This window comes from Tamandua tetradactyla, chromosome 22 (genome assembly GCF_023851605.1).
Source record: "Tamandua tetradactyla isolate mTamTet1 chromosome 22, mTamTet1.pri, whole genome shotgun sequence".
Taxonomy (NCBI): Eukaryota; Metazoa; Chordata; class Mammalia; order Pilosa; family Myrmecophagidae; genus Tamandua; species Tamandua tetradactyla.
In genome coordinates, this window is record NC_135348.1 from 30,349,291 (window position 1) to 30,421,379 (window position 72,089).

General features: G+C 35.8%; 1 long non-coding RNA gene across 2 annotated transcripts; it reads left to right on the top strand.

The window, feature by feature from the left end:
* The first annotated feature begins 26,982 nt into the window (after positions 1-26,982).
* On the top strand, positions 26,983-54,762 carry LOC143666087 (uncharacterized). 2 transcript variants are annotated; one of them, XR_013167370.1, is made up of 6 exons: positions 26,983-27,163; positions 29,201-29,297; positions 35,062-35,217; positions 48,262-48,429; positions 52,512-52,650; positions 54,170-54,762. It is a non-coding gene; the product is annotated as an uncharacterized LOC143666087 (long non-coding RNA). The 2 variants fall into 2 exon arrangements; XR_013167369.1 differs by lacking the exon at positions 29,201-29,297.
* Positions 54,763-72,089: the final 17,327 nt, after the last annotated feature.

The following is a 72,089-nucleotide window of genomic DNA, read 5'->3' on the forward strand; positions in this document are numbered from 1 at the left end:
CACTGTACCCATCAGACCAGGATACACATTTATCTCAAGAGTGCATGGATCATTCTCCAGGACAGTCCACATGTTAGTTTATAAAACATATTTCAATAAATTAAAAAAGATTAGAATTAAACAAAGGAACTTCTCTGACTTCAATAAAATTAAACCAGAACTTAATAATAGACAAATAACTAGAAAATCCACAAATATATGGAAGTTAATTACACTTAATGCAATCAGTGGGTCAGAGAAAAAAATCACAAGGGAAATCAGGAAATATCTCGATATGAATGAAAATGAGAACACAAAATAAAATTATGGGATAAAGGAAGGCAGTGCCTAGAGGGAAATTAATAGCCCTGAATTCTTATATTAAAAAAGAAGAAAGAACTAAAATCAGAGATCTAACCACACACCTGAAGGCACTAGAAAAAGAACAGCAAACTAAACCCAAAACTAGCAGAAGGGTATAACAAAGATTAGAGTATAAATAAATGACACCGAGGATAAAACAAATAATAGAGAGAATTAACAAAAACAAAAGTCGGTTTCTTGAAATGATCAATAAAACTGACAAAATTGTAGCCAGATTGATTAACAAAAATAAAGAGTCTTTAAATGATTAAAATAAAAACGGTAAGATAGGCATTATTACTGACTCCACAGAAATATAAAGAAATAAATAAAAAATGATTATGAGGATGTTATGAAAAGCTGTATGCTGACAAAATAACAGATGAAATAGACGAGTTTCTAGAAACATGCAAAGTACTTATGCTGATTCTTGAAGAAATAAATGATCTCAACAGACCAATTACAAGAAAAGAGATTGTAACCAAAAACATCCAACCAAAAACACATGCCAGGACTAGATGTCTTTACAAGTACGTTCTATCAACTAATCCAAGAAGAATTTACATGTATCTTGTTCAAAATTTTCTACAAAAATGAAGGGAGAGGGGGAGATATTACCTAACTATTCTATGAGGCTAATATCACCTTATTACCAAAGCCAAATAAAGAAACTACGTGAAAAGAAAAATACAAGCCAATAACCCTTAGAAACATAGATGCAAATATTCTAAAAAAAAATACTAGCAAACCAAATCCAACAACAAATTAAAGGAATTATGCATCATGATAAATTTGGATTTATTGCAGGTATGCAAGAGTGGCTCAGCATATGAAAATAAATTGATGTAATACACCACATTGTGTAAATGAAGGGGAAAATGATGATCATCTCAATTGATACAGAAAACGCATTTGACAAATTCAGAACCATAACTTGATAACTAGAAAATTGGGAGTAGAAAGAAACTTCCTCAATATGATAAAGGTATATATATGAAAAATCTGCTGTGAACATAATACCCAATTGTGAAAAACTGAAAACTTTCCCTTTAAGACCTGGAACAAAGTAAGGATGTCCACTGTCACCACTATTATTCAATATTGTACTGGAAATTCTAACCAGAGCAATTAAACAAGAAAAAGAAAAAAACAGAAAGAAAGAAGGGCATCCAAATTGGAAAAAAGTAAAATATTCACTATTTGCAAATGAAATGATCTTATATAGAGAAAATACTGAGAAATCTACAACAAAGTTACCAAAGCAAATCAATTGTGTTCAGCAAAATTGGGGTGGGGGGATACAATATCAGTGAATAAAAATCAGTAGTGTTTTGTGTGTGTGTGTTTGTATGTGTGTGTTTTTTGACATGGGAAGGCACCAGAACCCCAGTAGTGTTTTTATACACAAGGAATGAACTTGTGTATTAAGATGAATTTAGAAAAACAATTAACTTGCAATAATCAAATATTTAGGATTTTATAAATCTAGGTACAAATAAATAGCCAGGAAAAAATTTAACCAAGGATGTAAAGGAATTATACCTGGAAAACTATAACACATTGCTAAAAGGACTCAAATAAGATTTAAATATATGGAGTACATTCCATATTCATAGATTGGAAGACTAAATATTGCCACGCTGTCAATTTTACCCAAATCAATTCACAGATTCAATGAAATCCCAACAGCCTCCTTTCATAAGTGGAAAAGCCAGTCATCAAATTTACTTGGAAGGCAGGTGGCCACAATAGCCAAAACCATCTTTAAAAAGAAGAATGAAGTTAGAAGACACAAACTTCCCAGTTTTAAAACTTGTTACCAAGCTATCATGGTAAAAATAACTGGCACAAAGATATCTATATCTATATCTATATAGATATAGATATAGATATAGATATAGATATAGATATAGATATAGATATAGATATAGATATAGATATATACATATGGAGTTGAATTGAGAGATCAAAAATAGAACCTCACATCTATGGTCAAATGATTTCTTGCCAAGAATGACAAGTCCACTCAAATGGGAAATAATTGTCTCTACACATACGGTATTGGGAAACCTGGATATCCAGCTGTAAAAGAAGGGGACTCCTATCTTATACCATATACAAAGATTAAGTCAAAATAGATAAAAGACCTAAATATTAGAACCAGAACCATAATACTCCTAGAAGAAAATATAGGGAAGCATCTTCAGAAACTTGTGTTAGGGACCAGTTTCTGAGACCTTGCACCAAAAGCACATGCGATAAAATAAAATATAGGTAAATGGAACTCATCAAAATTTAAAAACTTTTGCACATCAAAGGACTTCAACATTAAAGCAAAAACACAACTTACAGAATGAGAGAAAATATTTGGAAACCACATATCTGATAAAGTTTTAATATCAAGAATTTATATAGAAATCCTACAACTCTACAACAAAAAGTCAAACAACTTATTTTAAAAAAAGGGCAAGTGATTTGAATATACATTTCTTCAAAGAAGATATACAAATGGCCAAAAACACATGAAAAGATGATCAACATCATTAGCCATTTGGAAAATGTAAATCAAATTCACAATTAGCTACAAATTCACAATTAGCTACAACTTCACACCCACTAGAATTTCTAATTTAATAAATGAAAAATAAGTATTAGAAAGAAGGAATGCTCATACTTTTTTATGGGACTTAAAATGTTGCAACCACTATGTAAAACTGTTTGACAGTTCCTCAGAAAGTTAAGTATAGAATTAACATATGGCCTGGTAATCCCAGTTTTAGTTATTTACTCAAAGATTTTAAGTCAGTGAGCAATATCCTCACATATATTCATAGTATCATTATGCACAATAACGAAAAGATGGAAGCACCCCAAGTGTCCACCAACAAATGAATGGATAAGCAAAATGTGGTATATGTGGAAAAGAATATGTTCCAGTTTGAAGCTATTATATACCACAGAAAAGCCAAGTCCTTTAATCCTTATTCAATATTGCTGGGTGGGATCTTTCTGATTGTTTCCATGGAGATATGGCCCACCCAATTGTGGGTGGTAAACTTTGATTAGATGGTATGATGGTTAGGTTCTGGTGTCAACTTGGCTAACTGATTATACCCAGTTGTCTGGTCAAGCAAGCACTGGCCTCACCATTCTCACAAGGATATTTCATGATTGGTCAGCTAATTGCTTCTGTTGCTGATTTCATCTGTGATCAACTAAGGTGTGTCTCCCACAACATGATAATTCAATAATCTGAAGGTTTTTAAGATGAAGAGAGTCTCTTTCACTGCTTCTTCAGCCAGCGAGCCTCTCCTGTGGAGTTCACCCTCACCCTTCACTGGAACCACAAGCATCATAGCCTGCCCTGTGGATTTTGGACTCATCCATTCCCATGGTTGCATGAGACACCTTAATCAATCTCATATATACAGATCTTTCCTCTTGGTTCTGTTTTTCTAGAGAATCCTAACTAACACAGCTTGTTACCAGGAGTGGTTCTTGAGAAACAGAATCTTAAAAATGGGTTTTTACAATTAGTTTTCTACTCTGACAGACTCAGAGGCATTAATAACTCTGTTTCCAGTAATCAAGACAGCACTGATAATCCATGGGGTCAGTTGGCAAAAGAGATACTCAAAATATCACCATTAGATTCTGCTAATTGTATGCTTACATGAGGCAAGTCTCTGGGTGATAATGTTTTTGACACCTTTATGGAGTTTTGTGGAATTAAAAGGTAGAATGATGTTGGCTGATTGTTGTTAGATATATAGGATTCAGTGGTGAGGGAGAGGGATGAGCTGAATACTTCAAATTCAAAACTTCAGCATTGTATGAATGATATAAAAGTTTCCATGTATGCCCTGAAAAAAATCTTATTTCCTGTGGTTGAAGACTTGAAATCTCCGAAAACCAGACACAAAGCCTCATTGTGTGAGTAGCAGATTTACAATATAAACTAAGACCTCAACCTTGCAGCATGTCTGTTGTTAAAGTAAAGGCTTTGATTGGAAAAGAAGGTATCCTGAAATGTGGGATGATAATACATGGCTTGATAATGATGATGATAAGAAGTTGGTATCTGTGAAACTTGCTGAGCATTTGCTAGATAAATCTGTGATGGTCTGCTCGGAGGAAACAGCTTCCCGGCCTCCAGTCTCTTCAGGGAAGTGTGTCATCCAACCTCCACCCACTGAGATAAACCCTTCAGTGCCTACTAACCCTGTAACCATCTCCCATAGGGAAACAGCCCTCACTTCCCTGTCTGAAATGACTGATCTTGTTTAACCAGATGAAACTGCAATGAAATGCCATGAGTAATTGACTTGAAAGACACATCTATTTCTTTTCATGACCTACCCCCACCATCCTTCATTGCTTCAAGGCCAATAATTAGACTAAAGTTCAAATAGGCCCCAAAAGGTGAGGTACAAAATGTGACCCATGAGGAGGTATGCTATACCCCCAAAGAACTGCTTGTGTTTTCCAATCTACATAGACAGAAAACAGGGAATATATAAGGGAATTGATTTTAAGGATGTGGGATAATGGTGGAAGGAATATAAGGTTAGATCAAGCTGAATTTATTGATATGGGCCCACTAAGCAGAGATTCTGCATTCAATATTGTAGCTCAAGGGGTTAGAGAAAGGGTATTAACAGTTCATTTGGATGGTTGGCTGAAACATGGATCCAAAGGTGGCTGACATTACCTGAGATCAAAATGCCAGAACTGCCTTAGTATAATGTAGATGAGAGGGATCCAAAGGCTTTGAGAGATTGGAATGTTAGAGTGGACTCATTATGGAAGACCTGCTCACACACCCCAGGAATGTCCAGAGGACATATCTTCCACCAGAACCTTGAGAAATAAATCTATGAGATTCACTCCATCATCTCTGAAGAGCTCTGTAGTCACTTTTCTCTGTAGGTCAGATATTACTGTGAGAATGGCTGTCACTGAGCAGAAATCCTTAAGCAAGATGGAGACAATCTGAATCAAGTTGGTAGAAGCCATATGATAATAGTTTGTCACCATATACAAGGTGAGCCACCATAATGGACAGCAGACTCAAAGCAGCAGTCAAGATATTCTGACTTGCAGGGATTTGTGACATTAGCTAGTAGATCATGGGGGTACCTAGAAGAAGAATGGATGGACAATGCTTCTACACAAAACTACCATATACAGAATTCCAGAATGCTTTATCCACTGTCATGGATAAGGCATTGCTTCTGATCAAAGCACCCACTTCACAGCAAATGAAGTTCAGGAATGGGCACATGCTTATGGAATGAGGTCTTAGCACGTTCCTCATCATCCAGAGGCAGCTGGGTTGATATAATGGTGAAATGGCCTTTTGAATACCATTTTGAATAAGGTCAACTAGGTGGCAATACCTTGCAGGGCTGGGGCAGTGTTCTCCAGGAGGCTGTGTATGCTCTGAATCAACATCCACTCTATGGTGCTGTTTCTCCCAGAGCCAGGATTCATGGGTTCAGAAATCAAGGGGTGGAAATGAGAGTGGCATCCCTTAGTGGATCCACTGGGATCCACTGGGAAAATTTTTGCTTCCTGTCCATGAAAACTTATGCTCTACCGGTCTACAGGTCTTAGTTCAAAAGGAGGCGTGCTCCTTCCAGGATATGCAAGAATAATTCCATTGAACTGGAAATTAAGACTGCCATCTGGCCACTTTGGGCTTCTCATGACACTGAATCAATAAGCACAGAAAGGGACTACTGTTCTGTATGGGGTGATTGATCCTGGCTATCAAGGGGAAATAGGACTGCAACTACAAACTGGAGGTAAAAAGAGTTTTCCTGGAATACAAGAGATCCCCTTAGGCATCTCTTAGGGCTATAATGCCCTATGATTAAAGTCAATGGAAAACTGCTACAACCCAATACAGGCAAGACGACTAATGGCCCAGAAACTTTAGAAATGAAGGTCTGGGTCACCCTACTTGGTAAAGAACTGTGACCAGCTGAAGCATTTGCTGACAGTAAAGGGCACATGGAATGGGTAGTAGAAGAAAGTAGTGACAAATATGAACGATGACCACGTGACCAATTACAGAAATGAGGACTGTGATTGTATGAATACTTCCTCCCTGTTTTTTTATGAGTATGCTTACATTTTTACATACGCAAATATCTTGTTTTCCTTTTACCATATAATGTAAGTTGTATTGTCTATGTTATAGTATTTAAGTCATAGGAGATGAAGTTTAAGAGTGAATGTTATCTAAGTACTTGCACTCCATTCTGGAGAGATGTAGTACATTTCTGCTTGTACACAGACAGTTGAGTACTGTCAGGTTAAAACATGTGCCTGTTATTGTATTCTATTTGGAATTTACGCATGTCTCAAGGTGATGTGCGTAACTGCCATGTTGACAAGGGACAGACTGTGTGGTCAGGTTTTGGTGTCAATTTGGCCAAATGATTATGCCCAGTTTTCTGGTCAGGCCAGCACTGACCTGACCATTGCTGCAAGGATATTTCATGACTGGATGATTAAATCATCAGTTAGTTGATTGCCTCTGTGGCTGATTATATCTGTGATCAACTAAGGCGCATCTCCCACAATGTGATAACTCAATCATCTGAAGGCTAAGGAAGAATAGAGACTCTTTCTGTTTCTTCAAGCAGTGAGCCTCTCCTGTGGAGATCCTCACCCTTCACTGAGCTGCCAGTCTCACAGTCTGCTCTATAGATTTTAGACTCTTCCTTTCCCACAGGTGCATGAGACACCTTTATAAATCTTATATTTGCAGGTTTCTCCTCTTTCTTGTGTTTCTCTAGAGAACCCTGACTAACACAGAAGGTTTCCATGGAGATATGTCTCCATGCATTCAAAGTGGGGTTGCTTATTGTAGTCTTTTAAGAGGGAACCATTTTGGAAAAAGTTTTAGAGTCACCAGAGCTGACCAAGCCAACAGAATGAATAGAGCCTTGGGGAAGCCATTGAAGAAGCCTGGAGAGAAAACTAGCACATGTCACCATGTACCTTTCCAGCTGAGAGAGAAACCTTGAACATCATTGACCTTCTTGAACAAAGGTATCTTTCCCTGGATGCCTAAATTTGGACATTTTCATAGCTTTGCCTTAATTTAGACATTTTCATGGCCTTAGAACTGTAAATTTGCAACTTAATAAGTTTTCCTTTTTAAATGCCATTCCGTTCCTGGTATATTGCATTCTGACAGTTTACAAACTAGAACAGAATACAGTCATGAAAAGCAATGGAGTTATGATCCATGGGACAGCATGGATGAACTTTAAAGAAGTCATGTTGAGTAAAAAAAAAACAGACACTATAGGACAAATATTGTGTGACCTCGCTCACGTGAACTAATTAGAATAAGAAAATTTATGGAGTCAGAAACTAGATTACAGATTACCAAGGCCCGAGGAAAGGGTAGTAATTAGGGGGTTAAAGTTTAAATAGTACCTAATTTCTGTTGGGGGTGATGGAATAGTTTTGGTAATGGAAAACAGTCATAATAGCACAATATTATGTATAAAAGTAGCACTATGAATTATATATTTGAATATGGGAAAGGGAGAAATTATAGTTGCATATGTTACTAAAATTAAAATAAAAACAACAAGGACTATACAACACAAACCATGAACTCCTATCTTAACCATTGACTATAGTTAATAGTAAATTGTAAAATTATTCTTTCATCAATTGTATCAAATATACCACACTAAAGCAAGGTGTTAATCATGAGGAGATGGTCTATGGGATTCTGCATTTTCTGCCTAATTTTTCTGTAAACCTACAATTAATGCAAATAGCTATCAATTGAACTAGAACTTTAACTAGGTCTATCACCTTCAATACCAACCATACTTAAAAAACAACAACAAAAAGCTAAATGGAAGAGCTCTTTGAAGTACTATCTCTGAAGTGTAAGGTAGTAATTTTATTCAAAGAAAGTTTAGGAAATAGGAAGAACTAATGCTCTCTTTATTTTTTGCTTAGTCAATCTCAAACCCAAACAAGTAAAATGTCATTCTTGTTAAGGATTTTTTTTTAAATTAAAGTCTCTAATCCTTAGCTGATGTTTTTTTCTAACAACAATGTATACAAGGACAACTGTTTAGGAGGAATGAGTTTTCCACCAATATCACTGTTTCTACATGGAAAACTGAACAAAAATATCTTTCACTAAATATAGCCCTGTTTTGGCTCCATGTTGACCAGGTCTGTGTGAAAAAGAGGAAATCAAGTTTAATTACTTTATAACTTACGCACAAATTCCCAGACCTATGATTGCCAGCTTAAAACGCTAGAACTCTTTAACATAAACTTAAATCACATCTCAGAATTTCAATTTAGATTGCAAATCTAGGGAGAGCTACGTTATAAATTTCTTCTTGTACTGAATCCCAGTACCAAATTCATTATTAGTTACTAGTAAGTGATAAATATTAATTTTCCTGAGATATCTAAATAATCTTGTCTGCCTTTAATAATTTTACAAACTACAGTCACTGTAACTTATTTTTATTTAGCATTGTTTCTTGTCAATGTGTTCTTTCAATTAACCTCCACATTTAAGATTTTGTTACCTTTAACTTTTTTTCCATTTTAAGCTCCTTTCCAATATATTTTATGATGTTTATTAATTAATTAGATTACTTAGGTGTGTCTCAGAGAGGGAAAATCTAGTTACATTGTGAATGGGGTTATGAGGTTCTAGCTACCAACATTTCACCTATTTTAAGAAAGGTCCATTTGAATGCTGTGTAATATTCTGGACTGTCTGATCTCCAATTCATAGCCAAACATATGGCGAGTGGCTTTGGAGAAGAGTCTTCAAGCTGGCAGGCTGATGTTGATGTCTGTGGGCTCACATGCCCCATTTAAGTCTGTGCAGTTCCAAATTGGAGCCTGAGCCTTGTCTACTTGTGTTGAAATGAGAATAGCCTAGATTTTTTGCAGTTTTTAAGCTTTCCAAACAAGTAGAATTATCAGCACTCTTAAGAGCTGGGACTATAAGCCAAATGCAAACAAATTAGGGAGTGAGGACAGAAGAGCTACAGATGTTGGGTCAAGCTGGGTGCAAAATGATTTAAGACTTGCTTTTTAGCACTTTTTCTTTCTGGTACTATAGGAAATCAGCTCAAGAAGAGAATAGCTTTTAAATAAGTATGGATATGGCAGAAATGGGTTGTGGGTTGAAAACATGGTAAAAATTCTGAAGAGATAAACATTGCAATTTGGTGATGGTAAACTTTTTTGGAGTGAGATAGGAATAATTTATAACCATGACACATGATTACTATTTCAAAGTTTATATTCTAAGTGCAGAATTGTAAAACCTACTTAATCGAAATCCCTTTCTTTCAAATATAGTATTTATTTATCACTTCTCATCAGACCACATATTTTTTTTCTTTGATGGTTGGTTTTATTTGTATTTTTGTACTTGTATCCTTAGCTAGCCTTGTTCTTTTCTTCAACGATTCTCAGATGGAATGACATGCAAATGAAAGACTTTAGTCAAACTGCCATTTGCCTTGCACAAACTCACTACTTACTGGTTTGGAGACATCTTGTCCTTCTATGTCTATGACAAGTTTACTTTCCACAGGGGTGGGGCTTATTGGAGTCCAGTGAGGCCAGTCAGGAAATGAATGAAGCAGACTGGAAGAACAGAAGGAGTGGCAAGTATTATGGTGGACTGGAAGCCATGTGCCCAATCTAAGGGAAGCATCCCTTTCAGCTCTAGCTGACTTTTCTGTTGCAGTTAGGCAGGAATATGGAACTGAGGAATCTGAAATGTGGATTTCAATGAGAATTTATATGCTTTCTTTAATGCTGACAAAATTATTATTTTTCTATTTTTAAAGAATATTGTTATTCTTAAAATTATTCTCAATAAAATGGTGCAAAAAAGTGTCTGATGTCTACATTTAGCCTAAAAGCCATCAGTTTGTAAATTTTATCCTAAGGCAAACAATTTTAACTAGAACTGATTCTTCAAGTTAAGACTGTCCTGAGGATACTGGCCACTTTTATTCCTGTGGCCTCAGCCTCCTTTCAGTGCATTCTTTCTAGTAGCTATCCTCTATGTTTCCTCTATGTTTCCATGCCCACTTTTTCCCTGGGATTCATTCAGGAGCCTAATCCCTTCATTTATAGTCTGCTAAATAGCTCTTAAAATTCTACTGTCCTCTCTAACTCCACTGACATTGTTTTAAGGTTAGGTTTTTATCATTTCCCTTTATTGGATTCTAATCTACTAGTTGTTTTCCTAATATTACTTTCCCCCCCCCCCATACTTCATATCTTAGGTGGAATTGACGATTATTCCTTTGTTTTTCTCAGCAACCCCTGCCCACATTACTCTGTGCAGACTTTGGTCATGTCTACTAAACCCTGTATTCCATGCTATTATTTCTTCAGCAAAAGGTCTTTCATTCTACAAACTCAAGAGGTAAGAAACCCACAGTAATCCATTTACTAAATTCACAACTCTGAGCTCACATCCAAGGTATGGTGAGGCATTCAACTCAGTTATTCTTGGGAGTATCTTGTACCAAGTTTGTTGCCAAGTTTCCAGAGGGCTCTTATTTAGTGCCAAGATGTGATAAGAACCCTCAGTCATCTGTCATTCTAATATACTGACTGCTTAGATGTCCTTTGGCAATGCCCACATGGTCTTTGGATCTGGCCCTAGTGCTGCAATTGTGCCAGCCTGGAGACCCAGATGTCACAGAGGGGTGAATTCCAGAGGGATCCTCAGAACTCACTGCTCTCCGTGGCCTAGTGTCTCTCTACCTTTTATTCCAAACAATTCCCTCCTTCCCAGGAAATTCTAAATTATATTGTCTGTTTATATTCTGTTGCAGCCCTTTGGAGGACCATTAATTATTGTAATATCTAAGATTTTTTCACTGCTTAAGAACCAATTTTTGTTCAGTGAGAGCAGTATCACCCACTTTGGGAGCATATACTCTAGACCCTCCAGGCAGCATCTTTTCTGGAATCTTGTCATATCCTTGAGTTGCTGCCACAGAAGAGGGTCCAGGTTGCTGAGGGGCCAGGTCAAGATATATTTTGGGTGATCTCTTTTTGATGTGAGTTAAACCTTTTTCTTACACCTTCAAATCACTTTACATCTTCCCCCAAATTACATTGTTCCAACAGTGCCTTTTGGTGAACCATTAAAATCAGATACTAAATATTCTGCATGAAAATTCTAGTTTATCATTTCTTTAAAGTGAGAGAGGGTTACATGGTCAAATTCTCCCAGTGTGTGAGAGGAGAGAAAAAAATATATTCACATTTCAGTCTTTCAATATAGTAAATCAGGAAAATTAAGTGAATCTGTACGTTGAAACATTTTGAAAACTGTATATGCATAAATTCTGCTAAATGTCCATCTGTCTCTCTCTAGCTATAAATGCTGATAATCATGATCACATGATTTTTTCATCCTTGTGACTCTAAAGATCTATAATATTCCTGTCACTTAGCAAGTACTTAATGCTTCTTTGATAAATAAAATGATCTAGGCCGAGTCAGCAACATTTTTATGTAAATGAATAGATGCTAAATATTTTAGGTTCTGCAGTGCATGCAGACTGGTCTCTGTTGCAACGACTCAACTTTTCCATTGTACTATAAATGAATGATTATGGCTGTATTACAATAAATTTATCTACAAAAAAAGGTAGTGATCTTGACTTGGTCTACAGACCACAGTTTGTTGACCTTTACTATAGATTTTTAAATATTTTAACTTTCTTATCTACCTTCAAGTCTATCTATTTCTATAATTATTTCACAAAATCCCTTCTTGAAACCATTTAACCGCTTTAATTTACCTCCAGAATATGGTGTGAGCTTCTAGGAATGCAAGGCTTTTTATACAAAGTCTATATCAGTTTTCCCAACTCCTGTCCTACAGTCAAGCATGTCCTTTCCATCAAACAAAAATAAGCATCTTCATGATTGGTGTCTTGGCCCGGAGCATTCTTTCTATCTGTGACGCACCCTCTCCCTCACACCCATCCCTGTGCCTGCCTCATCTAACCGGGGCACAATCACATACTTGAAATGGTCCAAAGTAGTCAAAATTATTCTGCTTCTTTTTTTCCTGGACTAACATAGAACCTTTTCCATTGTCCTGTCTGGTAATTATCAACTCACCTGGCCCAGTGCTCAATGAATTTCTTATGCATTTCTATATTCCCAGTCAGTACTCAGCATTTCAAGAACATCCTAGGAACTCTGTATCTTTTTGTAATGGGTGTATTTTCTCTGCACAGCATTCTGTGCTCTAGTCCAGTGGTTCTCAACCAGGTTCATCTTCCACCCTTTGCACCCTCCCCCTGGGGAAATTTGACGATGTGTGTAAATATTATTGGTTGTTACCACTGAGTGTTGGATGGAAGTGGGGTGATTGCTACCAGCATCTAATGGGTAGGGGTCAGGAATGCTGCTAAATGTCCGACAATGTGCTGGACAGCCTCTCACAGCAAAGAATCATATAGCCCAAAATGCAGATAGTGTGAGTTTGAGAAACTGTGATGTAGACTAGTCAAGGATTTTTCCTTTCCATAAAAATTTGCTTGTTCTATGTGGATACTCTTAAGTGATTCCTCCATTAAAGAATGGCCCCAATTTCAATAATCTAATCAAATGAATTCATGTGGTTTGGGGACTGATTAACTCTATTAGCTATTTCTTTTCAAATTAGAAAGTTGTAGGGACAGACTTTTCTTAAATAAATCAGGATAGTAGGGTCTATTTTGGGGTCATTTTCAAATGAATATGTGAACTTTTTGTAGGGCAGATATAAGGATGCTCTACAAAGTTCAATAGTTAGGGTGTGTCTTATTGGCCACTGACGAGTAATAAGTCTATCCAAGTTTCTCTTTGCATGCTGGGGCAAAGCCAGGTCTGTATCTGTTGAGACTGAGGATTTATAGATGAAAATACCAAGTTAAAATTATTTCTGCATGAAGTACCAGTTAATACTTCCCTTTTGTGTTTCTAAGTTTCCGAATTTTAGGAAAAAAAGCTAATTCTTTGTAGAAAATAGAGAATAATTTTTATTACTGAAACAATATGAATACACCAATAGAAAAAACTAGAATATGAAGAGCCTAATACTTTATTTTTTAAAGAAATAAAAAAAAGGAGAGAGAAAAAACAAGAAAGAGCAAAAAAAGAAAGAGAAAGAAAGGAAGGAGGAGAAAGGGAGAGAGGGAAGGAGGGAGGAAAGAAGGAAAGGGGAAATAACATGAATTGGCTGGGAGATGGGGAAAGTATGAGATACAGAGTTAGGCAGAGAAGAATTTAGATTTAGGCTTCGAATCTAGTGAACGATATGACCTTGGGCAAGTTTCTTATTTTCTTCTCCTTCCTCAGCTCAAAATTTGAAGACAGTATTGTTGTTATGGAAATTAGATGAAAATATGTACCCAAAACATCGATCACTGTCTGGCACATAGAAAGTGCTAAATATATGTGTAAAAATAATGTTTGACAATTTGCAGCGCATAACTCTCTTGAAGTAATAGAATGTTCCAAGATTAGTTATTACTGCATTTAAGATTGGGCAGACCAGAGATGTGATTTCTATGAATATATTTATGTTGGCAGCAGTGAAATTAATAAAATCTCTTTCCCAAAAGGAAATCAAGAATTTTAAGTGAACCCCCTGTTCAGTTTCTTCCACCCCTATTTGCACTTAGTAAAATAAAATGTGCTATGGACAGATGCTATTATTATCTGCTTCCTCACTAGTCCGAGCCACATCACCTGCCAACTAGGAAACAGAATGTTCTGCTATAGTCTTCTTACTGGTGTCTTTGCTTTGCCTTCTGCTCATTTCCACCCATTTCCCCTCTCTGAGGAGTAATTTATAAGGAATAAAGGGTTTAATTTATCCTTCTGTTTAAAACTTTATATTTTTATAATATAATATAATGTAGCGTAATATAATATAATAATAAATATTATGTTCTGTTAAAAATATTCAAGTGCTTTTTCTTTCTTTTTTGGGGGAGGGTGGGGGTGCCTGGTCCGGGAATCTTCCCCGGCATGGCAGGCGAGCATTCTACCACCGAACCACCTGTGCACCCTTCAGCTGCTGTTAAAGGTCACATAAAACCTAGAATTCTTAGCATGGGTTTTTCAAGATCATCACCCTGGCTGCTTATCCACTGATACCTCCTGTCCCCACCTTTGTCTCTCTCTGCTCCAGCCTCGTTTGTCTCCTCCTTAAACGTCAAACGACGCAAGCATTTCCTCCCTTCCGCGCTTTGTATCTTTCCACTGCTCGAAACCCTCTTCTCTCCGCTCTTCATTAGACTAACTTCTTATCTTCAGTCTCACCTTGGAAGTCATTTAATTGAAGACAATCATTACCTTCCTTTTAAAGTAGGACCTATATTATTATTCTTAATCACTACACTTTTTAAATTCTTTTTTCACTCATCATAAATTGCATTTGTGTAGATATTTGTGTTCAATTTATATATATACATACATATGCATATGTATATACTAAATTGTTTACCTACTTATAATCTTTTTCTCCACTAAGCTATAATCTCCAAGTGAGAGATCTTATGTGTGTAGTTTATAACCAAATATCTAGGATCTATCACCATGCCCAGCAAACAATGATTAGACAATAAACATTTATTGGGTGCATGCATGACTCAGTGAATGAATGAATGAGTGAATGAATTCATGAACAATAGAAAATTGGGAAAGATCTGGGTTCCTCAAAAATTGATCAAACTTTTCCTTAAACTTTAAGAGGTGGAGGAGAAGTATAAGGGATGTTTTCCAATGTCTCCATTTTTATTTCAAATACTGATTTAAAGTTTATTAATAAAAATGCATGCATACCATCATAAAAAGATGACTTTGGATATGTCATTCCTTGACAGTTTCTTTTTCTTTATAGATAACAATGTTTAACAAGTTCTGGTTGAATTACAGATTGTTGCAAAAAATAGTCTAGAAATACAAGATATTTTTGGTTTACTTCTTATTCTCAGCTTTCTTTCTTTCATGTGTATGTACTGGATATATTATGTGGTCCCATATTATTTAGGTGTGATAGTAATTAAACTCTTTAAGAATTAGCATATGAATCACATCAAGGTTACATACTTCAAAACCAAAATAATTCCAACAAAACTTCATATAATTCAAATGAACATTTCTTGTCACATTTATTACACAAAGCAAGACAATGTGGAACAAATTGTATTATATTCCATAAAAAATGGAGGTTTAGAAAGTTTAAAAAAAAATCATTCAAAATCCTGTACTTGTTAAGAGCCAGAGCCAGGAGTAAAACCCCAATCCGGGTAGGACGTGGTGGCTCAGTAGGCAGAGTTCTCGCCTGCCGTGCTGTAGATCCAGGTTCAATTCCCGGTCTCTGCACATGCAAAAAAACAAAAAAAGGGGGCGGGGACCCTAATCAGACTCCAAACCCCATATTTATTCTTCTACATTATAGTTGTCTTCCCCTATAAAAACAGATTTAAAAAAATACCTATTACCTATATATCATTAAAAAAATTTTTTCATATGGTTAAAATAGTAGTAGCATGTTTTCTCTAAGCCCTCCCATATTTTCTAAAATCAGTTGAAAGTCTTGATTGATTTTCTCTCACTTAAATAATGGCTACAATGTACATGTTTTTGGGAAAAGTACTATGGCGTATAAACTATTCTTGATAATGTAAAAGAAAGATATGTAAGATAAAGATCCTGCATTTGATGAGCATAAGTTGCATTAATTTTGATTCTTCAAGGGTTTGTTGTTTGATACTGTGACTGTCACTGAACAAGGCACTGCGGCTCATGCAACAGAAGCATGAAGCATGCCAAAATGCTTTGCTTGCAATTGAACTGGGGAAACATATCATAAATACTTTACATGGCATTTTCAAACAAGAGCATGTGTCAATTTATGAATATTTATTGAAAAATTGGCTGTACACTATTGATAAAATAATATTGCTATGGACATTTAGGAGAGGGAATGATTAATATGGACTGCAATGGATGATGTGGGATTTGAGTCATACTTTGAAATTTACATATATTAAGGCAGAGAAAAGAACGGGTTACCAGTCTATACTGGGGACATCAAGTGAGCATCTTTTGTTAAGGGCTTTGGAGATTTATTTATAACTCTTAAGTATGAAAGATTAATACAGGCAAACCAACTACAGGGCACTATGAGATAGTATATACTATTAAATCACATGGGATTTCAACATATCAAGTTTTGATTGCCTTTGGAATTAGTCACAAATGTTAAATGATGTTTTATTGATATATCTTTAATGGGTAAACATCCTAGAAATGTTGCACTTCTTTAGATCAGCCTTTGGTCCAGTGAAACTAGAAAACTGTAAGAAAGTATTAGATAACAAGGATTTATTACGTGAGCCCCAAAAGCAATGTGGTCACCTAAATAGGCAAAAGGACCCATCACTCAAACATAATCACTATTTGGTTATCTACTTACACAATTAGTCCCCAGTCAAATAGTCTCAACATATTTTAGATAAGTATCTTATTGCTGGTGGACTGTTGAACATTGCTCAAAGTACAGTGAGAAAACCATGCAAATTGGCTAAGCAAAATGTCAGTTTTGAAAACAATACACAGTTGCATGAGAAGTCAATGAAAATGCTGGAAAACTACAGATTGTACGCAGACATTGAAACATTCGGATCTGTTAGTGTTAGACCAATTAAGTATTAGGGGTGGAGTGGGAATCTGCATTGTTGTTGATGATACGATGAACCTTTGATATAAAATTGAGTATCAAATAGTTATGAAAAGTCCAAAAATTTAAATAATAAATCTGAAATACTTTTTGAATATGACTTTCAAGTTAAAAACGGAAGCAAAAGAAGGATATTTGGATATCTTAAAATTGTATTGAAGTAATGACAAAAATCAAAAAGTGATACTCTGTTCATTCTAATAGAAAGTGGACTTTTGCAGCTATAGATAATTATTTTTTAAGTATTAGATTTAGTTATTGTGTTAAACAATTTGCATTCTCTATTTACTATTAAATTGTTGTCATTTTAAATATCTGTTTTAAGTGAATTCACTTTAGTTTACCTTATTTGAGGGAGAATTATTTTTAGAAAGCTAACCAGTACAGATTTAAGTAGTTCTTTATAATAGTTTTCATTGGAAGATAATGAGAAGAATGAGTGAAACTGTCTTTTTTGGGAATATCAGTACTCATATGAAAACACCTTATAATTCTCTTTATACCTATTGAATAAGGAGTATGCATACAAATATTTATACATTAAGAGCAAACTCTCAGCATGTTTGAATTTAATCTTCACAGGTTCATAAGTGACTTAAGAGATTTGTTAGAGTTTATGAGGATCTCAATACCTACCATACAAAGCTGCTTTAATGGATTACCTGAAATACTACATGTAAACTACCTAGGAAAAATAGAGCTTGAATAGCACAAGTTGGAAATCTTACCCATTGTTCTAGTTTGCTAGCTGCTGGAATGCAATATACCAGAAATAGAATGGCTTTTAACAAGGGGAATTTACTGAGTTTCTAGTTTACAATTCTAAGGCCAAGAAAATGTCCAATTAAAACAAGTCTATAGAAATGTCCAGTCAAAAGCATCCATCCAGGAAAAGATACTTTGGTTCTAAAAGGCCAGTGAAGTTCAGGGTTTCTCTCTCAAGTGGAAGGGCACCTGGTGAACACAGTCAGGGCTTCTCTCTTGGCTGGAAGGGCACGTGGCAAACACAGCATCATCTGCTAGCTTTCTCTCCTGGCTTCCTGTTTCATGAAGCTCTCCGGGGGGCATTTTCCTTCTTCATCTCCAAAGGTCCTTCTTCATCTCCAAAGGTCACTGGCTGGTGGAGTCTCTGCTTCATGGTGCTGCAGCATTTTCTGCTCTCTCTGAATCTCCCATTCTCCAAAATATTTCCTCTTTCATAGGACTCCAACAAACCAATCAAGACTCACCCAAATGGGTGGAGACATATCATCACTTAATCCCATTTAACAACCACTCTTGACTAAATCACATCATCCAGGGAGATGATCTCATTACAGTTTCAAACATACAGTATTGAATAGAGATTATTCTACCTTTATGAAATGAGATTTATATTAAAACATGGCTTTTCTTAGGGGGCATACTTCCTTTCAAACCAGCACACACATTAACCAGCATATGCATTGTAGTAAATTGTTAAATGTCTTTAGGAATAAGAGGAGACATAAGAATCAACTCCATATAGATGTCAAAAGATTTATCTAGACATTTATGAAAACATAATTTATTTTCTAATTTGATTTGTTCTAGTTTCTTATAGGTTGTTAAATTGCATTCTGATGGCTTTAAGAAATTATTGGTCATCATCACCTGTTCAGAAGACAAGTAACAGAATGTGTAGACACGTGCATATGTATCAACTTATTCTTTTTTGGGGGGGGATTCCGTGCATGGTCCGGGAATCGAACCCAGGTCTCCCACATCAAAGGCGAGCATTCTAACCCCTGAACCACTCATGCACCCTAAACTTATTCTTATCCTAAGAAATATGAATTATCTTTAAAGCGCAAAGAGTACACAGTATACAGAATCAGTGTCCAATAGAAGCTGTTACATTAAACATTATGCATGTAAGTATATATTTAGCAAACACTCATATAACAAACACTGTTTTCTGGATGACACTTAAGTGTTAACAAATATTAACTCATTTTATTTTTACAATGCATTAGGTAACTACCATTCTCATCTTCATTTTACAGATGTCAAACTGAGGCACAAAAAATTTAAGTACCTTACATATGTATGTAACAGACCTAATATGAGGCTATTTCAAATGCAGGCCTCTGGCTTCTGTGCCCATTCTTTTAATCACCAAGTCACTTCTTTGGCAGAGTACTTTATTCTGTAAAGTGGTAAAGTGAATTAAATTCCACTTCTTTCTGTTGTTACAGATTAAATCTTGGGCCAAGTGCTACTCCAAGAAATTGTTTGAATCTCAAAAGTGGTTGGCAAGGTTTTTAGAGTTCATTTTCAGGACCTTGAATGCATAAGTTTCTTTTTAGTGAGTTCTTCAGTACATTTCGCTTTACTTAGGTGAGCGCCACAGGGAAATAGGATCCTTTTTCCAAGACTGATCTTTCTATTTAGCTTCATAAAAGGTTGGATGTCAGCAGGACATAAATGTAATCTTTAGGCTCTGTGGAAGCTGATATCCTGAATAAATTTCCAACAGACTTTTAGAAAATAATGAACTACAGAACTGACTTTTCTTTGGTACTTGTACACAGGAAATGAAGGCAGTGTCATCTACCAACTCCAAGGTACAAAACCTTATTATTTCAACACCACACAAAACTATGGTAAGAAGCTTCACTCTACCTAGAGATTCTCAGTGATTTGGGTTTCAGAAAGTGTAACGAGAGGCCCGGCAAAAACCCTCTCATTTCACGGTGATGAATATACAGCTATGTGATGATATTGTGAGCCATTGATTACACATCGAGTATGGAATATTCACATGTTAAGGATGTTTGTGTTTGTATGTTGTTTGGTGTTATCAATGCAAATTAAAAAAAAAAAAACCCTTTCTATGCAGTGGTTCTTGTAAACATCCACCATATTACCAGAATCACTAGCAACCTCAACCTCAGCAAGTAATATCACCTATTTCTCCCCAGATAAATTAAGAGTCATAGAATAATTTTTGTTTTACACATCCAACATAGCACCTTCTCCATGCATCCAGGTCTATGGTTTAAAACTTCCCATGTGCTAAAGTTATCATCCATTTGCATATACTCTGATATTTTGTCCATTCAGCTTCCCCCCTTCTATTAGCCCTTCATGCCTTTTCTTTCCTTGACATCTTTCTTTTATCACCTAAACATTTCTTTTATCTCAAGGAAGAAACCCCTTATGTGATCCAATGGTCTTCTCTAACTATCTTTGTCTTCTTTCCACTTATGTTTCTGGAAAGATTTGCCAACGATTTCTGTTTTCCTATTGAAATCCTCCTGCAGTCTGGGTTTTCTCCTGGAAATCATCATTAAAACAACTCAACATACAGAGCTGCTTTATTTACAAAGATTTGCACATATGTGAATTATACTTTCTAAACATAATGTCTCCTTCAACTTTTTCCTCCATGAACACTTTTCTTTACTTAGGGAGAGATAGAAATGTATTCCTTCCCATTTCTTCCCAGATAAATTGCCTTAGAGGGCAAAAATGCATGTCCAATTCAGCATGTCCAAACCAAATGTGTAAACCAGACCTACTCTCAAAAGTATGTCCTTTTTTCCCTATCTCAGCAAATAGCGTACTGATCTCTGCATTCTCCAAGCTAGAGACCTGGTATTCATCTTCAGTTCTTTTCTCTCCCTCATCATTTAATTGCAAATAGACATCGAAAAATTTAACATTCTAAACAACTGCCAATACTTTTTTTTTAATTAATTAACAGAAAAAAAGAAATTAACCCAACATTTAGAAATCATACCATTCTACATATGCAATCAGTAATTCTTAACATCATCACATAGATGCATGATCATCGTTTCTTAGGACATTTGCATCGGTTTAGAAGAACTAGCAACACAAGAGAAAAAGATATAGAATGTTAATATAGAGAAAAGAAATAAAAGTAATAATAATAGTAAAAACAAACAAACAAACAAACAAAAAACCTATAATACTTTTATTTTGCCACTCCCTCTGGCATGATAGCTTCCCTTGAACTAAAATAATAGTTTTTGGTAGTGGATTTATAATGTGTAGATTTAATTATGTGATAACTTAATTACCTGTGTGATAGACTTAAGTCAAAAGACATGTTCTTAATCTGCTTCCCTGTGGACGTGGACCCATTTGTAGATAAGACCCTTTGAAGATGTATTATCAGTTGTGGCCTTGTTTGCAAATAAGATCTTTTAAGATCTTGTTTAGTGGGACCCACCTGCATCAAGGTGGGCCTCAATTCCTATGACAGGAGGCCTTATCAGGAGGAAGGAAGAAACCAGAAGCTGAAGTCAGCAGAAACTGGAGGAGCAGAGGAGAGAGAGAGATACAGAGACAGAGAATCAGAGAGAGACAGATTGCCCAGGGACAGAAGGCAGAGATATAAGTCAAGAACTCAAATGTCTACTCCAAGACAGTACCAGAAAGCTGCAGACTTTGTGAAGAAAACATGACCCTAACCATGCCTTGATTTTGGATTTCTAACCTTGAAGCAGCCAATAAATTTCTGTTTTTAAGCCAACCAGTGTGTGGCATTTGTCATAGTAACCAGGCTAACTAAGGCATGCCACCTCTGATTTGGAAATAAACTCTTCGCTGGTATAATTGATCTAGAATCTTGATATAAAATCATTCTAAATTCAGCATGGATTCTGTATCCACTGACTGGTATCCTAAAGGGAAAGGACACAGACACACACAGGCAAAAGAAGACTTGTGAAAATGTAGAGAGAAATCAGAGTAATATTCTCACAATCCAAAGAAATCCACGCACTTTGTAATGGAAGCCCTACAAAACCGATGCATTTCCTAAGTAACTTGAAAAATTTATTCTGCTAACACCATGATTGTTTGTAGAATTTTTTGACAATCTCCTGAGTGTTTTAGATGACTCCCCAGAAAAGATGTCCAAACATAAAATGTGAAAATTTTCCGTGTAATTTCACAAGTTTCCCAGAAACCTCTGAAGTCCATCTGTAGATGGTTTTGGTATCCATGCAGCCCCAAGTAAGAACCCTTTTTCTACACACAGTATCCAGAGTTACTTGACAATTCCGATGATGTCTTCTTCTGCTTTCAAAACTTTAACATCCTTCTTGAACTACTAGGTCTTGTAAACTGGACTCCATTCTTATATGCTACAATACTCTGGTGAAAACATTCTTGGTTTCTGTCACTGCAGGTGATATCTGCTCCCAGAGCATGCTGTGGGTGCTTCCTGGAACTCGCTTAGTTCTACCTGCCTTCAGCCAGCTAATGAATTCCTAATCACCCTCGAAGGTTTATACCAACACCTTATCTGTGAATCAAATGATCTCACTAGCAAAGCAGTGTGTTGCTTTTACAAAGTGATTCAAACCCTTGACTGTGACCTATTTAAAAAATACAAGGTGCTTTCCTTTAAGTGTAAGAATATGTTAATTACAATATTTTGTAATATTTTGTTTAGAATTCTCTATCCACCCACTATAGTTCTAATTTCTTTTAGAAAAATAATTTATTAAAAATATATAATATATAATATATTAATAATCGGTTCACGTTACAACTGTAGGCTTTTATCCCAACTGGTGTGAATTGGAATCTTAGACTCATAACTTGTGGGCTTTGTGATCTTGAGTAAATGCTTAATCTTTATGTACCTTAATATTCTTGTCTGTAATCTGGTGAAAAGTGTGTTTCACTCATAAGATTATTGAGATGATTAAAGAGAGAAAACATCTAAAAATTTAACACAGCATTAAGTTGGTAGTAGGAATTAAATAAATGGCTAAATTTAGTAGTACTTTTTAGTTCATAGTTTCTAAGATTATAGCAATAGCTCTTAGTTTATTAAATTATCGCACCTCCCCTTCTTTTCCTTATAATTTATATGTTGAAGAAGTTGTGCTTTTTTCATTTCCTACTCACGCTCCTGTTCAATATAGTCTTTTTTATCTGTATTTTCTACAAATTGGATGCTGGATTCAGAGACTTGGATCCCTTTGGCATAATAAGATGTGAGGGCTGGCAAGATCTATATTCTAATTGTCTCTCTTTTTGCAATGTTATCAGCCACTGGTGACATTGATTCTTACATCTATTAATTCTATGCGGGTTGCAAAATAGTCATAGTTTAATTCTACCATTTCTTTTTTTTTTATTTGTTTCTTGGGATACCATTTTAAAGACATGTGTTCCAACATCAATTATTTGGATAGCCAGAAGCAGAGTTCATATCAGAAAGGCAAGTGCAAATGTTTGATTCTCTCACTTTATGTATTTGTTCCTATAGCCTCTAAAACTTACTGGTTCTTTAAAAAGAAATTATGAACACAAGGAATTTTATATACGAAATGGATTTAAGTCCTTTTTAATTATTTTCGTATTGAAATTGTTCCATCTTCAACCAGTGTTCAAGTTGATTCTTCATAAGATTTTTATAACTTCTTTGCTATCAAGTGTGTTAAGACATGGCCGATATTAAAGATAACCTGCCATACACGTGGCGTTAGCCGTTTCCCCAAGAAACCCCGGTTTATTTTAATGAGAAATACTGTTTCAAAATTTTGATTTGGGTGCTTAGGATGTTTATTGTTGCTGCGTGGTCACTGTTTTCCAGGTCTTTTCATATGATGGACCTAGGAAATGCATATGTGCATACATACACACAAATGTAAAATATCTCATAAGATCATATTGATATTTCCAATTCAAAAATAAGTTAAGGGAACCTTTATTTCATCTTTTTTTCAATAGCATCCATGTGTCTTTACTTCCATAGTAAGACTGCTGGTTCTTAAGGACACACATTAATGATCATTGGTTTGATCCAATACTACACACACAGCAGTCAAAGAAAAAATACTAATACAACCACTATAAAGTGATTATGAAAACATTTAGAGTGTTCCGCATAGACTCTCCCCGTTCTTCCCTCGTTTTAAAATGGTTGTGCTACATTTACACTATCAGATCACACAGCCCAGCAATCATCCAGATTAATATTCCCATCCCAATATACTTAATTAATTGCATTTGAAAGTTCCTTTTGCCATGGAAATTAAAATGCTCACAGGGTCTGGGGATCAGCACGTGGACATCATTGGGGGCAATTATTCTGCCTATTACAGTAGTATCCAATGAGGTATTTTTTTTTAATTATGATGATGTTGCTGCCAATATATTCCCCAAATCCTTTCCTGAAATGTCACATTTCTTCACCGTAACTAAACACTGATATTGCTAGATATTTTAAAAGAAGACAAATTTTGGATGTTCAATGATACCATTAAGTAAGAAATTTGTCTGACATAGTGTGGGCTATTTTATCTAATCTTATATTACACTGAAATATATCTTATTAGGGATATAAAGAGTGAGACACTAGATATTGGTATATGTGTGTGTGTATTTAAAAAGGGTACTAGTCTTCAACTCTGAAATAGTTAAGGTGTTTTACAATAACAAATGGATTCATTTACATGAAGCAATCATAGCGGTTAAGGGTTGCAAGTCATTAAATAATGACAATAAAAATACCTCGTCTGTATGTGGATTATGTGTAAGTGGCATCAGAAAAGCCATGCCTCCTGGGTCTGGTATGAATTAAAGTATTCTGAAGAAGAACATGGCAAGTCATTCAGGCTTGCATATTCTTTAATTTCTCTTCTAACGGCTTGTACAAAGTCAGTGTTTCTAGAAGGCAATACACAGGCTTCCAGAAACTATAAAGTTTAACAGCTGGTCCTAATTACAATTACTACAGTATGACCATATGCACAAATTCTCAGCTTTCTGTATAAGTTCATGATTCAAAAAAAAAAATGTGTTCCTTATAAAATTTGAGAAATGCTCAGATGTGCAGATGCATTTGTTTTTGCTAACTTTTAGTTTTCTAGCTGAAGTAAAATGTGTGAATAACGTGGTCAAAAGGAGATAATATTTCTAAACTGGCCCCAACAAAAATCTTCTTATGTTTAAACTACACAAATAATACAATAGCTTGAAAGAAAACAGTTTATTTCCTGGAAGAAAATTGTTTCAAGAAACATGGAATCTTAAGAAAATTATTTTTATTTCATTTATTTTTTAAGGAGGATATAGCAACTTGTTTAGTTTAAGAACATACCTCAGCAATTTGAGTTAGTGACAGCATAATAATAAAATCCATCTCTAATGAAATAAATGACATCCTGGATAAATAAAGGAGAAACTACGTGCTGCATTGAAAGTAGAGTGCCTACCATTGTGAATAGGAGTAGAGAATGCGTTTTTAAAGGTTAAATGTCCCACAATTATCAGTCTTATAAGTATTTACTATTTTAAACAAATGCGTTTTTCCGACAAAAATATTTAAGTAGATATGCAGAGGCATAAATGCGTAGCTGTGATGGTATGTTGTAGAAATAGTGGTAGATAGGTACTGCTTGAAGTGTTTCTAATGCTAATTATGAATTATTAGTTTGCATAGTCTGGAAAGAGAGGAAATATAATATTCAGGGCCTTCTTTTCCAACACATTTTAGTTTCTATTAGCAGTAAGTGGAAATAAATTACTGGAAGGCAAATGGATTCCCATTTGTATGGCTTGGGCTTTTTCCATTTGCACTGTTTCAACCAGCATATTAGAGCATATTAATATGCTTACTTTTTGTATGAAACTTTGTTATACCTAATGAATGAATATTTATAAAAGTCCAGCAATGTAAACTTTAGTAGAGCATTTCACTGACCTTTCACTATTGACAGAACAGAAGCATAATTGTCCGAAGGCACTAACCCACTCTAGGAAAACTGTTTAAATGGCTTTCAGACATCTAGCTGGACCAGTTTCTGGCATTATGATGGAATGTGTTTCTCCAATTCTTTCAATATGTAGAATGCTAATTTATTTAAGCAAGTCATTCCCAAGACTGGCAATATTTTTTACATATTTTTCAGATATATAGAATTTTTGCAGAGCTTTTCAGAACTAATGGGCTCTTACTTATCAACATAAATTTGACATTGTAAGCTTTTAACAATCATTAACTTCTTTGAACTTTTAGCTGCTCTAAATCGACATAGAAGTGGTATTTCTCCAGCTATGAGTCTATGGACTGTAAAACTCAATGCAACTCTGAATCTGAAAAAAATTCTTCAATCATCAGTTGAATCTTTCATCAAGCAACAGAAGTGTGAACATTAATGAGCTATTTAAAATTCACTGTCAAAAATAATTCAGGTTGATAGAAAAGTGCCTGATAGTTCATCTTGGTATGTTTTAGTAATAGATGATGACTCAACTTCATACTGATGTGTCAAACACAATTTTTTAATATTCTTCTGGGACGATTATTTCAAATTATAAATCAAAATCCAAATAAACAACAGTGCTTCACTTGAGAATCATAAGTAACTGTCAAATATCAACAAATGTTTTATTGTACAGAAGTCAAACATTGATAAATGGGGTGAGTTGTGCATTTGTTATTGCTAGTTTCAAATCTGTTCATGCTTAGTAGTCTCTCAGTGTAATCGATAAGCATCTTAATAGTGCAGCCAAGATTCTCAGGAAAGATATGTTATTGTTTTCGCCACCATCACTATTCTCTTCTACATTCTCTGTTACAAATATTTCTGCTCCCCATCTGTAGTATACTTGAAACAGAAACTTAAATTTCTTATATCCTGAAGGGAGAAAGAAAAATACATTTTTGGACCAACTGCAGTTATAAATCTAGGATACATGGGGCAAAGAAGCTGCCTGCATCCTGTTCCTTCCCTCTTAATATTAAGACAAGGACTCACTCATGTGAATGAGGACAGAGATCTTCAGTGTTCCAGTACCTCTGTGATGTCAGTACATCTCACTGCAAAGCAGAGAATGTTTATGCTTACATTTTTCCTAATCCACTTATAGAGGTTTACTTTATTTTAAAATCTTTTAGCAGCTTTGAAGTAGTCTCTTGCATGGCTATAGCTTGGCTTACATTTTCCAATATGACCTACAAGGCAGAAGATAAGGATATGAAGCCAAACCTACAAAGGATAAGTGAGTTTTAGTGAGGTAAGTGACAAAATCAGGACTCAGCCACACCATTCTGGAAGCAGAGCTTTTAACGTTCAGTACTGCCCAGCTCTGGCTTCCAAGTACTTGCAATACCAGTTCTTTTCTTTGAAAGTGAATGTGCAGATGAGAGTCCTTGCTTCAAATAAACCTCGTTAAGTAAAGACGCTGTAGTTCATCTCCAGTTCATCTAGCTCCAGCCCAGTGCCCTTTTCACAAAGTCATACTGTCTGAACATCAAAGAATAGACCAGCTCCAGTGTTTCAAGGTCCAAGTGGGAATTTTGGAGCAAAGTAACTCCCCATCAATATTGTCACTACTAGCTATAATTTCTGTTCTTTACTCAGCAGTCACCATGCCCACACTTACCACTTGGTTCTGCCCTTGTCATTTATTGAGCTAATCTGGTCCCCATATCTAACGAATTCTAGATATTTTTTTCTTATCTGTTTACTTTCTAAATACGTATTTTCAGTTTTTATTAGCACAATTGTAGTTTTAGAGAAAAATCATGCATGAAGAACAGAATTTCTGTATACAGTCCCCATATCCTCAGTGTTCCCTATTATTAGCATTTTGAATTGTATGTTACAATTGATGAAACAATATTATTTTAATTTTATTATTGAATATAATCCATAGTTCACATTAGGGTTCACTCTTTGTGCTGTGCCGACCTATGGAATTTTTAAAAAATTTAACTCTGGGGCGGGCCACGGTGGCTCAGCAGGCAGGAATGCTTGCCTGCGATGCCAGAGGACCCGGGTTTGATTCCTGGTGCCTACCCATGCTAAAAAAAAAAAAAGATTAACTCTGGTACCATATGAACAACCTAGAATTTCCCATTTTAACCACTTTCAAGTACACAATTCAGTGGTGTTAATTGTATTTTTGATACTGTGCTACCATTATCATCATTTAATGCTAAAGTTTTCCATCATATCAAATAAACACCCAGTAAAAATTATGCATTGACTCACCATTCTCCAGTTGCCCCCCTGTCCCTGATGACCTACATTCTAATCTCTGACTTTATGAATTTGCATATTCTAATAATTTCACACAAATAAGGTCATGCAATATTTGCACTTTTCTGTCTGACTTATTGTACTCAGCATAACATCTTCAAGGTTCATCTTTGTTGTATCAGAACTCATTTTCTTTTAGTGGCTGAATAATATTCTGTTGCATGCATAGTCCACATTTTGTTTATGTATTCTTCCATTGATAAATGGGTGGCTTCCATCTTTTGTCAACTGTGAATAATGCTGCTAAAAACATTGGTGTGCAAATATTTATTTGATTTCCTGTTTTCCATTCTTTGGGGTATATGCTTAAAATTGGGCCTTCCAATATTATACCTAAATTTGGGATGGCCCATTGAATTACATCCCCCATAAAAGGCATGTTTGGGCCCCAAACACTGATCCTGTGGGTTTGAACCCACTTGTAAAAATGACCTTTGAAGGGGTTATTAGTGAGGCTGTGCTCAAATTGATTGAGGATGGGCCTTACTCCATTACGGTAGAAGTCCTTTTATAAGGACTTTGCTTATGCAAAGGAAATTAGACACAGAAGGAGAAGAAACAGGGGGCAGCCAGAAGCTTGAAGTTGGTGAAACCCAGAAGGGAAAGGAGAAGATTCCGCCATGTGCTTTTCCAGGTTATAGAAAAGTCAAGGACCAAGGATCATCAATAGCCATTGCCAGAATGCTATAGTCTTCAGTCACCTTCCTGACACTTGGACTTTGAACTTCGCCTAGCCTCAAAGCCATAAGCCAAAAAATTGCCATTGTTTAAGACTACCTGTTATATGGTATTTGTTTAACAGTTGGGAAACTCCGAGTCATATGGTGATTCTGTAATTGACTTTCTAAAGATTTGCCAAACTCTTTCCACAGTGATTGCACCATTTTACATTACCAGCAATGAGGTACGGTGTTCCTTTTCTCCACATACTAGCTATTTTTTTTTTTTCATTTCATTAGTAGTAGGTATGACATAATATCTCATTTTGGTTTTGATTTTCATTTTCCAGATGACTAATTACATTGAACATCTTTTCCTGTGCTTATTGGCCATTTGTGTGTCTTTCTTAGAGGAATGTCTATTCAAGGCCTTTACCCACTTATAAAGTGAGTTGTTCGTCTTTTTATTGTCGAGTTGTAACACTGCTTTGTATATTCTGCTATCAAATCCATATCAGATATATGGTTTCCAAATAATTTATGCATTCTGTAGTTCTTTTCACTTTCTTGATAATGTTCTCCCATACAGAAAGTTTTTAAAAGTGATAAATTGATCTTTATCTTTTTAGTTGTGTTATACTGTTTTCTTAATGCCATTAATCCTTTGTCCCGGCTGCTTTAATTTGATTATTTCTTACATTTATTTAGCTGTCCATGATGTGCTTCTGTCACCAGCGCAGTCTCTGGGACTGTGAGCCAGAGATGAAAGTCTTGGTTCAGTCCTTGAGTTTGCCACCAGATGGACCAGCACAAATGTATCCACCCCAGTGCACAGGGGTACTCTGCCAGGGACCCACACTGAGAGCACAGGCTAGTTCCCACAGAGTTGGGGTCGGGGTCAAGGAGGGGCTTGCAAGGACACCATAAGCTTTCCCTGCCATATTTAAGTTGCTGTTTTCTATATTCACTTTCTATCCAGGTATTGAAATGTTTCACCATCCCCCAGAGCTCTGAGGTAGATCGTTCTGCCAATTTTTGGTAGTTGTTCAAAGATTATTAGAGGGAGCAGAATGCTGAAGCATCTCATACTGCCATCTTAATCAATCTGAAGTCTATGCTTACATTTTGAACAAATAAATAATATCATTTGTAAGAAAAGATCTTCACCCTGGAATTATTGGATTGTCCAAACTAGGCAATGTAGGTGTTTATCATTTCATTCTGCAGAACTTTCTTTCTGTGAAGACTGATCAAATAGTTTATTATCTAGCCTCCTATTTCTCATCTGATAGAAAAAAATGCCACGTACATCTTATAAACCTACAGATATACAAATAATTATGGCATTACATAACTAATTCTTTTAAAAATAATGCCAATAACAATGAAAACATGACTGAAGAGTCAAAAGATTACATTGTCGGCAACACGTGCAAAGTTAATGCTGTAATGGTTAAATAGACACTCCACTTTGCAACTGCTGATACTCTTTTGACACTTAAATTCACTCTATTCTGTCTCTGCACAAAATAAAAATGATGAATTTCCATGTATGCCTGAGGAAACGTTAGTATATTATTCAAGCTATAATTTTCATAGCATTGATGAATAAGAAATATAGAATAAAAATGTCAATGGTAGAATAGGAAAAATAGCTTTAAGTATCTTAAAATTTCATATAAGACCTATGGAGAAGAAATTCTTTCTCCCACTAAGGAAATGATTTAGAAATGAACTATAAAGGATAGCACAAAGTAGAATTTCAGCATGCATATACAGCATTCCACTCTTCATTCTATATCGGAGAGCAAATGGGTACTGGTTGCTTCTGTTCACCTTTGTTGAAATTTTAGCCTCCTTGAGTCACCACAATGTGTTTTGATACACAGGTGTTCAAGGTCTTTATTCAGGGAAGTGGATTCTCCACTCTTCACTGGTTCGGTTGAGGACTAGGGTAGAAATTGTTATAAGTAAGCATCACTCTAAACAAGATTCTCAGAGTTAATGCTAGCAGCTGCTCCTTCTCACAGAGCAATACGAGGGTTAGCTGCTCTGTGAGAGCAGAGCATTTCAGACTCATTTCAAACATGAGTCAAAAGTTTTAGAGATGTTATCTCATTGCTTCAAATATCATTGTATTGACAAAGGGTAAATACATATATATATATACTTTGAAAATCTAGGCTGTGACAAATATTCTTTAATTCATTTCCAAGCCTGAATTGACCAGTTTCCTCTGGGATACGTTAACTATTTTTAGTCTAAGGAAAATATTTATATAAAATTCCTGAGAGAAACCACTTACTTATCTCGATTTTCAGAATCCTTATATATAAAAACAAACAAACAAACAAAAAACTCATGAAAACCAGATTAAAGAAAGGGAACTTATATAAAGTTAACCATATATAAAATAAAGGGACTGGGAGAACTTCCAATGGACTTATTTTTCTATTCTTCTGAAAAATAAGTATCTAGATATATATCGTGGTCTATTCATAACTCTATTTATCCTTTCCACATTGGGCAACACACCATTCTCTGCAAGGTGTTTGTTGTTGAAAGGGGCTCTGGGGTATACCTGAAAGAAATATATGTGTAGAGAGGAAATGTGGAGGCTGCAAGTAGAGAAGAATGACACTGTAATAGATTGTCAGGCTAATATTTAGCATTATTCACCCCCAGCATAGGAAAATTAAATTTCATATCATTCTGCTCCTAGAATAGTAGCTTTTGCAACTTCGATCTCTATAAAGTATTTGGGAGCAGAATTGGTGGCTGTGTTTAAAACATTTCACAACTTGAAAACCAAGCAAAACAAAACAATATCCCATTCTAATGAATTTTTGTCTTCAGTCCAACTTTGGTAGAAAGTCATACCAGGAGATTTTCCCCTAGAATAAAACATTTATTAGCAGGAAATAAATTGTCCCTGAGCTAATCCCAGGGTGCATTGTTTGGTGTCATATATGAAAATGCGCTTGCCCCAAACCCAGGATTTTCAAGGGGAATCTGGTCTTAAGCACTGGGTTACAGTTATCGTGGTAAGGATGATACTTTCGAGGAAAAGCATAAGAGGATAAGGGATCATCATTCTTCTAATTGATTCTAATACCAGAAATAAAAGCACTTAGATTTTAGCCACAGCAAACTTGACTTTAGAGTTTTCCTCCATAGAGAGCTGAAGAATTCAGTCCTTTAAACTTAGAGAATAAGACAGGTGGGTCTCAGGAACCACCAATTGATTTGAAGAGCGTGGTATTACCTATTCATTCTAATAAAACAGTATTAATATGGCAACATGCAGTTTGCAGTCTGTTCAACATCTGTACTTCGTAACGCTTTCATTTTATAAACAGAAAAAGATAAATCCTTTCACCTGGACTCGGTAGCTAAAAGCAGAAACCGTGGCTCAGTAATCAAAGGAGAGTTTTCAAGGAGATATCATGGGTGCCTTTGCATTCTCTTTGTAACGTACTGCTCATTTTCTTCCTCTTCCTTTGCCTCCTCCTCCTGTCCTCCTCTTGCTTTTGCTCCTTGTCCTTTCTTCCTCTTATTCTGCCACGGCTGCTGCTACCACTGCTTTGCCATTGCCTTCCTATCATCCCTTCTTTCTCTTCTCCTCCTTGCCCTCCTCTTCCCTCTGAGGATGTAGAGAAGAATCCTCCCTTACATCTTTTAGCTTCAGGTTGCCCCAGGTATTCCTTGGCTTGTACCACAGTACCCTGATTTCTGCATCCGTCTTCACGTGGACAACCATCATTGAATTTAGTGGCTACCCGAAATCCAGGATAATTTTATTTCAAGATCCTGAACTTAATTACATCTACAAAAACCCTATTGCAAATAAGATCATACTGACAGGTCCCAGGGGTGAGGATTTGGAAATACCTTTGTTGGGGTGACACAATTCAAATTTTTGTGCGATACTAAATACAAGACTTTTTCTAAGTCTTATTTGACTAGTTCTCATTTTATTTCCCCCCTGAAACAGTTCTCATATGTTAAATACCATCTCCAGTAGCTATATTAAGCACAATCTTCCAGAGAGATGCACTTTGGATATATGTCAGCCACAGTTTTATGGAGGAAAAAAAAAAAACCCAAATGGATAGGAGAGGGAAGCAAGAACTCCAAATCTTAGCTGCTCTTATTAACCTTTGATATGAGAAAATCTACATGAATAAATAAATACGACTGGATGAATTGTCAGGAATAAGCAATGTTCATTATATATTCAGTCCACAAAGAATTTGAAATATCTTATTAAATCTATACAATATACATGAAGAAAATTTGAACAATTAAAAATAAGAACATGGGATATTTGAATAAAAATAGAAAATCTAATAAAGGAAAAAAGGAATATACTGACCATATATCATATTTGTGACTATAAACGCCATACATTTTTATTTGAATATGGAATTACCTATTAGTTTCCTGGTAGTCATAAGAGAGAGAGAGAGGGCAGAAGAAATAGAGGAGAGAGAGAGAGAGAGAGAGAGAAATCAGAAGTAACATTTTTCTGAACTTTTCAATAGATAGATGAAAATAAAATATAAGTCCTCAGAAGAAACACAGCTTTTTAATTGTACCCTATCAGGTAATTATACAAGTAATTCCTCAGGTGAAAATGTTCATAGAGGGAGGCCACAGAGTAATATATGACATCCTCAGAAATTTTCAAGTTTAGACAGAGATAGTTTTCCCTTGGTGGGTTCTTTCAAACTTTGGTAGGTTCCTCTGAACTTTGGGAAATAATTGTCAAAAATAAACATACAAGTTTTAGAATGATCAGTAGTAAGCTAATCTTTTTGAGAGCATCTGTTTCTCATGCTAGCTTTTCATTAATGCATTATCATATTGTTTCACATTATTTGCATGCATTTCAGTGACCACATAATTCCTTTCAATTAAGTAATAGTGTATTTTTTTATCCAGTTCCTTATTCTTGTACATTTTAGGTTGCTTCAGGGTTTTGTTTTGTTTTTTAATCAAAATGTAGCCTGTATTAAAACTCATTTAGGCATTGAATCTTTCCCTCTTTTAATAATTTATATCCTTTACTTATGATACTTTTAAAGATATGACATTATTTGCACAAAGGAAATGATAGTAGTTTACTAATTATTTTCCAAAAAGGAATCAATCAACATTATCACCAGTGATATTGAATATCAGTTTCACTACAACTTACTAATATATCACCATATTTTTAAGTTTTGCCCATTTTTTAAAAGTCCCTTTATTTTATATATGATTAACTTTATATAAGTTCCCTTTCTTTAATCTGGTTTTCATGAGTTTTTTGTTTGTTTGTTTGTTTGTTTTTATATATAAGGATTCTGAGAATCGAGATAAGTAAGTGGTTTCTCTCAGGAATTTTATATAAATATTTTCCTTAGACTAAAAATAGTTAACATATCCCAGAGGAAACTGGTCAATTCAGGCTTGGAAATGAATTAAAGAATATTTGTCACAGCCTAGATTTTCAAAGTATATATATATATGTATTTACCCTTTGTCAATACAATGATATTTGAAGCAATGAGATAACGTCTCTAAAACTTTTGACTCATGTTTGAAAGTATCAGTCAAAACTGTGCTATTATTTTGCTTTAAATTTAGCTAAACTGAAAATATTACCTAATGGTTTGTTTCTTTGTTGATTTGACCTTACTAAGGTGAACTTACTTTTCATTTGTTTATTCTTCTCACAAAATCATAAAAAAAAAGGAATAACTTAGGAAGTTATTAAAATAGGATAAATAAAAGGATTGCCTTTTTCATTAGTTTGTATATCAAGAATTTATCCTATTCTTAAAATAGAACTACAACTTGATTAGCAGGTATAAAATATTAAATAAATGTTTCTGTAAAGTATTTAAACTCTCAATCTCAGTATAATTATCATTTGTCTATTTATAAAGTCTAATGTGAATAAGTGCCCCAGTATTTTTAATAAGCATTTTATTTCAAAATTGTTTTAGATTTACAGAAAACTTGCAAAAAAAATAATACATTTTCATATACCCCACACCCCGTTGCCCTAAAGTTTAAATCTTAGGATTGTACATTTAATAAACCAATATTAATAACTTACTAAACGAAGTCACATTTTATTCAGCTTTCTTTAAATTTTACTAAAGTTGTTTTCCTGATCTAGGATCCTTTCCAAGATATCCTTTGTATCCTTTGTATTTTGCAGGCTTGTCTTTTGTGATACTCTTGACCGAGACAGTTTCTCAGACTTTTCCAGTTTTTGATGATTTGACGGTTTGGAATATCACTCAGTTGGGATTTCTCTGATATTTACCTTGTAAGAAGAATGGGGTCATGGTTTTATGAAAGAAAGCTCACAGAGGTAAAGTTTCATTTCATCACATCACATCAGTGCTGCATATTAATATGACATCACTATTGATGGGAATCTTGATCACCTGACTGAGGGAGTATTTCTCTGGTTTCTCCTCTGTAAAGCAACTCATTTCTTCCCCTTTCTATGCTATGTTCTTTCAAAGGAAAACACCATGGACAGCCCGAGAGTGGAGTATCTACACTAGTTATTTAGAGTTCCTCCATATGGGAGATTTGTTTCTTCTCCAATATTTTATTAATTCAATTACTTCTTTATATCATTATGTGTCTGTTGACATTTATTTTATACTTTGGGTAAAATCCCATACTACTTTAGTAAATTCGTTGCTCAAATTGTTCTCTGGCCATTGGATGCCCTGGCCATTGGCACTTTGTCCCTTTGACACATCCCTATCATTTTGAAGAGTTTTGGTTTTTTGTTTAGCACCTCTTTACTTTCAGGTACCATGAGATGCTATAAGCCCCTTGCCATATAATCAACTATTTCCATAAGCCATCCTTCTTCCTTTTAATGGAGAATGGTATTAGAAATGAAGCTCTGGGTACCAGATGTCCTGGTGAAGTTCGTCCTACAGAGAGACACTGAAGGCCGTTCCCCCATGTATATCTCTGATTAAGTCACAATAGTCAACACATGATGGATGTTTTCAGCTCTGAGCAAATACACCGTACCAGTACACGGTGAATGGTGATGGTTTTATGATCTCCTGATATTGCTAGTCATGAATATATACTGGTGCATCAGGTATATCATGCCCCTACTTTGCCTTCTTCTTTGTCTGTGCCGCATATGGAGTGCCAAAAGCAAGACTGATTGTAAGAATGAAGGGCTGAGATTAGTGACAAAATATCTTACTGTCTCAGCTATCCCCCAGACACCTCCCTCAGGTGCCAACACCACAATATTCACAACTTCTGGTGCTGACCAAACCCACAGCAAAATCTCTGATAATCATCACAGTCTACTCCATTTATTTTATTGAACAAGCATTGATTGAATATTGACCATGTACCCAACACTATTCTTAAAAAAATGAACACATTGTTGAGCACAACAGTGAAGTCCTCTATCCCCTGCACAGACAACAAGCAGGTAAACAAAGAAATAGAGTAGATCATTTCAACCTACACTTCTTACAAGAAGTGCTATGGAGAAAATAAGACAATGGGATATTTCAGATGTTCAGGAAAGAGACCTGAACAACAAGAAGGATCCAACCATATGACAATTTAATTGTGAGAATTCTAGGAAATAAAGAAAGAGCAAGTACAAATGCCTAAAAGCAGAAGAAAGCTTGGTTTGTTAAAGGAATAAATAGATGGGCTTTGGGACAAGCTGGAGTTAACAAGAAGAGTGGTAGAAAATGGAGGCACTGAGGTAGGAAAGGGCAAGTTGATGTGTGGCTTTCAGGAAATTTTGAACCCATTCTAAGGGGCATTGGAAACTGGTAGGTATGTTAAAGCAGCTGGATATGATTTGATCTGATTGCTGCATGGCAAGGAATTTGAAGAAGGAAAAATTAAAGCTATTACAGTTTATCTAGCACTTATGCCATATACTCTCTTAATTACTTCAGATATATCATTGTAGTCATTTCTTGAAATAATATTGTGTGGTAGATATTAATTATCCCCACTTACATTCTAGGAAATTGAGGTCCAAAGAGATAAAAAAAATATAGATGAAGCACGCATCCAAAGAGATTAAAAATATAGATGAAGCACATGTCACAAGGGACCAACATTTGAGCCCTGTGCTATTTCAATATGTGATTCATTTCCTTTACCCTACTAAATTAGCAGTTATTCCAAAGGCTCAAGTTAAAAGGAAAACAAATTATGAGCGAAGACAAGTTTAGAAATGTTACATTCTGTTAAATGTTGAAGAAAGCATGCCTTTAAGGAATGATATTCAAATAATATTAGGATATTTTTGGCCAACAGTACCCACATTACTTTAATTCTGCCCTCCGTCAAAACAACCTTTACTCACGAACCTCTAAGAGAGATGTATGCAGGAGGGAGACAAAACAACATACTGTTGTTAGCTAGAGTGCTTCCTGAAATCTTTTAATGAACTACTTGAATAAGCTAGGTTGAGCCAATAGAGCCTAGAATCAAGCAGCAGAATTAATCACACACTTCTGCTTAGAGACAAAGTAGAAAAAGGCATTTCCAAGTTCTAGTTCCTAGAGCTGCCTTAGCTATGGTTTCCTGGGTTGGAAAAAAACAGCTCTTGGCAAAACTCCTCACATTCAGGACTCGTATTACCATGTAACAGTAAATACTTTATAGGGGGCTTAACAGACTTTACAGGTCAAAGAGAGAAGACAAGGGTGCTGCTGCCTCTGTGCACTCTTTTATTTCCTTTGAAAATTTCACTCAGATTCTGCAGTTGACTCAGTATCTCACCCCTCCAGGGCTGAAGACAGTTGTCTTTGATGCTGACTCATTTTCAGACAGCAGCAGGCTTGGGTAAAAGAGATGAAACTTAAACTTCCCAGAGAGTTCAGCGCATTTCTGTGGACTGACTGACACTGCACATTACCCACTAAAGAGTCTAAGATCCCTGCAGTAAGGACACTTGCTTAACTTGATGTAATGCATTTCATTTTTTTTCTAAAATGAGATTATTTTATTTTCTACATGATAGCTGTTAAGATCCTATACAAAGGAAATGCTGTGTATACACCTGAGAAATACCGCCCTATATGCCACTGAGTACAAATCCCAAAATCCTGTCTTTTTTTTTTTTTTTCACATGGGCAGGCACCAGGAATCGAACCTGGGTCCTCTGGCATGGCAGGCAAGCATTCTTGCCTGCTGAGCCACCGTGGCCCGCCCACTCCTGTCTCTTGTGTTAAAGGTAGCTCAGGTTCCATAATGCCTATTCCAACCAGTGTCTTCTTTGGACAGGAAGAGAGAGCCCTCTGCTTTCCCAGAGTAAAGTTATTATCGTTGCTGTTGATTGAGAAATACAAAACATAGAGCATGAGAATTGATTAAAACTGCCAGAATCAAACAAAGGTCTTGAGTAGATGTTGGGAAGAAAGCAAAGACAGGGTGGTCACTGAGAGAATGCTGGTGCAAGAGGGCCAGAGGGGTGATTGTGTTGAGATGCGAAGTGACCAGTGGGAGAATCTGGGGAGCACTCAGGGACAGGGTCATGTAAAGTGGGGAGTACTGAGCACACCTCAAACTTAAGGTGGACCATCCTCAACTTCCTGAAGAATAAAGTCATATTAAAAATTAAAAAAACGGAGTAAGATTATCATTTTAAAATTTTTCTAGCAAATTCAAACAAACATGCAAATCAATAAACTAAAATACCTTTAGGAAGAATAGGCTTCCTAACTCAGAATTGTATCTTCAGCCATTTTCAATGTGGTAAGTAGGAATCATGCATACCAGAGGAAATAAGATGCTTTAAAGATAACAAATTGTATTGAATTAAATTATAATGAACCAGTAGCCACAATACCACAAGGATGATGATTCTTTCAAGCAGAGTTTTATAGTGTTATAAATAGAAATTTAATGACTTTTTTCTTTAATTTTTTATTAGAGAAGTTATATGTCTACAGAAAAATCATGCAGAAATTCAAGAGTTCCCATATCCCCCTCCCCCATTATTAAGATCTTGCATTAGTGTGGCTTATTTTGTATGATTGATGAAAGAATATTGTTATAACTCTACTATTATCTATAGTCTATGGTCTATATTAGGGTTCCCTGTTTGGGTTGTACAGTGCTCTGTTTCGTTTTTTTTTTTTTTAATTCCTACCATAGTAGCATAAATACAACTTAAAATTTCACCCCTTTAACCATTTAACCATATTGAATTGTATATGTGAATGCAAAACTTAATTCTTGAATTTCCCTTGAAAATCTTAGACTTATTAAGACTTCCGATATTTAGCTCTAAGAAATTTCCTAATTTTTAACACAGCCAGTAATGTGGAAATAGTAAGTCCCACATCCTCTTACTTCACTTAAGCAAAAATTTGTATCTAAAAATTATTATTTGAATTTCTGAGATAAAATACAGAAGGTTGTATTTTTGTGTGTGAGAATTTTAGTACAAAGGGAGAATTTCAAGAATACTGCGGATTTGTTCCAAAGGCTTAGATTTTCTTTACTTTTCCCTTTCTTTTTGTTTTCAAAATAAAGATAGTGAATTTGTACAAATTTCATTAAAGACAAAGGATAGGCTAAGCCTATTTAGATTAAGCCTAAAAGCTAGATGTGGCCTTTCTCTCTAAACCGACAGAGCAAGTGAACTCATTGTCCTCTCCTCTACATGAGACATGACTCCCAGGTATATGAATCTCTTTGGCAACGTGGGACAGAAATCCCAGGATGAGATGGGACCCGGCATCAAGGGATTGAGAAAACTTTCTTGGCCAAAGGGGGGAAAAGAGAAATGAGACAAAATAAAGTGTCAGTGGCTGAGAAATTTCAAAGTCGAGAGGTTATACTGGAGGTTATTCTTACACATTATATAGATATCTTCTTTTCAGTTTATGGTGTATTGGAGTGGCTGGAGGGAAGTATCTGAACTGTAGAGCTGTGTTCCTAGAACCTTGTTTCTTGAAGATATTTGTATAATTACATAACTTGTACAATGTGACTGTGTGATTTTGAAAACCTTGTGTCTGATGTTCCTTTTAACTAGGGTATGGACAGATGAGAAAAAATTTGGATAAAAATAAACAAATAAGAGGAAACAAAGGTTAAAATAAATTGAGTAGATGGAAATGCTAGTGGTCAATGAGAGGGAGGGGTGAGAGGTATGGTATGCATGAGTTTTTCTTTTTTCTTTCTTTTTCTGGAGTGATGCAAAAGTTCAAAAAAATGACCATGATGATGAATACCCAACTATGTGATGATATTGTGAGCCACTGATTGTACACCATGTATGGAATGTTGGTATGTTATTTATGTTATTTTATCAATAAAAATATTTTTTAGAGAATTTCATTAAAGTAAAATATAAAAAATAAAATTCTTTTGGAAAAAATATTTCTTTGTTCATCTTCTTCCCATCCTCACACCCTATTTCTTTTGCTTTTTACTTGATAGGGAAGTATTTTGACAAATATATTCTTATGACACCAAAGTGTAAGGTTTAGATTTCTCTTTTATTATGATCTGCTATTGTTTTATGCCAGAATATGGAACAAAAGATTTTCAACAGCCCTTCATTTTACCTTTTATTGAAGTTAAAATTTAAGTTGTATATCTGACTATTTTTCAAAAACACCATGGCAATTCTAACTTATGAGTTGCACTATTGTTGAAATATTATTTGACCCTCTCAATTCAATGCATTTCATTTAGATCTTATTTCTAGATATTATAAGACTGCCTGGAAATGAGGGGTCAGTATCCTTATTCTCAAAGCTATCATATGAACACAAACTATATCATGCACATGCCTTTCACGGCATATCTACTGTGGTGATTTTTGAGAGACATCTTTAAAGTCCTCTCACTGTTTCTTCCTACCTCTGTCTTTGTCTCTTCTCTCTCTCTCTCTCTCTCTCTCTTGTGCACGCCCTCTCTCTCTCTCCGTAAATATATGTATGTTTTCAGAAAGTTAAGCGAATTTAACTTTTCTGATTTTTATTCAACAAATACAAGATAATTATTGAGCAACCACTTTGCACAGATATATAAATATTTTGGGGGCATGGGCAGGCTCCGGGAATCGAACCCAGGTTTCCGGCATGACAGGCGAGAACTCTGTCACTGCGCCACCGTTGCACAGCCCTATATGAACATTATTTTAAACACTGAATTCTCAAAGAAGTTATGTGAATGAATACCATGAATTTATCTTTAAAGAAAAACTGTCAAGCTTTAAGTGCTATATGTGTGAGAAAAAAAATAGAGAAGTTCTGAAATAAAAAATTTTGGATATAGCCAGATTAGAAAAATTGGGCGTGATGGTGAAAGAGGCAGGAGTAGCAGTAGCAATGTATTTATGAAAAGACAGGAGTCATTTTTATTTACATTCCTATGTAAATATTTGAGAGCTATCCATATTAAAATGAGGTTCTAGGGTGGTCTGTAGGAAAATAACCAAATGGGGCAGAATGTAATTCAAACAGAAAGCATATCTTTTCTATATTAGGAAATGGTCTTGCTCATATGCTTATATTAAGGATTTGGTTGTGCTTTGGAGTTTACATTAGTTGTATGACCAGAAAGTTGTGGAGTTTCCAAGCTGCCATCCATGAATAAGCAGTGCATAATGATGAGCTATAAAGGATGTGGTGTAAGAAAAGAAACAGACCCCAAATCCTTGCTGCTTTGTTCTTTGGGGAACAGCCTTGAGCTAGCATAATGAAAGCCATGCGTTTAATGCCTGGAGAGGCCTGTTAATTTTTCTGCATTTCATGACCACAGACTTTGCCCCTTTCCCTAGCCAGTCATCTTACCAACCCATGCTATTAGTCACAGAAGGAACCAAACAAGTGAAACTGTGCAACCCTAGACTTTTCATGCGTTAGCTGTTACTATCTTTTGTACAAAGGGGGTGACTCTTCATTTTATTATACATATCTTTTTTACTTATCAAGGAATATCAGAACAAATTCCAAAAATATATTACTGATAATTGAAATTCTAAATATTTATGAAAGGTTTTTTTTTTCGCATGGGCAGGCCCCAGGAATCGAACCTGGGTCTCCAGCATGGGAGGCGAGAACTCTGCCACTGAGTCACCATGGCCCGCCCTACGGAAGATTTAAAGGCTATTTTTTTCCTTTTATTTTTGTGGTGAATATAACTTTCTTTTTACATTTTCTCATACTAAGCATATATGAATTTTTATAAAGAAAACTTTGGTTTAATATTTATATAATAAAGACAAAAGTTTATTTCATGGATCCTGTGACTGCACTGAAGGCTCTAAGATTTAAACAATAGCACTATTTTCTCCCATACTCCTGTGACAGCAATATTAAAGGAGAATTCCTTCATTCAACTGATATATATTGGGTCCCCCTAATTCCCAAAACTTAACTTGTTCTGTATTATATAGCAATGAACTAAGGCAAGCATGGACTCTGACTTCAAAGAACTTACAATCTAATTGGTAAGACAACCTTTATAAAATTTTAAACCTAGAAAGTATGCATAATATAAAATAGCGGGAAATACACTAAAGGAAAGCAACTGGATGGGATGCTTTAAAGTAAGATAAAGTGTTTGCTAGGCAATCATTGTTCTTACGTACACTGCACTAGACTTGGACAAGCACACAGTTGTAGCACAAAATATAACAAGCATTCAGAAAGATAATATGCTACATGTTCAGTTTGATTGCTTCAAATTAAGACTTTTGAAATATTAAAGCTAATGAAATATTTATATTGAGTTGGCATCTGGTCTGAAGTTTCTAAGGGGGCAGAATAAAGCACATGCTTACTTAGTAATCTAAGTTTCATTTTATAGCAGAGAAGTGCATTGACTTCCTGTTCACATTCAAATTCAGTTGAGGTGTTGTTTGCAATCTATAAAGCTTTATTGTCTGAGTCTTACTTACCTGAGAGACCACTTATCTGCCTTCCACCAAGGAAACTTTGGAGCAGGGCTGCTGACAGTTCCCTTGTCCACTTCTGAGTGGCTGATGAGGCAGCATTACCCAAGGCAAACTGCTAGAATTTGGCACTGCTGCTACTCTGCCATTGGGGCTGAATCGATGTTCTCAAATGTGAGAAGACCCGACATTGCTGCCTTAAATTACATTTGTGAACAAAGAGAGAGGTTTTTAATTCGGGTTGATTTTTTTTAAATGATATGAAAATATTACCTCTCATTATCTCTGACCATAGACAAGTAATAAGTACATGAAATATTACTTATTAAAAATATTGTGTAAGTGATTGGCAAATCTTTAAATTATATAGCTATTTCCAAAAAAGTAAATACATGGATATAGAAATTTGCTAACAATCAATTCATATCAGTCTTAGGAAAACTACAACCAAAGTACACTGTTCTAATGCAGCAGGAAAAAATGGACAGGGAATTCTACAATTGAAGTTTAAAGATTATATATATATATTTTTTGTCTACATGGACAGGCTCCAGGAATTGAATCTGGATCTCTGGCACAGCAGGTGAGAAGTCTGCCACTGAGCCACCAATGTACTGCCCAATTATATTATTTTAAATCATAAAATTGTCTAAGCATATCATATCAAATCCACTATCAATATTTTCTCTAAAATATAATATAAAAGTTGGTAGATATGTTTTGCCATTCCAATTATGTGATTTGTTATATGAAGTCATTGAGCTTTTCTGTGCTTTTTTGCTTACTATCAACATATATAAATACTCGACACATATTTTGAACTTGAAACATGTTAGTTTAAATAAAAATATACTGCATTAATTACCCATACAGAACAGCACAAATATTGTTTCTTTCTTCTTTTTTTTTGCATGGGCAGGCAGGCACCGGGAATTCAACCTGGGTCTCCAGCATGGGAGGTGAGGCCACTGAGCCACGGTTGCACCACCCAAATATTGTTTCTATATCCATCAGAATACTCAGTAACTGCATAGGATGGCACACACGCCAAGAGCAATATTCCAAATAACTGTCTTTAATTCAACTAATTTTTTTCTCCATAATTCCAGTGACTCTCAGGACATAATTCATGAGTATCTCATTGTGCAATTTCTATAACTTACATTAGAAGAATGCAAACTGGGCTGTCCTTTTTTCAGAAAGCAAAATTTTCCTAAATAAATATCATTTTAAAATCTTTAGGACTGCAGGAAAAAAATGTCAATTTTGCTTTTGCAGGAAGATTTTCCTCTACGCTTAATTACTTCCACCATCTACTCTATCTTTGTTGAACATAATCAATTTATTTCACTTCCATGGTTATTGCTTGCAGTACAGTGAAGCATGACAGAATGAAATGAAACACCGAGAACAAAATGTAAAAGAGGTCAGACAAATAAAGAATATAAATGATAGGTGGCTACACACAGAAGCTGTGCAATGATAATTGTATCTTCAAGTTTCCTGCCTCAATATGGGACTTGGCTGCCCCCACAAAAAATATATATGTATTTAAATCACATTTCCAACTTGTTTAAATGTAGTTTAAGAAGCAGTCAAAGAGCAAATGTTGACAGAGTGAAAATAATTCCATCATTTAGAAGTTGGATCTATGGGATCACAATGGCCCGTTAAGTCTTATAAGATGTTCTTGATCTTTCTCTAAATCAATAGGCTAAGTTCAAGACGTGGGCGAGAAACCTATTATTTAGAGCAAGGATTATGATCATCTTGTGAAAATTAAGAGAGGCCATTGTAGAATGTTATGCATTGAAAAGATATACTTGCTCTTTAAGAAGATCAACTTGGCTGCTATGGGGAGGATTAATTTCAAGATATCAAAGACAGGAGGAGAAACCAATAGGCGGCTATTACAATTATTCAGATAAAAATGATGGTGAATTGACCCATGATAATGTTGACAATGCCTCCTGCGCACAGATTTTGGTTGTTTACTATATGCCAGGCTTTATTTTAAGTGTCTTCTCGTTGTATTCGATAATCCTCAATTAACCAGGTGAGTAATTTATTCTTTAAATCTTTATTTTACTGACAAAGATGTCGAGATGCAGAGAGGTTAAATAACCTACCTGTGGTTACACAACCAGCAGGAGACAGAGGCAGGATTCACACTGGGCGCCTGCTCCTGGCGCTCTCCCTAATAAACTGTTTCTGGAGATGGGATGGAGCTCACTCATGGTCTCCAGTGAGACGTGGCCATCGGATTGATAGGAATTGTCCTTTGGAAGCTGTGATAAGTGGGGGGAACTACAGGCTGGATACGGTGACTTGGGAATCATCAACCTCTGCTATGCAGTTGACGCTAGGAAGGTAATCTGCGTGGACTAGAAAAATCGACGTCCGAGAAGGTCCCCCAGAAAACCCCCAGATTTAAAATTTGGAGGAAGAAGAGAAGCTCTCCAGGGAGATTAAGACAAAAATAATAATGTCACAGAAACCAAGGCATAGCAGGCTTTAAGAAGGTGATGTCAGAGAACTGACTCCGGCAGGAAGTGGAATGAAATACACGGCAAACTTGCCATGACGTTAGATGTAATAAAAGGGGGGGTCTGAAGTGGCCTTGGAAAGATCTGGGGAGTAGTCGAAGCTGTGGATTTGAAACTGAGCCTTAGGATTTTATATGTTAGAAAGTAGCAGACTCAAAAAAGGAAAAAAATAACTATGTATTTTTGAGTCCATGCTAAGAAAGAGGTATCACCTGGAAATGCTAAATAAGAAATGTGTTCCGGGAAAGAGAATGAAATATCAGGACAGAGTAGGAGAGGAAACATTGAGTGCTATTTTTGAAAGAAAAAAAGTGGATATAGAAGTTCTGGAAAGTAGGAAATAACTGATAAAGAACAAAATACTGAAGCAGCCAAAGGAACCATGAAATCTGAATTATTTGAGAAACGTATATGGCTGAAATTTATACTACATGGGATTGGTCACACTGTGCCTTCTCTCAAGGATTTATCACTTTTGAAGAATAAGTTCCATTCCTTTTCATTCTTCATACTATGTCCTTTGGTGTCTCTAAACAAGGTCTGCACTGACAGTTTTAGTTTAGAAAATGGCACTAATTTCCCTTTCTTTAGATGTGTAAAGATGTGGTTATATGTAAAGGATGTGAATTTTGAAATTAGGGTGCAGTTCTCCATTTTGTGACTGCCCTTTAAAAATAGTAGTTGCTTAAAGCTGTTTCCAAACCCTGATGGTGTGAACCGGTTTTCTAAATCCTCAAATCTGGTATGCAGCTTTATGACAGGAAATTGGCCTTCAGAGCAGGAAAGTATGTAAACAAAGAAATGTGGCTCACAGGAAGGTTTAGTTAAATCAAATCCCAAAGGCTGCCCCTATTCTGAGCTTCTTTCTATATTTTGATTATTTGCAGATGCTTCACGTGAAGCTAGAGATGAAACCCAATAGTTAACCTCCTTACAACTCCCAAGGCACTTTACAGTCAGCCTTGAGTGATAACCAACTAAACCAAACAATGAGAAGGAAGTAAGAAATTTAATGTCATCCTGCTTTCAGATGCAGGATACTTTTTCCCCCACTGGAATCAAACTTCAAGACTAAACTTTTAAAAGAGAGATCCAAAGAATTGAGGATTGAAACTGCTGGGAATCATCATCACAAACCTGAAGGGTTAAAAGGTAGAGTGGTTTAGTCTTTTGATAAAATCACAGGCCTGTTGAGCTTTAAATCCTACTGTCTTGCCAGAAGTGCATAGTTCTGCCTTTTTTGGCTGGACAAATGCAGAGATGCAAAGGGCTACAGATTGGTTTAGATAAAAATCATGGAAACTGTATAGGATAAATTAATGATGAAGAGAAAAAGAAGATATTCGTGTTCATCTTAGAAAGTCTGTCTTTGTAAATGAAATCAGAATAATCTGTGATTCCCGAAATCTGCCTACTATAAAGATGGAAACTAAGGACTGCTTTCCCATCCCTAAATTAAGCAACTGAGGAATGCTGCAAGAAGCTCAGCCTGGTATTGCATTCTCTGTCTCGGTTGATGTGTCTTGTGCTAATGGAGCATGAGACCGTGAGAAAGCACCCTGGGGAAGACCTGGCAGAGAAGGGCCAGAACACTTCTCTACCAGGAGTTCCCACTTCCCAGGCACTAAAGAAGATGCTTGCTGTAAGTATCCAAAGGCCCCAGAATTAACCTTAGAATAGATGCAATTGGGGTCTACAGTGTTGCTGAAACTGATGCAAAGAGAATTGCTTGAGACCACCCACTCGCTGGGACTCTGCTATGGAGGAGCACAGTCAAACTCTCAAACAACTGCCCCACGCCTAAGGGTGCTGTTCAGAGGAAAGCCAGCAGCCTCTTTTCACATTGAGCCTGTCCATAAAGTGCCAGAATGGTGAGCCTGGGCAACTATGGCTGGGGAGGGGTTGCATAGCAACTGTCAGGTGAAAAAGAGAATCTGTGTTTTCTCCTCACCAATATCCAAGAAGCTAGCTGCAGGGAAAGGCAGCAGAGAGAAGAGTGGGAACCACATCAAACCCACACTTCCTTGCAGCTCATACTTATCTAGGGGAAATGGAGAAAGGGTTTTTAGAATGTATAATGAAATTTTAAAATAAACAGTTATAAATCCAGCAAAGCGAGATGAGATTGTTTGAAAAACTGAATTTAGCTGGAAAATAATGGGAATGGGCCAAGGGATTATTAACAAATGTGGCTTTTATCCAGCAGGAATGTTAGGCTTAACATTGCATAGAACTAGTTACTGAAAAAATAAAACCCTTGTGTTTATAATCCAGTAATCAGAGATTGCTCTGTCAACTCATTACACAGTACAGCTCAGTTTTGGAATGAATGCATTAGATTCTACGATTATGACAAAATCTCAATTCTGCAATTTTCACATCTTACACAGAAAGTAGTGACTTCTTTCTTCATAGCTGGGCAATGCGTTTCTATGACTGGATATTTTCGGAATATTTGGTGAAAAAATATGGATATTAATTTAAAAAGTTGCATTTCTCAGTTTTAGCACATTCACAACACCCAAAGCTTTTGGGCTTGCTGTTAGTTATGACCTCACATTCCACTAACTTTACTAACTCTGAATTTGCTTCTACTTCTACATAGATTTGCGTGGTAATTTGGTGCACACACACACTTGCTGTCTCACACACATACATGGACACACACAGGTTTATTTTTCCAGCTGTATTCCACAGTGACGTGCTCATTATAGTCCAGTGGAAGGAGGAAGTAAAAATGGCATCATATCACCTGACTACAGCAAGCAGTAGGCCTGGCCTGGCTTAACATATCCTTTTCTCATCAGGAATAAATTCTTCCACAGGACTGGCAGTTATCAGTTCCTCATTGAGAAGAGGCTTTTTTTGATCTGGGCTTAGGTTTATAAAATTAGATATACATTGCCCACCCTTAAAATGTTTTTTTTTTTTTTTTCAGTTTTGCTGTTTTTAACAACTAGAGCATTAGGAGGTATATTGACTAATCAGATCCAGGGACAGAGCCCAGCATGGGGAGAAGGGCTGCGTACTGATGGGCCAAGGCTCCTGGGCCCTCTCCGGAGACAGTCACAGAAGTATGTCCAGGGACAAAATCATGACAACAAAGGTTTGCTTCAAATGTCCATTTTTATTTAAATTACGTTTATTATATTATTTTCCTAATGGGAAATATTTTAAGTTTTCTTGGTGCCTCTAATGGTCTAAATCAACATATTCTAGTTTTTCCCTGTTGTAGACACTCTTGTGGATTGAATTGTGTGCCCCAAAAAGACATGTCTTAACCTTAATCTTAAATTGCATTCCTGAGGTTGTGACTCCCTGAGCATAGGACCTTTCGAAGATGCGATTTTTAATTGAGGCCTGGTCAGCAGAATCAGGGTGGGGTTTAATCCCTATCACTGGAGGCCTATCAAGAGGAGGAAACAGAAGTTAGAAGTTTGAGAAAGTCATAGGGAGAAGCCAGAAGGTGGAAGTCAGTGGAAATGGGAAAAGCAGACATGAGAGGGGAGAGAGAGAAAGAAAGAGAGAGACATATGTAACTAAAGGTGGAGATCAAAGCAATGAATCACAAGGGTTGAGGCAAGCCAGCACCAGAATGCTACACAGACTGAGGGAAACCCTAGTCTTGCTTGCATCTGAATCCATGAGACAATTTATGATCATTGTTTAAGGCAACTCATGGCATTCATCGTAGCAGCTCTGCAAAATAAGATAGTTACGAAATCTGTAATTTCGTCACGCCAAACCTTTTCTCCTATTGATCACATATGTAGTTCAATATATTTTCTTTTTACTTAAGTTGACTTCTGCAAATGATGTTTTGTTAGCATACAAAACATATCTATTATGCACTGAAATGGTGTTAATAATCTTGAATCCCCAAAACATTGTAACCTGTTGACCTCCATTAGAATATAAACAAATGAAGAAAAAAATATATGCTTAGCAAGTGATAAGCAGACATTCATGGGAAGATATGATATGAACTCACTCGAGGCCTGCCAGAGGGATTGTCCTTTGACCAGGACAGTAATGACAAGCACTCTGAGGCAGAAAAAGTCAGAGTCAGGGCAGAGGGGACACTGGTGAGCATCAGGTGGAGGCAGATTGACACCAGGTGGCTCGGACTCCGGACTTCAGTGCCCCTGCTGTGCTGTGAAGTTTGCTGCTGCCTTGAGCCTGGGGCAAAAATAACCCTCTGCTGACACCATATTGTCTGGCTCCAGAGACCTCTCCGTAAACATAGCTGCCTGCTTTGTGTCTGGGCCAATGGACTTTAGAGACTCTGGTATTCTCTACCTTTAAATGAGTTGGGCACCACTGACCTGGTTATTGCACACTGGTTGTTTTGGCAGCTTGTGATTCAGCAAGCACATAAATGGCATTGAGCATTCAAACTCTAATGGGGCTGACTCTGCAATTTGTGATCATTTCTCAGATAATTTTACGACAATTACATGACAATAGCATGATCATTTGGACTTTTATTGTGACTATTTCCATCTCTCCTGGCTAAACCTGTGCATAATGCTAAGAATGAAACATTGCAGGATCTCACGTGGGATTTTATGGGGGGAAATAGCAAATTATTTTAAATGAGTATTTGTATTCAGATGAAAAGGACCAGGAAAATAATCTAGAGTTCCATCCTGAAACAAAGCCAAGGGCATGTTAATTTTCTGGGGTCACCCTCCTAGACAGAAATCCAATTCTCTTCTTCCATGACTAGTATGCATGTGTGTGTGTGTGTTTCTCCTCACTGAATTTCTGAATCATCCCTTGGTCTATATTTTTAAAACCTATGGGATTTGGATATTTATGGAGGACAAGAAGAGAAAAGACTTTTATGATGCCAGAGATGCAGACATAGAGTGATCATGAGAAGGCATCTTGACTTTAATTAAAGAGAGTTCATACTGGGGCATCCTGGGAAATACAATTGGAGAAGGAGGCTTTAGAATCTAAATGAAAATTCCTAAATGTGATTTAAGAGGCAAAGTGGAGTCATTGTGATTTACTGAAAAAAATGGTTTTCTTTGGAATCAGAAATTTGGCAGCAGGATTTTTGAGTCTTGGAAGTGGAACTTCATTGAACAGCGAGGACTGGAAATGCTATTTGAGTCATCAGCATAGAGGAAATATGTGACGCTATGAAGATTTATGAACTCTCTGAGAGGGTGAACTTAAAGGGTCATGAGTAAATGCAGAGCTACAGAGAAATTTAGATCTATGGGCTGGTAGGAGAAAGAAGCAATCATAAAGGATAGAGTAAGAGAGCACAGAAATGTACATTTGGCAATTAGGTGTGGCAGTTACAATGTAACAAAGATGCAATTTCAAGGAGAAAGATATCTACTAAGTAGAAAATGATGCAGATTTAAATTAGATCTTTGGATCTTGCAATAACAATTTTGGTGAGCTTCCATAGTTTTTCAATGACTTCAAAGGGAAAAGTGGGTTAAAGTATTCATTTATTCTTTACTTTGTTTATTCAATGAATATTTATTGAACTGCTATTCTAGGCTAGGCATGCTTTGTTGAGGATTTTATGTCATTTATGACCAATGCCTGATAAGACATCTTCATCCTTGGCTTTTCTCCAGCTTGCTTAGGTCTAGTACACTGCTCCTAGGCTATTCAATAATGCCACGATTTCCTCAGATCCTTCTCAAGAGTAACAACCTCAGTAGATTTCTATGAGATTGTGACTTTGGTCCCAAATAGAGAAAATCATTTGAGGATCTTTCTAATATTTGTGCTAGCTAATTAGGAGAACAATTATTTTGGTTTGTATGGGGGGTTTTTGTTTTTATATGTACATTTATAGTTAAGAATTTCAGGGTAAAGGCCATTGCTGTATGTATCTCTGGTAATTTCATATTTGGTTTTAGTAAGCTGTGGCTGGCTAACAGGACAAGCTAGTAGGCCACAAATTTATGAATATCCCTTTAACACCTGCAGGAAATAACTCTACACTATGGTACATATCTTACCTCTACCCCAAGGCTCTGAAATCTCATTAAAAGGAAGCCAAAGAAGGCACAGTTTTAGATCATCGGAAAAGGATGACTTTAAATATATCAAAGGTTAATTTTTTTCAAATTGTCTTCTAGATCAGTCTCTTAAGAGATTTAGTTCATTCTCCCAAGCTAAGGGATGCTCAATTCATTTATTCGTTCCACAATATTTGTTGACCAGTTCTGAGATTGTGTAAATAAAGCAATGAGCAGAGACAAGGTTATTTTTCAGTGGTGCTTACATTTCTAATGGGGAATGTTATACAATAAATACATAAATAATTTGGGGTAATTTCAACTCCTATGAAGAAAAATAGAAGATGAGAAAAAAATGAAGTGTGAACTGGGAATTGAGATAGGGGGTGACTTCTTATGTGCAATATATGATTAGGGAAAGAATCTCTGAAGCAATGATATTAGAATTAGAACTTGAATGAAGTGAGAAAGTGAGCTGCAAATAGCTCTTCTGAAGGAAGAGGGTTCCATAGGAGAGAAACAGCAAGATCAAAATCTTGCAGAGGGAAATGACTTGAGCATGTTTGAGAAGCAAAAGGAAAGGGCAATTGCAGGACAGGGATGGGGAGCAAATGTTAGAACAGTAGCTGGAGACATACTGTATCAGTTTCCTAAGAATGCTGTAACAAAGTGCCACAAACTGGCTTGTTTAATATAACAGAGATTTATTGTCTCACAGTTCTGAGTTTGAAGTCCAAAAAAGCTGTCAGCAGAATTGTCATTTCTCTAGGGGAGGAAACTTCTGTGTCTCATCCTTGTTTCTGGTGATTGCCAGCAATCCTTAGCATCCCTTGGCTTATAGAAGCATCACTCTAATCTCTGCCTCTTTCGTCATATGATTTTCTTTTTGTGTCTGTATGTCTGTGTCCAAATTTACCACTTTTTATAAGGACAACAGTCATTGAATCCACCCTAATAGCCTCATTTAACTTTATTAGATCCGCAAGGACCAAAATCCAAATAAGGCCACATTCACAGGTATCAGGGATTAGGACATCAACATATTTTGGGGGGATAAAATTTAACCCGGGACAGCTAGTTAAGTCCAAATCACTAGAGGTTTAGTTGTCAGTTGGGATTTTAGTCTAAAGGATATAAGAAGCCACTGGCGGGTTTGGAGCGAAAGAAATGATACTATCTGATTTGCACATTGAAGATGTCACAGGGCTACTTTTGAACACGTGTGAAAAGAAAGGGACCATTCAAGAGGCTACGTATTGGAGAGAGGCACACAAGTTAGGCTAAGATCGCGTCCATGAAGGGCAAACATGAACCAAGCCGAGATTTGCTGCACAGTGAGTAGTAAATTCAGAGAACAAGCTTCTTTATATTGAACAGATTTTATTACAAATAGGAGGATAGTTTATCTTATCCTAGTGTGGTTGCGATTAGACAGAAGCAAAAAAAAGAAGCCAAATATGAATCAACGGAAGAAGAGGGAGTTATGAAAAGTTTCCTTATTTTAATGTTAACCAGTCCATGTAATATAGCTCCAGATGATTTGAAGAAAACAAAACAGCAATTGAGACTAGTGGGACCATGACTTTTGGATTTTTACAACCTTTCAACCTTTACCAAGAAAGACCAACGTTGTGAAGTCCTCTTTTTATTTCTTCAACTAAAGGATATTGAAAAACAATGTCAAAAATGACATCACTTCCCTCCATCATTTAGTAAACGGAAAGACAGCATAATAGCCAAAAGTTAGAAAGTGCTTTTTTCAGGATAGTATCTATCCTGTAATTATGTTTCTCTCACTTTGTGGTAAACTTGGTCCATTATTCGTATTTTTCTTTGCTTTCATTGTCGAAGCTTTATGATCAAGCTCCAAATACTGCCCTATCATATAAAAATTGGCATTATACTTCAAGATTACTTTGTGTAATATTAAATTTGCAATTATTGCAGCACTTGCAGAGGCACTCATAGCTTTGCTTTTACACTTAAGTTAGGGTTTGCAGATAAAGCATAGGACACCCAGTTTTATTTGAATTTTAGATAAACAACAAATAGTTCTTTTTTTTAGTATAAGTATGTCCTAAATATTGCATGGAATATGTGCAGAAGAAAAGTAATTTTCTTTATCTGAAATTCAAATTTAACTGAATGTTCTATATTTTTTAATTCCCAAATCTGTCAACCATAACCCAGGTCCCTTCAAGACGCTCCTGAGTGCATGCCCATTTGTAGTTTACTCTGTATTGCTTACTGTCAAAATGCTTCTATGCTGTCACCAAGAATATCTGTGCCTATTAGAATTTCCAGACACCCCAAAAGAGCAGTTGCCTAGTTTCTATATCAGTCTCAATTTCCTTATCACCCTTTTGTGGTTAGTTATAAAAATAATGAAATAATGCAGGTTATGTGCTGAAGTAGAACTATCTTAACCTCTAATCCCTATCAGTGAAGGGTGCAGAGTTTATGGTATTGGTGCATATGTGTTGACGCTTCTGAATCCTGTAAGTTAAGTGCTTAAATTATAAGCATCCCAGCCATATGTTATTAAATAATTGAAAGAGAGGGTGTTTCCTTCCCTCATGTACACATGAATGTGCTGCTACAGCCCTTGGTATTACTTTGAATATTTTGCTTCCTTACACTAAAAGCAAATACAATGGAACATTTGGTAAGATTTCCAGTTAATGGATAGAAAGAAACTTATGATTCTTTCTTATAGGGAGCTGCTTCTAATCCAAACTCACCTTTGCATTTTTTATTTCTGATTTGTATTTCTATTTTAAAAGGGCATTTTGAATGATCTTCACAAAGATGCCATCTTTATTCCCCAGAAATCTTTTTTTCCTTTTTCTGCAGGAAAGAAGAAAGACTACTCTTTCACTTATACTTTTCTTCAATCTGAAATAAACCCAGACAGTGAGTCTGGAAGTCTTTGAAGAAAGAGACAGAGACACTGACTAAAAGAGAGAGAGAGAGACCTTGTTTCCTTGCAATTTGCAGATGTAATTATCCTGAATATGGGGGAGGAAGCTGAAGCAGCTGGCATGGATTTTTGACAACCGCATTTAAATTGTTTATAAGAAACTCTCTCCAGTAAACATAGTTGTTCCAGATGCAATGAGAGATTGTGGCATATGAAATCTGAGAGCGAAAAATCAACAAAACCAGTTATGCTGTGCTCAGAAAGCATGCAATGGGATGCAAGGCCATTTATACAGAGAATGGCAACCAAACAGGTCAAGGTTAGGTCTGTTGAATGAGCCTTCAATATTTGCACTATTTTCAAGGTGTGGGAGTCTTAGATGTGACTTAGTAGATGGAACTGTGGAGAGAAATGACCCACACGCAATACTTCAAAAAGAAAATAATATTTACATTTATTTCCAATATTCTTATTCAGGAGTGCAATAAGAAATCAAATGAACTTTATGTAAAATATAACCCCTAAACTTTACCACCCACAGCAAAATGTGTATTTATATTCCTCTGTATAAATTAATTTCTAATAGATATATAAGTACTGTAACATAACCTAATAGTTCAGAAAGACAATACATTTATAGACCGTTGTTCTATTTGGGGAAGTTTGTATTCATTATTTTTAGTTCAGATTTTCCTGGAGAGATGGAAGAGTGTAAGCTATTATGAGGAGAGGCTGTGTAGTAGAGTAGACAGAGTTGGTCTTCCAGGCACCTGTTTGTGTGTGTGTGTGTGTGCGTGCGCGTGTGTAGATGGTGAACATTTGTTGAGTGTTACCTTATAAGACGGTGCTAGGTGCTGTATGTATCATAGGTAATGTTACACAAGTTATTACCTGTCTGCATAGCACTGTGGTTTTGTGGTCAAACAGGTGTGAATTTAGTTGCTGATCTTGTGCAAATTACTCAAATTGCAACCTCAGTTTCCTCTCCTAAAAACAGAAAAAAAAGATATATGATTGCCTGAGGTGCTTTTTTAATTTTTAAAAATCAGCTGTATTTGGATATACTTTTCATTTAACAAAATTCACCATTTGTATTGTATAATGTGATGACTTGGACAAATGTATGCAATTGTGTTACCACCATCACAAGCATTATGTAAACGCTTGCATCACCCTAAAAAGTGTCCTTGTGCCACTTTTGAGTCAATTCCCTCCCCCAGCTCTGGCTCCTGAAAACCATCGAACTACCTTTTGTCACAGTCATTTTTGTCTTTTTAGAATTCATATCTAGGCAATTATATATTACATATGTATGCAGGTTTGAAAAGATTCGTGTACCCTAGGAGAGCCATGTTTAATTCTAATCAATCTTGTGGGAGCAACAATTTCTTTTAATCGCTATTCAGCACTGTAGGTTGGAAAATTGATTAGCTTACATCCATGGTGATGTGACTCACCCACTTGTGCGTATTAACTTTTGCTTAGAGAGAGATGTGACTCCACCCATTCCAGGTGGGTCTTGATTGCTTTACTGGGATCCTTTAAAAGAAGAACCACTTTGGAAACAGCTTGAGAATGACAAAAACCACGACAGAATGACAAGAGAACCACAGAGTCTACCAGCCAGGGACCTTTGGAGATGAAGAAGGAGAATGCCTCCAGGGAGCTTCATGAAACAAGAGCCCCAGAGAGGAAGCTCGCAGATGTCGCCATGTTTGCCACGTGTCTTTCCAGTTGCGCGAGAAACCCTGAACTTCATCGGCCTTGTTAAGGGAAAGTAACCTCTTGTTGGTGTCCTAATTTTTTTAGGGACTTGCTTTAATGGGTACATTTTCTCAGCCTTAGAACTGTAAACTAGCAATTTATTAAATTCCCCTTTATAAAAACCATTCTCGTTCTGATAATATTGCATTCAGGCAGCCAGCAAACTAGAGCACCATTCTTTGTGTGGCTGGCTTCCTTCACTTAGTAGGTGCCTTCAGGGTTTTTCTTGGTTGTCGTGGCTATCAGTAGTATTCCATTATGGACATTCAGGTATTGTTCTGAGAATTAAATAATACATTGTATATAAAAACTGCTGAATGTTTCCTGATTAGAAGTTGTTGAAATGGATAGTAATCATTAAACTATTAACTGATTTGCAGACATTAGACGCTATTTTCTATTTTGATCTAAGGGATAGTGTCATAGTGAAAACATGATACTTTGGACTGAGGCACAGAGGTGCTATTCATGAATGAAATAAAGCCTTTGAAATTTTAGACACTTAATGGAATATTTGAGATTTTCTTTCATTGGATCAGTTAGGTCTGTTTTTTAGACTGATTTATCAATCGATGTATCTCAATTCTATTTTCACTCTGTGTGTGTGTGTGCGGATATTGCCACACTTAGAAATATGTCATCTCAGAGGGTCATTCTGTGTTGCTACAGATATGACCATATATATTGTTGCAATTCCAGCAGTCAAAGGGTCTGTTAATAGCGTCCTGAAACTTGACACACCATTATTTTTTACAGGAAAGAAATTAAGAATTTTAATTTCAATATTGACGTGGCATTCAAAAAAGTGTCTACAGTTAAATCTAGAAGCTACTTTCAGAAGGGAGTTTCATTTGCTATGTCTTGTACACTAAAGTCGTGTGTCTCTGAAATTAAATCATTGTTAACATGTGATCCAAATCCAAAGCAATATTCAAGTCATGATTTCTATAATCTCCAAATTAGAGACTAGAATTGGAATTCTCAATTAGGAGGTTGGTTGACCTATAATGTTCTTCTAATTCAAAAGAGAATACAGACTAGCTCAGAGTTTGAAATTTGACATTGAAATTTGCTTCTAAGAACTAGTGATCAAGATTTGAGGTTTGTAACCTCAGTTCTCAAATGAATCCAGGATTTATTACTGTGACGTGCAGACTGCCTGTGCATATAACCCTTAAGATTTGCTACTTATAAGTAAATAGTTCATAACCATATAAAATAGCTTAATCAGAAATGGTGGAAATGCCACAATTGTTCTATGTAAAAGAATTAATTCCATCATTATGGCATTTATGCCTAAAATATTATTTTGCATGTTACTTTTATTGATCTGTGTTACTGATTACCAGAAGTTTTAGGTTAAAATTTTGATTTTATACAAACTCTTTTCATGCTACTCTTCAATCATTATTGTGTACCAGCTACAGCATCAGTGAAGTGTGTACATTAAGGTATTGTGTCCTCTTTCAATCCCATACTCCTCAGTGTAAGAAAAGAAAAAAAGGAATATCAGTAAACTGAGAAAAGGCTAGCATTTTGACTGTAGAATGGAGCCAGTGTCCATTTTGTACTTCAATATGTACCACCTCACTTACTTGAAAAGCTGCTCCTAATGAATTTGTGATCAAATACTTGGAGCTGTGACTAATATAGAATAAAACCCAATTCTCTATATCCACATCAACATGAGGAAATGCCAGGAACTTTTGTATCACTGTTGACATCAATTATTTTCAGAAACCAGTGGGTGGGTTGTTTTTTCATTCACTTCATTTACTTTTTTATTTCCCTTTGGCTCACATTGTAGATGATGGAGGTAAGTGCGCAAAGTGTGAAATCCAGAGAAACATAATTACTGGAACAGAAATGGGGACATAAAGTGGGGACAGACACTTTGCCTCTATAACACAAACTATGCCCTTAAAATCAAGCTTTTTGAGAAGGTTCACCCTGATATATTTACTTAACAAAAGCAATGTTTCTATCTTTCCCTTTCTAAGGAAGTTTAAATGAAAAGATTGAATTTTGCCATTTACAATGTATTTCTTGCAACAATGTGCCCCACCTTGTTTCCTTGCCTTCTTGCTACCTCAAAAGCAAGAGTCGTAAGGAGTTTATGTAAGCATGCTTTGAACCTTTTTTTAACTGTGACTGTTAAGAAATGAATCATGTCCCTCACAAAAGGCATATTCAGTTCCCAACACCTGGTGCTGTGGGTGGAGACCTGTTTGTAAATAGCCCTTTGAAGACGCTTTGAGTTAAGGTGTCCCCAAGATGAAAGAGGGCAGCCTTAACCCAAAGAAGCTGAAGTCCTCCTAAGCAAAGGAGAAAGAAGCCACAAAAAGAGAAACCGGAAATTGGAAGTCAACACAACCTGGAAGAGAAAGTAGGATGTATCCCCAAGTATATTGTCATATGAGAGAAAATCCAGGAACCCCAAACATCTCCTGCCAGCCAGAAAATATGGACCTGGGGAGGAAGCAGCTTTCTAGCTTCAGAAATTGTGAGCCGATAAATCCCGGTTGTTGAGGAACCCGTTGTGTGGTGTTTATTTTTACAGCTTGAAAGGAAAAAGTGGCTATAGTAAAAAGTATCTTCTACATTGTGACTTGACACATAAATAGCTAAATAAGACTATAAAGTTGTATGTATAACTTAAATAAAAGTTAAACAATAGTTTCATGAAACCATCCTCACCATTACCTTGGCATTTTTAAAATTCTATTCTATTTATATTTTAAAAAAAAACACTTCCCATGTCCAACTATATGGAGCTCATAACCTACCAATGATTTATAAAGCATTAATAGAAAACTCTGGTGTAAGTGATGCATTTGTCTCCACAGTAGGTGGGCAGAATCTTATACAGAGCCACAAAATTTTGAATTTAGACTTTTTGAATATAGGTTCCCTGTGGTATATGACTGTATTTCTAAATTAATAGGAAATCAAAACATTGATTTTGATTAATTGTTATCACACTGAAATAATTTTGCTTCTGAACTATTTAAATGAATTATTACATTATTTAAGTGATAGTAACTTAGAATGCCACTGATATAATAGAATGCACATGGGTGTGGGGGGCAAGAGCCCTGGCCTCTAGTTTTCACCTTCCTGCTGATTAGTTTGGCCCTTGGTCACTCACTTCATCTGTATGAGACTTAGTAATACTCGCTCCCACTTGTAATCTCTCTCCCTTTCTCTCTATATATTTATGCATTTTTTGAATACATTTTGCATGCTTTTTGATATTTTCACCATGCGCCTGTTTTTTAAAATGAGTACATTGAACAAGATTGCTTTCTAAATTTCTCCTTAGGTTGAAATGCACACTGCCCCATGGCTGGTTCTTGTTTGGTTCTTCTGAGAGACTTGTTTTTATGTTTTAACATAACCAATCAGAGCTAGTTTGCCGGGCAGCTAATGGTTAGGAAAAGTGCAAGCTTTTTAAGCATCTAACATTCAATCTCAGCTTAATGTATCGCCATCAACTCCCAACCATAACTCTTAACTTTATTTCCTGATTTATTTTTTCAAAACAGAAATCCATGTTTCAATTTCTTAAGTAAGTTCTGAGAATTCTCTATATCAGACAATGAAATATGAAGCATAGAAAATAATGCTTTCCTCAACTGCATTAATTTTTCAGGAACAAGTATTGGTTAAGAGATACTAAAATGCGGTGCACCCATAATAATAATTCAAACACACTGGTAGACTTCAGTTGTATGTTTTTGTAAGTATCCTTTGCAGTACAGAGAGATATTTAATTGAATGCAATATGTAAAGAAACATGGGGCTAAGACTTCCTTTAATCTGCTATTGTAGCTCTTCTTTACCTAAAATTTTCCTGGGATTTTTTTGACGTAAAATGTATTTTAGACATGTTGAATAGACTGTCTCTATTAAATATGTTGATACCTATTCAAGACACATACTTTATTGTTTGACCAAATGCAGTGTATACATACAGTGAGACAAACTTCATATTTGTCTGCTGTATTTAAGCCAGCTTTAGACATCAAAGATTCTCATTATGCTTTTGTGAATTGAGCTACAGAACTAAAGAACAGCCTTTTGTAAGGAAGAAATGAAACTTAGAAGAAATAGCTAAGTGTTTATGCTTCACCCTGCCAAGCAGCAGATTTCATATGCAATTCCTTTAGATCCTCTTTCTTTGTATAGCCTTCATTTCAGATACCTGCGGGCTGAGGTAGCCTGTGTTAATGCTGTCGGGGCTAGGAAAGTGCCTGACAACAGTGGAATTCTTGATATATCACCCATCCTCTCAGTCTGCAAAAGTAGGGACATTAAAGCCCATTTGGAGGCATAGATTGACTATTTGTTCATGTAAGTATTTGGCTTGGAGGTGAAGTTTTTGAATCTTCACAGTATTAGATCTGTGAAAACTTGGCTTACATGAATGTCCTAAAATAGAAGACAAGTTAGGCATCTACATATGATTTCGGGGTTCAAGAGAGATCTTTCTTTATCTCTTATCTCACTGTAAATATGCTTCAATTCACTGGCAAATGCACTCTATTTCCTTATATGATGTATTAATTTTTTATACTACAGTACCCTTTCCTAAAATTTTCCTTTAGATGAGAAAGATACAATGACATAATTCAAAAACCTTTATATATCAAAAGCTCAATTTCATTGATCCTTATCGTAGCAATTTTAATGAAATAACATTAATTAATTAATTATCTAGTTAATTAATTAACTTTAATTCAACAATTATTACATGTCGGTTGGATCATCAAAGAAAAGAGAAAACACACTAGGTAATTCAAGCAGGAAGAGATCTAATCTAAGGGATTAGGAACATAGAAAGTCATTGAAAGGGCTGCAGGGGTGAAAGCTGGGGCAGGGAAGGGTGCCATTAGGTTTCAATATTGCTGCCACAGTTGTGGTCCTGAGACTTAGAAATTTTTAATTTCTACCCCAAATTAAGAAACTGTAAGATACATGTACCAAGGACAGAAGTAACCAGTAGAGTCAAGGCTGGGTGTTGGCAAGGAAAGTGGAGTCCAGCTGGCCATGGTAAAACTTCCCATTTGCCAAAGCCCATGTGTCCAGTGTCCACTGTCCTCTGCAGCTAGAGCAAATGCCATAGATGGCAATGTGTTGGGATGCTTGTGCACAGTATAAGAACAAGCAACTCTGCCTAGAAATATACTAGAAGAAAATTCACCAAAATATTAGCAGTGCTTAAATATTAGCAGTGCCTCAAATATGTTGTGAGCGTAAAGGAGATACTGATCTTTAATGTATATTTTGTATTTAATTGGATGAGGTTGTCAATAGCAATTCCATTTCTACTGATCTAGTAGATTCTTATCTCTGTGCAACAAATTACCACAAACCCAGTGGTTTAAAGCAACACCCATTTATTATTTCAGCATTTCCATGGGTTAGTAGTCTGAACATAGTTTAGCTGGGTTGTCTCAGAGTCTAATAAAGCTGTGATCAAGGTATGGGCCAGGGCTAGAGTCTCATCTGGAGACTTGGTTCAGAGTGTCGGCAGAATTCAGTCCTTGTAGATGTAAAATTCATGGGGCCTTGTTTCTTCAAGGCTTCTGTGAGCACAGGGAAAGCTTAAGCACAATTTTCAAAGGCTTACATGATTGAATCAGGCATTCCCACCATAATATGCCTTTTGACTTATTCAAAGTCAACTGATTAGGGACTTGAATCATACCATTTCATGTTTGTCATAGAAAGTAACAGAACCATAGGAGCGGTATCTCAGCATATTTTATGGTCTTTCCCACACTCAAAGGGAGGGGCGCATATAAGGATTTGGGTCATCGTGAATCATCCTCGAATTCTGTCTACCATAAGTGATAAAAGAGATATTTTACTCTACTGGGAATTTTCTGTCTCACATTAAGGGACAAACCCTTTCTAGGGTATTTGACTGTCTCCACTGGATTTTTAAGGTAATATATTTCTTAGGCAGAAGATGAGGAATCATGAGAGGTATTATTTTATTCTATAGCACAGTTACCCTTTGAATTAGAACAATTTCATTTCAAGTTTTAGATTACATTATTTCAGAGCCAGATGTTTCTGTAGCGCTAATCTTGACATACTCTATACGTTTTAAAAGATAAAGAAGCTGAAAACTAGAATGTGGTATGGGCAACGTCATAGCTAATTAGAAATCTAACATGATAAAAACTAGATTCCTTGAACCCCAAATCCAGTAGCATTTTTCATAATAGGACATTACACGTGCCATGAGATTATTATGAGAAAACATGATAGTTAAAATTAGAGCTGCATTGCAATTTCAATTTATTAAAAAAAAATACAAGACTTCATTCAATTTTCTGCCTAAAATTGTTTTAAGTGTACATATTTCCAACTGAGATCTTGAGAACATTGTATATTTATTACATATAAGCAATGAATCTTTGTAGCACAGAGATAAAAAGAAAAACAGTATAAATTGATGGGTGAGTTAACAGTATTTCTCCTGATAGCCATATGACTTTCTCTCTCCTTTCCTTTAGGCTTTACCCAATGTCACTGTCTTATTTAAAATGGAAGCATGCCTCCATTACTCTAAGTCCCCTTTCTCCAAGTAATTTATCACCATCTAACATGTAACAGTTTTATTTTATTTTATCTTTAGTTTATTGTTTATATCCTCCTAATAGATTATGAGCTGCGCAGTGGCAGGGATACGTGTCTGATGTGTTCATTGATATATATTTGGTACATGGAAGAGTAGCTGGCATAGAGTAGGTGCTCAACAAATATATGTTAAATGATAAAGTGGGAGAACAAACGGATGAATGAATTGATTAATATTTACTTCTAAGAACAAAAAGTTTCCCTAGGAAGCAGCAAGTATAAGAAAATGTATGGAGAAAGTTCAGGTGGTAACAAAGGTTGGGTGGTGCATTATTCATGGTTCTCTGCATAAACAGAACTGAGAGAAGATGTATGATAGATAGATAGATAGATAGATAGATAGATAGATAGATAGATAGATAGAGCTACACAGGTACAGATAAATATGTAAACATTAAGATATTACAATAAGACTTAGCTCATGTGACTATGGAGATTGGCAAGTTTAATTTTCGTAGAGCAGGCCACAAGTTCAGAAATTAATGATGATCTTGAATTACCCAGGAGAAGCCAGAAGCCACAGTTTGGGAACTCTGGTGGAGGTAAACACGAATTCCCAAGAGAAGCTGATGACTTAAGAAGAGATAGGAATTTTTCTGACTGCTGAAATCTTAAGTTTTCTCTGTATGGTCTACAATGGATTGAATGAGGAGATTCCTCTCATTCCTGAATATATTCTCCTTTGTTGATTGTGGATACACTCAGCCATAGGTTTAATTGACTGATTACGGATTTCGATCCATGGAACACCCATGCAGTAGTAATCAGATGCATGTTCACTTGACCCAACAACTAGACACAATAACCTAGAGAAATTGACACTTGAAATTAACTAACATAGGTGGTCCAGGACTTTAGACTCACTTATTTAGATAACATAAGTGTCACACTCATGGAACTATCCTTGGTGACCAGTTTGAAATACTAAGCAGCAAAGCCTTTAGTCAAGTAAGTAACCTCTAATTCTGCTATCTCTAGGAGAGAGAAATCCTTTTTATGGGTTGATGACTTAAGGAGACAGATTATTTACTCCTTAAGTATTTTATATACCTGTTCATAACTTCCCAGAAAATGCGCCAACTCTTTAATCTCCCATGGAATTATAATCCTGAATACAATCCAGTTTTAGGCCTTCACTTTTCCAAAAATCATTGTTATAACTAGGCTTATAGGTCCTATTTCTGTATTTTTTGAGAAACTGACATGGCATCCCATATGTTATTACCTAGTGTCTCTTAATTAAAGTTTAACCTGACAAACTTTTCTCTAAACATAACAGTTATTGAAGAATAGTTTCAACAGAAGGTCTGATATATTTTATTCCTTATCACAGTGAGTTATAATCTATGTTAATTCTCCATAATTGCCTCAGGTCCCAGGGAGTTAAGCAACATTTTGTTTTCTGAGGTAATCAACCACCCCAGTTTCCTTAGGAATGATAGGTTTCTCAGGACATGCTCCTTTCAGTGCTGAAACTAGAAAGTTTCAGGTTAGCTAGGATGGTTGATCATCCTACTTCTGATTATAAAAGAAATGCATATTTGTCTTAAGAGCTTTAAAAATTGTAAAAAAATATTTTTTTAAAAAAATAGCATACAGCTTAAATGAGAAATTCTGTTTGACAAGTTGCAGTATAGAACCAGAACTGAGGACAAGAAAGGCTGACTAAGTGAATGGATTTGGAAGTCGTTGATGCGGATAGGACAGCTGAAGAGCAGATGGTCCTTTTATGTACCGTTAACAGAGAAACAGGAGACATATACACTTATAGAGTGATAGAGGAAAAATAGTAGCAGAAACAAAGGAAAGCTTTTATTTTTATAATAGGCTGCAAGTCTATTATTTCATCTAGAAATGTTTCTAATCAAGATTTTATGATTCTTGATAATATTGTGGATTGATTTTCACCGTATTAATATTTTTAACTGAGATCGCTTAGTCTATCAACAGTATGAGAAATTAATGGATTAGGTGGGTGTTAAGAGAAAATGTCTAAACTAAGTGATCAATTTATGAAGTTTGAAGCTACGTATTGTTACTGTAAGTGAGAAAGCTCTGGGTGGAGACATTTTAGTTGGAAGTGGTGCAGAAAGAATTCCAGCCATTGCCACATATTGCAAAGCATTCCCTCATGCCCATGAATCACCACTTTTTCAGCCTATACTGAACCAACATATTGTTTTTTGGTCCGAGTAATTTTCAGTAATACCCACAGAATCCTCAGCAGTGATTGCTTCTAACATAACACCTGGCAAAAATTCAACTTAATGTGTACAAAATGGCATCATAGAAATTATGTCTCTGAATACAACTCTTTATCCACATTCTAAAAAAGTAGAAAGGAAATGAAGTCCATGGACATGAAATTAAGAAATCTTTAGTCACCAATTCCAAGACAAAATAAATAAATAAAACATGCATATTTTATAACCTGGTTCCAGCCTCACTGAGGAAAACAGAATTATATAGTTCTACCCAGGGAGAGTTAGTACGAAGCAGTAGTTTAATAATTAAAATCAAGCCTTTGTTAGGGAAGCTTGTTCCATCAGATTCAAGAACCATTTAAAGAGTCTGTCTTATATTCCAGGGACTGTGCTAGCTCCTTTCACATGCATTGCTATTCCCAATCAGAGAAATTCCATCATAGATGACTTATAATTTTTAAATTTGCTATGTAGCACACTCTGTCAGATCACCAGCCCACTACCCAACATATTTTATCATTGGGTGAATGTATTATTTCTTGAGAATGCAGTGCTAGGAAAAAAAAAAAAAGGTAACTGTGAATGTTGCCAGAACATTTACAAAGTTTTGTTCTGTTTTTGATTAAATTGATTGCTCTGTCACATGGAAAATTGGGCACCTAAATGTAGATTTTTCATGCACAAGACTTGATGCTCACAAATCCCATTACTGAATAATAGGATCTCTGAGCCTCCATTTGAACATATGCTCCCTGTGGTCTGAGCTGAATTTTGTCATGTGCAAAGTTGAACGAATAGTAACACTGCTGGCTCCATTTCCACAAGCTGGCCAGAACAGCTTTGGTTCCGGGATAATGGTTGTCTGTTTGTTTGCTTGTTTGTTCTGTTTTTTAGATAGGGTCCTTAATCACATTAAAAGCTCTAACAGTTCCCTGACCAGCCAGGCAGATTTCTCCCGGTTTAGCCATTCTTCCCAAGCCCAACTGTTCTATGAGTAATGGATTTCCATGACACTGATGAGATGACATTATCTTCACGACATAGTTTATTTTTGTCCAACATGTGATAATTCTTTCCTTTACCACTGGAATAGACTTTTGCAGCTCTGGAGAATTTTTCCCATATATTTTTACTTAAGGTATTTTTTATTTACCTTATGCTGTATGACAGCAACTTTCTTAGTATCAATCCATTTTTGTACCATTTATACTAGAATGGTGGGAAAACATTAAAGATGTAACGGCTGAACTCTGATCTTGACCTGCTATTTCATTTCTAGTTTTAGAGTTTTAATGCAGCATAGTGGAATGGCCCATGGCTTGAGTGGGCCTTGCTTTTGAAACCTGGATCTTCTCCTTATTAACTGTGTGACCTTTGGAAAGTCACCCAAACTTTCCAATTCAATTTACTCATCTGAAACATGTAGATGTCAATACTAAATGTATTAATAAATATTTACCCCTTAGTGGGTTTTGAGGAATTAAGGGAATAAATAAAAATATAAATTAGCGGGGTTCCCTGTCATATAATAAATGCTGGTTAAATGGTTGTCATTATTGTTATTAGAAGACAGAAAATTAATTTAATGCCTTTGCAAGTCTAGAAAATCAAGGTAATGCTTCATATCTTTAATACATATATTAAATAAAGGTAAGTATATACATATTAGATATGCATTAAATATATTAAAATATATACATGTTAAATATATACATTAAATATAATATATAAGCATACATAATATTTATCTATATTGACTACATGAATATATATTACACACATACCATGGTAAAGCTGTGCAATTTTTTACAGAAAATTCAAACATAAACACATGCAAAGAAATGTAAAACTCTATCTTAATAAACACATTTTAGTCCTAGCAAATTTATTCTTATGACATCTGCCGATTTTGTTTCCATGACCTTTCTTAAATAAATGTGCGTGTGTTATACCTAGTAGTTTAAAAAATTGTTGTTCATGAAGCCAAATGTTTAAAGACTTGTGATTCAGAGAGGCCAATTTTAGCACTTCCACCCCCCTCCCCCATGTATGTATGTGTGTGAGTCCCCCTCAACAGCCCACTGATGGGGAAGACTAGGAAGTAAATCCTCACTGCATCTTCCCAAAGGAACTCAAATTAAACCTATCAGGAATGAAATACATTTCTTTAAAGCCCTGGAAAACAATTGTGATGATTATGAAACACAAAAGCCATTCTCTCTACCCTCTAATAAATGCAGAATAACTTTCTCAGGGAGTTCTGATGCCACATATGAAAATAATTGGTACCCCTGCACATTCTGGCCATGTTAGACCTGTGGTGGCCTGCAACGCAGTTTGATGTAGCTATCTTAGAATTAGTTCTAACAGCTTTTGCAGTATTTTCAAATAATTTGTGTTCATACATTGTAAAACTATAAAAATGAGCCCCAATGTAGAAATCTCTTGGCCATAAGAAAGTAGTACAGATATTGCCTAGTAAAGAAAGGTCCAGATAACCTTTTTTTGGTCCTATCATGAGACATGTCTACATTTAGAGTGTGGCATTTGTTTTCCCTGATCCTCTGCCATTGCCCTGAGAAGAACCTGCCTTACATGTTCAACTCATCCAGGCTAAATGAGAGGCATGTGGAGCAGAGTTGGCCTGGATGTGCCCAGCCCAGGTTAACCATTCCCAATATGACCCACAGATGCAGGAACTAAGTCAATGCTTGCCTTGTGTACTGCTAAAAATATGTGATGGTGTTATGCAGGCGTATTGTAGCAGTACTTAACCAGATACTGACCCTTTAGAAGTAATCACCCCGTTTGGCACTGTGGAGTAAGATCAGCTTCAAACACTTCAGTTCCTCCTTCTCCTGGCCTCCATTTTACTTTTGATCTTGTTTGTTTCCATATCGTCTCCTCACTTCATCAAGGTAGTCACTTCCTTAATTGAGCTACAGACTCCTTTTTTTTTCAGCTCTGGTTTAAAAATATTCATTTTGAGGTAATAGTGGAGAAAATGTGAAGTGCTTTCTAAGGTAAAGAATGGAAAAAAACTATGTATGAGAATATTCACTCTCTGTACAATCCCTTATGTCCATAGCATTCTGAGGTTTATGCCTGGTTTTTTAAATTATTCAAATACATGGATTCTAAAGCAAACCAAAACATGAAATCAAAACTTGTCATTATACTAGGACATTGGCAATTATGCCTCTTATGGAGGCATAAGAGGGATTAAATTACACTTTTGGATGAAGAGGGACAGATGGACTGGTCTTTGGAAGTAGGTAGAAGTGAGATAGTAAAGCTAGTTAACTGCGTAAGCTTGGGAAATCTAAGTAAGGTTTCCAAGTATCTTTCTTCTTATGCAAAAATGAGGATAATATCTATTTTCTCAGCTTCTTGGGAAAATTACGTGAGACATATTTGAGAACATTTGACAAGGCATAGAAAATCAGTAAATAATAGCATCTTTTCTTTTTCTAACCAAAGATATGTCTTACAGTTTCACAATTCTTACATACTTATTCCATACCTCCTATTGGTTTTCATGAATGACCAGTGCATGTCGTGGTCACTACTACTATTAAAAATAACAATTTTCCATGAATAATATGGAATTTATGTCAGATGGAACTGTGTGTGATTCAGCTTAAGAAGCCGAAGGAACCACGCGTGCATGCGCTTCATAGTCTACACATAGAACTTAAATGTTGCTTTGATTTTGGGTTCAAATTAACCTGAAATTTCAAAACAACCCTCAGAAAAGCATGCCAAGCTTATTTTTTCTAGCTGTGACTGAATATCCTATATGCCTCATATAAGCTAATAGCAGGTGACTGAGAAGTTATTGCTTTCCTTGAGCATTACTTCTTGAAATGTCCATGAATTTCAACTGGCTTAGGAAACAAAGACAAACTCATTTTTTTCTGGAAAAATCCAAATTGGACATCCATTGCTGGCATGCAAAAACATTAACTTGATTGTATAAAAAAACAAATAAATACTAAACTATTTTTAAAAATCATATAGTATTCATAGTTCTAATTGTTTAAAAGGATGGTAAACGTAATGGGCTACATTTTTCCCTCAAAGTTTTTTCCCAATATTCTGAAGAAAACATGAATAACTATACTTCAAAATTTTCTCTTCAACATAATCCTCCATAAGATGCTTTCAGAAGCTAAAGAAATTTTCAGGGATTAACCTCTGGAATAAGTTGTCTTTTTAGACAAAAGAATAAATAAATAAATAAACAAAAGAAAAAGAAAACGATGTGAAATTTCCCAGAGAAGCTCCCTCTAATTTGCACTAATGGGTATGCAGGTCATATGGAAAACTAAACAGCAAAATCTAAATTTTCAGGGCAAGAGAGTTTATGCACACAAATCCTATTACCAGTTAATGGGATTTGTGTGTATCCCTAGTGACCTATTTACCCCCCGTTGTTCAGGATGAATATATCATGTGAGCTAAACCTGAATACATAGTCTGAGTGCTGGTTTTATCCCCAGTCCATTGAGTGACCCCTTGGTGATTTCCAAAGGATGCTGGTGACCATATCAACTTCTGTTTCGGACTGGCTCGGTGTAAAATGACATCTGTATTTTCTCTTTGAAATTCTCCAAACTTGGTTTCAAATATCATTAAAATAAAGTTTCTTTTCTTCCTTTCTTCTTCATGTCACTGCTTACTGCTATTGTTTTTTCTTCCCTCCTTGCTTTCCTCCATCTCTTCTTTCCTCCTCTTCCACCACCACCTCCTCCTTTTGTTTCCTTTTCTCCTCTTTCCTTTTTCTCCTACTTTCCCCCTACTTTTCCTTCTTCTGCTCCCCTGTCTTGTTTCCTCTTGAATAAATAAAAAAAAGCAGGCATTAGAGCATCAATATTCTTTTTTGTCTGGACACTGTTGAAAGGATTTAGCCCAGGTCACAGCTGAAGAATACATCACTGCCACGGTCTCAGAACCCTGTCACTCTGTTGTATATATGCAAATATTTACGGAATTATCTGTATTTATAAATCAGGCCTACCAGGTACTGAGAAAACCGAATTACAGAAGCGATCAGGAATTTGGTAGAGTTTGTTCATGGTGAGCTGCATTTCTGTTTGTGCAAAGCTCCTTTTCCAAACAGCTATTGTGTCTGGCACGTCTGTGCTCACTGCTCTCCTGTGGTTCACTGGCGGGATTCAGAATTACACCCCAGAGGTCACAGCCCCTCCTGAAAAATGCCAAGTCTATACTTCCCAGCCAAAGAAAACATCTATTTCCTCAAGGTATAAATCTCAAATTCTCTTTTGGAACACAGCGATCTTAAAAAAATGAAACTAAATCAAACTAATGCACATTTAAATGGTCTCTCTTTTGAAAGTTGAATGTAAGCCTGTTTTTATAAATAAAGAATTAAGCTGTTTGATAATGTAAAATCAGATAACAGCAATGCAGGCTAAAGAAAGAGTCTGGACAAAGAACTCTCCCTGATATCACTCACAACACTCTACATAGTCTCACATAGGATTACCCTTCCCAATAAATTCAAGATGAGTAAATATTAAGTAATTTAAAATTGGATTTATGTGAGGCCAACATAATGATTTACAATAAAATAAGGTTTCTAAAATAAGCTGCTTTTTATTTGACACCAAATGGTTAGAACACATTCAATAGCAATTGAACGTTTTGAAGCATTGTAATCACAAATTGGTTTGCATACATACAGTTTATTGTTGTGTCCCCTCCTTGCTTTATTTTGTGTTGAAGTTGACTTTCTTTGCAAAATTTTAGGGCATTCTTGCAGATATCTTCAGTAGAGAATCTTTGCTTTTTCTAAGCATTTATTTATACTTGGATCTCTGCAGCCGCTCAGCATCATTCCTTTAAATCTAGGTATTTCATCAGCAGCCACTGGACCCACTTTTAATTTTCACTTCTTTTTGGAGAAGTTTGAATAGATTGATGTTTCATGACTCTTATTCTTTCTTAATGTTTTTCTAAAAAGAGAAAATTTATCGATTTTTTTAAAACAGAATAACACTTATTTGATCTTGTAATCACCGCATGGGTCAACTGGGACTTGTCATAATAAAAGGATATATCATGAGTTCATAGTGATCTATTTCACCACATACCTTGAAACATTTTGTTATTTCATGATACTGAGAATGATAGAATTGCCTAGGAGGAGGATGTAAAAGTCAAATTAATTGTTGTCCCTGGGCTTTCTTACTGCGTTGCCCAAAATATTGCATCCTTTTTCAAGAGGGCATAAACAAAATCTGCAGTCATCTTTGCTATCTGATTTTAGCTTTCATTGAGCACAGCAAAAATTCTGATTGTTTATTTTTCTGCTCCTAACAGTAAAGAGGAGAAAATTAACAGTGGAGATATTTCACAATTAACGGATAAATTGAAAAGTGAATATAAAGAGGAGCATTCCAGACTATAATGTGATGGTGAAATGACCAGAGAAGCAAAGGTTTAGATTCGTGATCTTCAGATTGAAAATATTTTAAGAATTTTCTCAATCCCCTACTTGATAAGCAAACGGTATATTTCTAAGGACAAAAAGGCAATACAATTTTCTCATTCAGTCAATGAACAGGAAGAAGGACTCCATAACGTAATATTCTCTTAAAAACCTGGACGACCATATTTTGTGCCAAAATTTATTTGAAACAAAGTTTTATATGATTAAATTAGGATCAGACTTTTATTACAGTTTAACTAAATGAATAGTTTAGATAAAAATTATTAAAATCCTGTAAATAATTCATAAAATGTCAAAATATTTTATTTTTTTTAAATCTGTCCATTAGACCCATATTGTAAATGGTTATGGTTTTTTTTTTCCTAGAAAATTGAGGATTAAGCTGTACATGGTCTGTGCTAAAGTTTCTGTGTTTTCTAATTAAAAACTTTCTGGCAAATCTTATACGAGTATACTTAAACATCTTGCCTCCTAATGTTGGCCAAGGGTAAAAGGGTCTTACAGGCTACTCACTGCTGTCTTTGGGTCTGCAGGCTCCGAAAGAAAGGTAAGGTAAGGAGTCAAATGGAGAGGACAAAGATTCCAGACAGACCTAATTTTTTCCTAAATGTATTTGTTTCACATACAACTTTCCATACTTATTTCATATGGAACATATTACTGTTGAATTTTGGCATTTGAAAGACAAAAATAAACTGCTGATCAAATTACCTAGTGGGCTGGTTTAAGACTGTTTCATCAAAACTTCTCAGGCTCTTT